General features: G+C 44.0%; 1 long non-coding RNA gene across 1 annotated transcript; it reads left to right on the forward strand.

Annotated features, from left to right (window-relative positions):
- The first annotated feature begins 8998 nt into the window (after nucleotides 1-8998).
- Nucleotides 8999-60079, forward strand: LOC144696365 (uncharacterized). Its single transcript, XR_013580157.1, has 3 exons — nucleotides 8999-9051; nucleotides 22163-22205; nucleotides 59992-60079. It is a non-coding gene; the product is annotated as an uncharacterized LOC144696365 (long non-coding RNA).
- Nucleotides 60080-65463: the final 5384 nt, after the last annotated feature.

A 65463-nucleotide genomic window follows, 5' to 3' on the forward strand; every position in this document is an offset into this window, starting at 1 on the left:
AGTTTTCCCCCACCCACCCCAAATTATCTATTGATCCTAATGACTGTGGTCATAGGCCTTTTAAAAATTTTCACCAAATTGCCACTAATTAAGATGTAATGCAAGATAGAAAGTAACATTCTATTTAACTAAATACAATCTGCATTAATCACAAGTTCAAGTTGTAGCATGGTCTGGAATTTAAAAGGGATTACACAATTCTATTTAACTTGGACTGTGAGCACAGAAATAGAGGGCAAAGGTTCAAAATTAATGAGACTCAAATGAAACTCGAGAATGGAAGAAATTCCACTGCCCCAGCATCAGTAAATTGGTGAGGACGGCTTCCAGCTAAAGCATTTAATGTTGTGCAGTTACTTCCTGAAAAGAAGTGCATAAATAAATTAGGAACAGAATTAGAGGTTACAGATTGAGATAACTAAATGTTTTGTTGGGCAGAATAGTTTCCAGGCTACTGATGGAGGAGGAGGAGGAGGTCATTTACGGAGTTGGTCAGCCAGAGTGGAAAAGGGAAAGGGTCAGGGTTGAGGGGGGTGGTGGGCAGGGGGTGGGTGAGAGGGGGTGGTGCAGGGAGGGGGGTTGGGGAGAAGAGAGAGAGAGAGAGAGAAAGAGAGACAGATCATCTGGAGTTTTGCTTGATTACCTTTGGGGAATATTTATGCAGAAATTTTCCCTCATGAGATTAATTAGGTGCAGTAGAGCCCACTGTGGTATGGATTTTACATAGTTGGTGGAAGGATGGACTTGATTAACTGAATGTCTTTATGTTCTTATCCTATGGGGGGTGCAGTTCAGGTAAACTTAGCTCTTAAATCTAACTGTTAGACACAGCACAGATCATATACTTTGCCTGAAATTATGCTGGAGGGTACAGACATGTGATCTCAATATTCACTATTTTACCAAAGACTTAAGCCTTTTACTTTAAAAACACTACTTCTGTTAAAATAGCAAAGTAAGGAATTGCAAGCAATTGTGTAGAACATTCATACACTCATATTCCATTGTGTAATTTACATAAAGATACATGCAAACAAGCCTTGTGGAGAAAACAACTGTGCATTTGATATAAATCAGAGAAAATTTAAAAAATGCCTTTCCTCAGTTCTAAAAGTCTTATGATTTTACCCTCACTTCCTTTTCTGCTTCATTATTTAATGCAAATCACTTTTTACAACTCATTTCTTGTTGTAAGCACTGGAGCAAGATTTTGCTCATTATTCAATGCAATTTTGTCCTCTGCAAGAAAAACAGCGCAGTTGATGGCTTTCATTAAACATAAACGTGTGTGGAAGTGTACACATTAATTAATGGGAAACCAACCTCATGGAAAATGGTCTTTAACAAACATTTATCTGTTTCTTTACTAATGCACAATATACTACCAAGTTGTATCACAATTTGTTACATTATTACTTGTGCATGCCATCATTGTGGAATGAGATACTCCTCTATTCCCATCCCAAACAAAATATGCCTGTTATGAAGATGATGGCCTAGATTTTTGTGGAGTCATGGTGATTCCACAGCTTATCCAAAAATGGCACTGGAAACCCAGATCCAGAAGTCCCGCTGCCATTTCTAACAGATCCTTTTTTCACTAGGGGGAAAAGTGAACTCAGTAGGGCCATTTGAACTCATTCTCACAGTGAAGAGCTGTGAGTTCACAGTTTGATTGACAGCTCCAAGAGGTTATTAAAGGATCTTTGATGTGGGATTATGAATACAAATGTTTGTTTTTATAAGGGATTAAGTCCTTGCGGGGATTTAAATGTTTTGAATGGGCTTTTATCAATTAGAGCTTTTTTTATATAGGGAAGTCTGTAATAGATACTTAAAACTTGATTTTATTTCATCTTAGCAAGGCTCCTGTGGTCTGTCCATGGTCAATACTAGGTGAGTTGGCATGGTATAAGGGCAAAGGGTGGTAGGGGGCATGAGTTGGCACTAAATTAGCACAGAAACTATAAGGGGCCAAGGGGTTAACTGCGGTGTCATGAGTTGGCATGCTGGCATTAAGTTGACACAGAGGCTGTAAGGGACCATGGGAATGAGTGGAGGGTCATGAGTTGTCATCAGTTGGAACAGTTGCACAGGGACTATAAGGGGCCATGAGGATGGGTGGAGGGGCATGGATTGGCATGGTTGGGGCATGGGTAGTGGTGGGGTTGAGGGAGTGTGAGGCATGTGGTTTAGAGGCCCTAATATTTAACAACACAGCTGGGACGAAGTCCCAGAGAACCGAGGCAAGCCTTCAAGCCTTTTAACCAGTGCTCCTTGGCACCCCCTGTGGCTGCATCCAATGAGCAGCTGCTGCAACACCCCTCTTACACCACTGCACCCCTCCCCCCACTCCACCACCCACCCCGAACACAGATCCCACCATTTGGGGCACTTTTCGGGTGCAGAGAGTTGGGAAATTTCCTGCGGAATGGTCTACACCTGAACCAAAGCGGGACTAACATCCTTGCAGGCGGGTTTGCTAGTGCTGTTGGGAGTAGTTTAAACTAATTCAGCAGGGGGAGGGGACACAGAATGTTAGCAGAATAGGGACACATCACAATACAGTAAAACAATCAAGACAGAGGGAGTACAGCTATGTTAAGTTTCAAGGGAGTAAGGCAAGACTGGATGGCCTCTACTTTAATGCCAGGAGTATTACGGGTAAAACGGATGAGTTAAGGGTGAGGATTGACACGTGGAATTGTGATATAGTAGCCATCACTGAAACGTGGTTGAGGGAGGGGCAGGATTGGCAGCTCAACATTCCGGGATATAGAATCTTCAGGCGAGACAGGGGAGGGGGCAAAAGAGGAGGAGGCATTGCATTATTAGTTAAGGAGTCAGTTACTGCAGTAAGGAGAGATGGTATCTTGGAGGGGGCATTGAATGAAGCTTTGTGGGTAGAGTTTAGGAATAAAAAAGGGGCAGCCACATTGTTAGGTGTTTATTATAGACCCCCAGACAGTCAGCAGGAAATTGAGGAGCAAATATGTGCACAATTTGTGGAGGCATGTAAAAACAATAACAATAGGGTAATTATATTAGGTGATTTCAACTTTCCCAACATTAATTGGGATAGACATAGTGTTAAGGGCTTGGATAGAGTGGATTTCTTGAAATGTGTACGGGAGAACTTTTGAGGTCAATATGTAGAGGGTCCAAAAAGGGACGGCGCAGTGCTGGACCTAATTCTGGGGAATTAAGCCGGACAGGTGGCTGAGGTGGTGGTGGGGGAGCATTTTAGTGAAAGCGACCACAACATGGTACAGTTTAAGTTTGTTATGGACAAAGGAATAGACAAGTTGCAAAAAAATGTTTTGGATTGGGGGAGAGTGGATTTTGGTAAAATAAGGCAGGATCTGGCCAAGGTAGACTAGGAACAGCTATTTGTGGGGAAATCTACAGAGGAGCAGTGCGGGGTGTTCAAAATGGAAATGGGGAGGGTGCAGGCTCAACATGTTCCCTCTAGGGTGATAGGAAGGAGTAACAAGCCCAGAGAACCATGGATGACTAGAGATATTTAGGATAAGATGGGAAAGAAAAGAGAGACTTTTGGCAGGTACAAGGGAAGCAAATCAACAGAGGCATTAGTGGAGTACAGAAAGTGCAGGGTGGAGCTTAAGAAAGCAATTAGGAAAGCAAAGGGGGGATATGAGAAAGCTCTGGCCGGTAAAAGTAGGGAAAATCCCAAGATATTCTATAAGTATATCAATGGGAAGAGGATAACCAGGGAAAGAGTAGGGCCCATAATGGACCAAGGGGGCAATCTATGAGTCAGAGGACATTACTAGAATGTTGAACAAATACTTCACATCCGTCTTCACCCAAGAGAATGAGGATGAAGATATCGAACTCAGGGAGAGAGACTGCGAGGTTTTTGAGCAAATTGATATAGGGAGTGACAAGGTATCGGAGGTGTTGGCAGGCTTAAAAGTGGACAAATCTCCAGGTCCGGATGATTTGTGTCCCAGACTGTTGAGGGAGGCAAGGGAGGAGATCGCAGGGGCTCTGAACAAAATTTTTAATTCCTCTCTGGTCACGGGGGAGGTGCCAGAGGACTGGAGAACAGCTAATGTGGTTCCGCTATTTAAGAAGGGTTGTAGAGAGAAGCCAGGGAACTACAGGCCAGTGGGTCTCACGCCAGTGGTGGGGAAACTATTGGAGAAAACTCTGAAGGAGAGAATCTATCTCCACTTGGAGAGGCAATGTTTGATCAGGAATAGTCAGCATGGCTTTGTCAGAGGGAGGTGATGCATAACAAATTTGATTGAATTTTTTGAGGAGCTGACCAGGTGTGTAGATGAGGGTAGTGCAGTTGATGTAGTTTATATGGCTTTCAGCAAAGCCTTTGACAAGGTCCAAGATGGGAGACTTATAAAGAAGGCAAATGCACATGGGATACAGGGTAACTTGATAAGGTGGATTCAAAATTGGCTTAGTTGTAGGAGACAGAAGGTGATGACAGAAGGCTGCTTTAGTGACTGGAAGCCAGTGTCCAGTGGCGTACCAAAGGGATCTGTGGTGGGTCCTCTATTATTCGTCATTTATATAAACGACATAGGTGACTATGTGGGGGGTAGGATTAGTAAGTTTGCGGATGACACAAAGATTGGCCAGGTGGTTAACAGTGAGGTTGAGTGTCTTGGGCTACAGAAAGATGTAGACGGGATGGTTAAATGGGCAGATAAGTGGCAGATGGAATTTAACCCTGAAAAGTGTGAGGTGATAAACTTTGGAAGGAGTAATTTGACAAGGAAGTATTCAATGAATGGCATGACACTAGGAAGTTCTGAGGAACAAAGGGACCTTGGAATGTGTTTCCATAGATCTCTGTAGACAGAGGGGCATGTTAGTGGGGTGGTGAAAAAGGCATATGGGACTCTTGCCTTTATCAATCGAGGCATAGATTACAAAAGTAGGGAGGTCATGTTGGAGTTGTATAAAACCTTGGCAAGGCCACAGTGTGCAGTTCTGGTCGCCACATTATAGAAAGGATGTGATTGCACTGGAGGGGGTGCAGAGGAGATTCACCAGGATGTTGCCTGGGATGAAACATTTAAGTTATGAAGAGATGTTGGATAGACTTGGGTTGTTTTCATTGGAGCAGAGAAGACTGAGGGGTGACCTGATCGAGGTGTACAAGATTATGAGGGGCATGGACAGGGTGGATAGGGAGCAGTTGTTCCCCTTAGTTAAAAGGTCAGTTACGAGGGGACATAAGTTCAAGGTGAGGGGCAGGAGGTTTAGGGCGGGTGTGAGGAAAACCTTTTTACCCAGAGGGTGTGACGGTCTGGAATGCGCTGCCTGGGAGGGTGGTGGAGGCGGGTTGCCTCACATCCTTTAAAAAGTACCTGGATGAGCACTTGGCACATCATAACATTCAAGGCTATGGGCCAGGTGCTGGTAAATGGGATTAGGTAGGTAGGTCAGGTGTTTCTCACGTGTCGGCGCAGACTCGATGGGCTGAAGGGCCTCTTCTGCACTGTGTGATTCTGTGATTCTGTTATTCTGTGACTCTGCACACCCAACTTGGGAGCAAAAATCCACACTATTTCCTTAATATGTTGTGTGGGCAAATAAAACACTGGAAAGGACCAGGGGGATTTTTCGACTTATAATGTGCTGGTAAATCATTTTTGTTTGGTATTCGTGAGAGTATTAGGCGTATTAGACTGTATTTGCGCTGTATTTGAACCAGTGGCTAACTACTGGGCCTGAACCTTTAGTAAGTTGTCGGAAACTGGACATGGGGGTAGTTCCTGGTCCTGACCCCACACGCCTACTTTAAATGCCCACCATGATTTTGAAAGTTTCAGCCTATTAAAGGCCAGGGAGTGGACTCATCCTTCAAAACTGGTGAGGTGAGCTCCTGATGCTGGAGGACCAAGAGGAAACCCCTCCAGTGGACGGCCAGTGGCTAGTGCTATGGCCCAGCACTCATTACGGGTACAGGGAAGGGGACCCCTCACATGCTCAATCACTGACCCACTCCCTTCCCAACCTGAGTCCACCATGTTGGCCTGGATGTGGTCCAAGTTGACGTGGGCTGCCCGCATTTTCGACCGGAAACACCAGTCATGATAGATACAGGGCATTAGTAGGCCTCTTAATAACATTTAATGAAGGGAAGTTGGCTACCTGCCGCTTGTTGGTGGGTAGCCAATCTGACCCAGAACCAGCCTCCCTCAACATGGCTTGGGTTTGGGGTCATGGCGGGGAACCAGCACAAAGACTGGCAGTGCCAAATTGCGGGCTCACCACTCCTCCAACCTGGACCTCCACCTCCTTTAAAAATTCTGTCCCTGGTATCGGTGGAATCTGATGTGCAGTCAACAAACCCAAGTTTTATAGCAAACTTTGGGTTGCACTGATGTCTGTCACAAACAAGCTGTATACATACACGTTTTCCCAAGTGCACAGAGCTCTGGACCCAAAATGCCAACTTTCAATGATAGGGGAAAAGCAGGTGGGAGGGTCTGTTCCTTGTTCACATGAAAACATTGAAAAGCATGTTGAGAAAGTACCAAGGTGGTCCAATAGGAGAGGGTTCATTTTGAGACTTATCCTGAGTACACCTTAAAATCAGAGCAGGGGCTGCCTTGTGCATTATCCAGACAGTTAATGCACATCCAAAATAATCTGACATTGAACAGAAGGCATTGGCATACCCTTAGAATTACCACATTAATGGCATGGAAACTGCTTGAAATTGATGCAGATATTTTTATACTTCTATTTTTAAGGTCCTTCTCTGTATTCATGTATGGTGCCAGAGAAAGTGAAAGCTTTAATTGAACTAACCTTACATTAAAAAATGGCTCTGTTCCTATTGGTGTTATATGTGCCATCAAGATATAAAAAAAAACACTACAAAGCTTGAAAAATACAAATTCAATTAAGAAATGAAAGGAGTTTAACATTGTGGAGTTCAAAACTCTGGATAAATGCTGGAGAGTTAATTGGTAATGATTTTTCCAAGTGTGAAATACAATTTACAAACACTGGAGTGCACATAAGCAAAAACAATTGTCAGGAATAATCCTTTGGTGCTATTGGGTTGTTCTTCCAGTATTTAAATGATCTGGGAACGTAGAATTGTTAATTATTTTCCTGTGCACAATATTTTATTTTCACAGGTGAGAAACATCTTCAGAGTCTGTGGATATTGATTACAGATCCTCACCAATCATTTTGCAACGCAGGATACACGAGGATGTTTAAAACTGCAAAGCAAAGAGGTTAAAGAACAGAAAAAGAGGAAAGTGAAGTGAGTGAATCACTGAAAAAAAATCGAAACCATTCATACAAGGAGGCTGAGAAGAAGTAAATTAAAGAAAATGCATGCGCATTGACTCCCAGCATAGGTTGAAAATAAATAATTATTTTCCCATATTTATTTGTCAAAATGATTTGAGCATTACCAAGACTGGCTAAAATCTATACCACTTAATTTCTGACCTTCATCTTTGGGAATTGTCATTTCAGGCATTGGTGCAATTCGTAAACAAAAAGATAATATTTTGTTGCCTAGTTATAGTAACAGATAAATATGATTCATACAGTGTTTTAATTATGTCACAAGTTGGCTCAGTCAGCTTTATTCTCCATGTACTACATTGGTATAGTATTGCCAACACAGCAATTCACTGAAACAAGGAGCAAAATTACTTCTCCTGAGATCTCTGTGCTCATATCTGGGTTTGTACCTTAAATAGAATAGTGTATCTTTCTGACAAAGCTTCTTGCCATATGCCCTTATCTCTTCCTAATGATGTTTGCTGTTATTATCATTATTCCCCCTGAAGTACTATACACTATTTTACCGCAAATTGACAAGACCGAGTACATACTCAAGCTAGCTAAAGCTACTCATCAGAGACAAGTACAGAATATTATAAGAAACACGCATCTACACCCACACAGTTTGTTTCTAAGCAGCTCAGTTCTCCAGAACACTAAGTCTTTCCACACTTATGCAAAGAGACTGGCTTTTTGCCAAAACTTGGCTTCTGTTCAAGTGTTCAATCTGCTCAGAATTCCCAGGTGCAAATGTATTTTCATGCCTATTCCTGGTTATTTGCAGTTTTTTCTGCTTATTGCTTTGAAATGTGAACAATCAGCTTGCTGCATGCTGCAAAGTTCTTTCCACATTAGGTAATTTTTATGTAGTCATGGGCTACCAATAAACCATTCGCAGACACAACAATCATGCCTTCCTGGGACAATTTCAGCAATCACTATGTTACTGAAATATTTCAGAATCATGCAAGCATTGATGCGCATATATAAGCATTAGGCCCAAGTTATAATTCCCTTGTGTTCTGTCTAGACCAATAGGAAAAACACAGTAAACTAATATTCTACTTCTTAAAATAATGGATATCTATCAGTCTGTCAGTCTACAAAAAACATGAGCCTCTCTTCCAATTGGGTCAACCCCAGTGATACCAACTTTTTGACTGGGACTTTCCTTGTAAGGTTCCACTTCTCCTTATGCACACAGTTCCCTGCTTTTCCTCATTTACATGTTGCTTCTTAAAAGAAATAGAAATCAATATGAGAACGGGCCATGCGGTCCACGAGACTATGCCTGAGTGAGACGTAGCTTGAGTGAGAAGCTGGGAACTTGGTTCAGGTGGGAATTTCTGGTAAGCTTTCCTTAACTTTAAATTTAGATTGAGAGTTAAGTTCTTACTTTCAAACATTGTTAGTTGAATAGCCTAGTTAAACAGGGAGCTGCCGGAAGTGGCAGTTATCTGTCAATCAACTGAAAGTAGTTGCCATCAATAGGTATTAATTACTGGAGCAGAAAGCTGAGCTAACTAGTGAGTCATCAGCGGTTCTATAAAAGCAGAGAGATTTTAAACCTGCACGCAGAAAGAGGCACGCAGTACCCGAGACTACGCCTGAGTGGGACGTAGGTTGAGTGAGAAATTGGGAATTTGGTTCAGGTGGGAATTAGGGGCAGGGGGGGAAAGAGGTGCTCTTTTTTCTACTTTGTTTCAGACTGTAGTGGTTCATGAGTTTCCTTCCTTGTCTCCAAAATAGGTGAGTGCAACTTTCTATTATTTTATCTGTGTAAATAATAGCTATTTGACTAATTAAACACATAAGGTTCAACAGAAATGGCAGGGCTGGTGGTGTGCCATGACTGCATCATGTGGGAATCTGTGGAATGCACTACAATCCCGGAAAGTCATGTCTGTAGAAAATGTCTGCAGCTTAAGCAACTTCAGATCCGAGTTGCTGAGCTGGAGTCTGAGTTGCAAACATTGCGGGACATCTAGGAGGGGGAAAGTTACCTGGATACTTTGTTCCAGGAGGCAGTCACTTCCCTTAGGTTAGGCAGAACTTTGGAGCTGGTCAATAGTCAGGGACAGGAGGAGGTGACTGAGAGTCAGGCAGGTAAGGGGAACCAGCATGTAGTGATATAAGAACTTCAGCCCCTAACTTTGTCCAAGAGGTACAAAGTGCATACTACCTGTGTGGTTGAGGAAAAGGACTGCAAGATGGATAAGTGGATTGACAATGGCACCATAGTGAAGGATGCCATTCAAGTGGGGTGAGTGAAAAGAAATGTAGTAGTGATAGGAGGCAACATAGTCAGGGGTATAGATACTGTTCTCTGCAGTCAAGAGCATGAATCCAGACGTCTATGTTACCTGCCCAGTGCCAGGGTTTAGGATATTTGCTCAGGGCTGGAGAAGAACTTGCAGTGGGAGGGGGTGGATCCAGTCCATGTAGGTACTAACAACAGAGACTATGAAAGAGGTTCTGCATAAAGAGTATGAAGAGCTAGGCACTAAATTAAAAAGGAGCACCTTAAAGATAATAATCTCTGGATTATTACCTGAGCCATGTGCAAATTGGCATAACGTAAATAAAATTAAAGAGCTGAATGCGTGGCTCAAAGACTGATGTGGGAGAAATTTGTTCCAGTTCATGGGGCACTGGCACCAGTTCTGGGGAAAGTAGGGGCTGTACCGTTGGGACAGTCTACACCTGAACCATGCTGGGATCGGTGTTCTCAGGAGCCACATAACTAGAGAAGTAGAAAGGGTTTTAAACTAAATAATGGGGGAAAGGGATCAAACTTGGGAAAATGTGGTCGATCAAAGACTAGAGATAAGGCAAAAGAGAAAGGTATTAATATGGAAAAGGATAAACAAACCATGACAGGAAGGGACAGAGAGTAAATCAGCAGATAAGGCTAAAAGTTACAAAAATAATAAAAGGACAAAGTTAAAGGCTCTGTATCTGAATGCACAAAGCATTCAACACAAAACAGATGAATTGATAGTGCAAATAGAGATAAATAAATATGATCTGATAGCCATTGCCGAGACATGGCTGCAGGATGACATAGATTGGGACTCGAATATTGAAGGGCACATGACATTTAGGAATGACAGGAAGCTAGGAAAAGGTGGAGGGGTGGCTCTGTTGATGGCATCAGCATGATAGAGGTGGGTGACCTAAGTTCGGGGAATCAGGGTGTAGAAGCGGTTTGGGTAGAGATGAGAAATGATAAAGTCATTTGTGAGAGTGGTGTGCAAGCCCCCTACTAGTAACCACACAGTAGGACCATGTATAAAGGAAGAAATAATGGGAGCTTGTCAGAAAAGTACAACAATAATCATGGGGGTTTTAATCTACATATAGACTGGAAAAATCAGATGGGCAAAGGTAGCCTAGATAAGGAATTCATAGAACATTTCAAGATAGTTTTGTAGAGCAGCATGTTTGGGAAACAACCAGAGAGCAGGCTATACTAGACCTGGCATTGTGCAACAAGATAGGATTAATTGATGCCATCACTATAAAGGCACGCTAGGTAGCAGCAATCATAATATGATTGAATATTACATTCAGTTTGAGGTAGCCCACAACCTTGAATTGGATAAAGCAGTTCTAGAAAACTAAATGAGTGAGTGAGTTTGAGGGAGAAAAGGCTTGTATTTTAAACTTAAATAAGGTCAATTATGAGGGCATGAAAGTAGAGCTAGCTAAAGTGAACTGGCAAAGTACATTAAGGGATAGGTCAATAGAGATGCAGTGGCAGACAGTTCAGGGGATATTTCAGAATATACAGGGTAGATACATTCCAATGAGAAAGAAAAATTCCAAGGGGAGGACCCACTATCCATGGCTAACAAAAAAAGTTAAATATAGTATCAAACTTAAAGGAAAAGCATATGATGTACAACGGTAGGTGGCAGGTCAGAAGACTGGACAGAATATTAAAAAAAGCAAAGAGTTACTAAAAGATTAATATAGAGAGAAAAATTAGAGTACAAGAGAAAGTTAGCTAGAAATATAAAGACAGATAGGAGGAGTTTCTATAGATATTTTAAAAAGAAAAGAGTTAACAAAGTGAACGTTGGTCCTATAGAAAGTGAGTCTGGGGAATTAACAATGGAAAATAAGGAGATGGCAGATTAATTGAACATGTATTTTGCATCGATCTTCATGATAAAGGATACAAGTAACATAGTTGTAACTCAGGAAATGGAACGGAAGGAGGAACTTAAGAAAACTACAATCACCAGAGAAGTGTTACGGAGCAAATTGTGGAAGCTGCGGGCTGACAAGTCTCTGAGTCCTGATGGACTCTATCTTCGGGTCTTAAAAGAAGTGGCTAGTGAGATAGTTGGTGCTTTGATTTTAATTTTCCAAAATTCTCTAGTTTCGAGGAAGGATCCATCCGATTGCAAAATAGCAAATGTAACCCCTTTATGCAAAAAGGGACGGAGGCAGAAAACAGAAAACTACAGGCCAGTTAGCTTAACATCTGCCATAGGGAAAATATTAGAAACTATTATTAAAGACACTATAGCAGGGCATTTAGAAAAATTCAAGGCAATCAGGCAGAGTCAACATGGTTTTGTGAAAGGAAAATCGTGTTTAACCAATTTATTGGAGTTCTTTGAAGAAGTAGCATGTGCTGTGGATAAAGAGCAACCAAAATGTGTACTGTACTTAGATTTTCAGAAGGCATTTGATAAGGTGCTGCATCAAAGGTTATTGTGGAAAGTAAAAGCTCATGTTGTAGGGAGTAATAAATTGTTATGGATAGGAGATTGGCTAGCTAACAGGAAACAGAGAATAGGCATAAATAGGTCAATTTCTGGTTGGCAGATATAACAAGCGGTGTGACAAGGGATCAGTGCTGGGCCCTCAACTTTTTACAATTTATGAAAATGACTTGGAAGAAGGGACTGAAGGTATGGTTGCTAAATTTGCTGATGGCACAAAGATAGGTCGGAAAGTAAGTTGTGAAGAGGATGTAAGGAGGCTACAAAGGCATGTAGATAGGTTAAGTGAGTGGGCAAAAATCTGGCAAATGGAGCATAATGTGAGAAAATGTGAAATTGTCCATTTTGGAAGGAAGAATGAAAAAGAAGGATATTATCTAAATGGTGAGAGCTTGCAGAGCTCTGTGATGCAGAGGGATCTGGGTGTATTAGTACATGAATGGCAAAAAGTTTGTATGCAGGTCCAGCAAGTAATTAGGAAAGCCAATAGAATGTTATTGTTTATTGTGAGGGGAATTGAATACAAAAGTAGGGAGGTTTTGCTTCAGTTGTACAGGGCATTGATGAGACCACATCTGGAGTACTGTGTACAGTATTGGGCTCCTTATTCAAGAAAGGATGTAAATGTGTTGAAAGCAGTTTAGAGAAGGTTTACTAGACTAATACCTGGAATGGACGGGTTGTCTTATGAGGAAAGGTTGGACAGACTAGCCTTGTATCCGTTGGAGTTCAGAAGAATAAGAGGATCCCAACGGGTGTTGACAGGATAGATGTGGAAAGGATGTTTCCTCTTGTGGGAGAATCTAAAACTAAGGGTCACAGATTAAAAATAAGGGGCCGCTCATTTCAGACAGGGATTTGGAGAATCTTTTTCTCTCGGAGGGTAGAGAGTCTTTGGAACTCTCTCCTTCAAAAGGTGGTGGAAGCAGAATCTTTTAATATTCTTAAGGCAGAGGCAGATAGATTCTTGATAAGCAAAGGGGTGGAAGGTTATCAGGAATGTGCAGTTGAAGTTACAGTCAGATCAGCCATGACCTTATTGAATGGTGGAGCAGCCTTGAGGGGTTGAGTGGCCTACTGCTCCTAATTCATATGCTTGTATGTAAGATGCATTTCTATAGCATCTTTCACATCTCAAGAACATCTCAAATTGCTCCACTGGCAGTGAGTTATAGATGAATTGCAATCACTGTTGTTTTAAAGGCAAAGCCAACAGCCAATTTAAGCACAAGCTCTCAAACAACAAGGGGGCAAATGCGCAGTTAATCTGTTTTGGTGGTGTTCATTGAAGAATGGATGTTGACCCAGATACAGGAAGAACTCCATGCCCTTCATATAGTGGAATTAATGTTTTCTCCACCTGAACAACAGGAAACTGAAATAATCACTTTCACCCTCTATAAACTCTGCTCCACGCCTTTAAGTCCAGTCCTATCCCATTCCCATCCTTTTGGCCAGTTGCTCAGGATAAACCAGACTATGCAAAATCTTGTTTTCCTGTCCAAATCAGAGCGCCATGTACTAAATAACACTTATTTCCACCAACACCCATAGCTCAGCTGTACTACAAATGAAATTCATCCTTAAAATCAATTTCTCCATTGCTTTGCTTGCTAGCCTTCCCTCATCTACAGTCTCCAACTGCTTCAAAATGCGACCACCCCACACTATATCCCTATTGTCCATGATCCTGCCACTTACTGACATACAATGGTTCCCCATTTCCCAACACAATGAATTTAAAATCTTCATTCTCATACTCAGTCCCTCTTTTCCATTCTATATCACCAACTTTCTCCTGCCTTATATTCCATGTTATACCTTTTGGCCCTCCAGCTTTGCTCATGTGTGCTTGGCCCTTCCCTCATCTTACTCGGCAGCAGAGCCTTCAGCTGCCTTAGCCTTATTGTCTGAACCTCACTGCCCAACTTCCTGTGCCTCTCCAGTTTTATCAAAACTCATCTTTTTGGCAATGCCTTCAGTTATCCTTCCCACGTTCTCTTTGTGGCTAGGTATGTGTTCCTTTATGTGTTTCTTTCCCCACCTTGTGATGTATTCTATTGCAAAGGCACTACGTAAAGGCAGTTGTTATTGTTGTAGTAGAATTTCTGACAATAATGCCAAGGAGGGACCCACGGAATGTGAGGGTTGAATTCTGCAGTGCAAGAAAATGTACTCTTCAGGAAATATTTGAATGGCTATTGAAACTTCAGTGTCTGAAATGAGTACATTCAACTTCTGCAATAGCTATCTCTTCACAACAGGCCCTTTCTGGCATGAGAATTGCATTTCTCAAATGTAACCATTGTATAACTACATGCTATTTAACTTGGATAACGAGCATAAGATTCAGGCACGACAAGCACCCAATTCAGAAAACTCAAGCAAGATTGAAAATTAGAAGAAAAAATGTCTTTCAACATATTGAGCATGTAGAACAAACTCCCAGAAAAGTTAATTGATTCTTAGAAAAAGGGTGCTGAGTGAATTTATTTTGAGAAGGGTGATTGATGATGAGAGATACAAGTATTACTTTTTGATTTTCAGGGGAGGTAGCAAAAATAACATAATGTTCCTTACAGTAAGGGAAGAATAAGTGTTGGTGGGACATCGTGGGAGTGGGGACAGGCAAGTACAGCATGGAATAGTCACCATTAATTCTGGATAAATGGGCTTGATGGATCAAATGACCTATTGTAAACTTTAATAGTGTTTTCAAAATTTCTCCATGGCCTTACCCTTTCCTATCACTCTAATCACCTCCAGCCCTTTAACCCTCCGAGATAACTGCACTCCTCTAATTTTGGTGTTCTTGAGCATACCCAATTTTATTCACTCCACCATTGGTGGCCGTGCCTTCAGCTGCCTAGGCCCTAAGCTCTTGAATTCTCTTCCTAAACCTTCCTGCCTCACTACCTCCTCAAAACCAACCCCTTTGGCCAAGGTTTGGTCATCTGCCCTAACATCATCTTACATGACTTGTTGTCAAATTCATGTCTGATAATGCTCCTAAGAAGCACATTGGAAGGTTTGCGAATGATAAGGGTGCTATCTCCCAACCAATGCATAAATCACAGATTATTTGATCATCATCACATTGTTGTTGGTGGGACCTTTCTGTGCACAGATTGGCTGCTGCATTTCCTACATTATAAATGTGACTATGCTTCAAAACATTGTACATTGATGGCAACGGTTTCTGACCATTCTGATTTTGTAAAAGATGCAACATAAATGCAAGTTTCACTTTCTTCCTTTCTTCTAAAGACTTTTAGTTCTAACCCATCCGGTCAGATTTTTGCATTATCTACCTTTTACAACTGTCAGAATTAAAAATAAAACTAAGGTCAAAGGGACCTTCTCATGAGCGCTGGATATGCCATTTTGAACAGTTGTGGACAGGAGAGATATGTGGGATAATTCCCCCCTTTTCCACCTCTTGACTAACTGCAACAAGAAGTTTTTTAAGCCTTGACTGCTGTGACTTTTAAGAACAGGCACAAGATGCAGGTTTACATTAACAGAGCACCAACACCTGAAATGTAAACACAACAGTATCCACTCAGTGATCCACACAAGGCCCGCACACCCAAGAAAAGATTGGGCAGAATTTTACCCTTGGCGTGCGGGCTCAGTGGGGGCGGGCAGCGGTTGTTCAGAAGCTGACTGCCGCCCGCGATTGGCAGCACACCGCGATTTCATGCTGGCAGGCCAATTAAGGCCCGCCCAGCGTGAAAGGCGGCTGGGGAATCAGCGAGAAGAGCCGGGCGGGGGTGGGGCCATGATGCCTGCCGGGTCCAATGGCGACCCGGCAGCCGATTCAAAACCAGCCCAGATAGCCCCTGGAAGGCTGCCATGGAAGGACGTGGAAGCCTCCAAGGATCCCGTTGCAGTTGGAGGGCAGGTCAATTGGGCAGTCGGCATCATGTTTCTTGGATGAGTGCCTCGCTGCCCTGCTGGAGAAGGTTGCAGCCAGAAAGAAAACCCTTGTCCCCAGAGATGGGAGGAAGAGGCCCCCACACCTCACCAAAAAGACCTGGGAGAAGGTAGCATCCAGGGTTAGCAGCCACGATGTGGCGAGGCACACATGGGTGCAGTGCCAGAAGCGTTTCAATGATCTGCTGCGATCGGGAAGGGTGAGTACCGTGTTGGCATGTGTCACTTTGCAGAACAACTAAGAGCTGCCCTTCCCCCCCGCCCCCCCGGCCGTGGTCCTCAGAGGTGTTAGAGTGTGAGTGGCAAATGTCAATGAGGCAGGAGCTGGCCAAGGGGGTGAGCCCTGGCTGCTTGGAATGAGTGCCTTACGGCTCCAGGGTCATGAATTGGCTGAGCCCTGCGAGGTGTTCCTCAGGTGGGGTTGGCCAGGCTGCAATGGCGACGCAAGTAGAGAGTGGACTAATCAATGCTCCTCTAGCCTTTCAGGGGAAAACATCCCATAACAATGCTGAGAGGTCACAGGCTGGTGGGGGACCACCACACTTCCTAGTCCTCACACGTTACGAGCAGGAGGCCCTGGAGCTGGAGAGGCAGCATGTACTTTGGTCAAGCGGCCGCAGTGAGATTGGGGTGCCAGATGAGGGTAAGAGTGCAGTGCACTGAGGTGAAAATGTCAGCTATTGCAATCATTCTAATGCAGTCTCTATATTGATGTGAGCCTCAAACGTGGAGTCCCCATTGACAATGGAAAGATGAGGGCACCATGATGCTTACCTCTCCCTCACCAGAGTGCCTGGCATGCACAGTGACAGTGTGATGACTTAAATGAATGACATGTCTTTCTTGTCCCTTTTAGGCTCACCAGCAGGCAGTCGCTATAAGGAGCCAGAAGGCCCAACCCTGATCCTGGAGGACCACTGTGCTGAGCACGCAAATGCATCACACCCTCTCTGTCAAGCAGACACCAGTACAGATACCAGCACCTCGGTGGGTATAAGATTGCCGTCTAGTATCTTGGTGCCGGCAGTCGGAGCTCTACTGGGGACCAGGACAATGCTCAGTCGATGGCTGATGATGTGCCTCTTGAGTCATCCATTAGCCAGCAGATGCTGGAAGTCCAGCAGGGTGTGCAAGAGGATCTGGCGGAGATACATGAGGGAATGCATGCCATGGTGTCCGCTGTGGAGGAGTCCCTGTGAAGTATGACCACTGCGTTGACCCTCATGGCCGAGCACAATGCCTCCTTCATAGAGAGAGTCACAACTGTCATGGAGAGGCTGCTCCAGGGACTCAATAAGGGGTCCCTGGGGATGCACTCAGACCTGCAAGCCCACACACCAATTTGATTGAATTTTTCGAAGAGGTGACCAGGTGTGTAGATGAGGGCAATGCATTTGACATAGTCTACTTGGACTTCAGCAAGGCTTTTTATAAGGTCCCACATGGGAGACTGATAATGAAGGTAAGAGCCCATGGGATCCAAGGCAATTTGGTAAATTGGATCCAGAATTGGCTGAGTGTCAGGAAGCAGAGGGTGACGACCAAGGGGTGTTTATGTGACCGGATGCCTGTGTCCAGTGGGGTTCCACAGGGATCGGTGTTGGGTCCCTTGTTGTTTGTGGTATATATGAATGATTTAGACTTGAATGTAGGAGGGTTGATCAGTAAGTTCACTGATGACACAAAAATTGGTGGCGTGGCAAATAGTCAGTAGGATAGCCTTAGATTACAGGAGGGTATAGACGGGCTGGTCAGGTGAGGGTATAGACGGGCTGGTCAGGTGGGCTGATCAGTGGCAAATGGAATTTAATCCAGATAAATGTGAGTTGATGCACTTGGGCAGGACAAACAAGGCACGGGAATACATGATGAATGATAGGACCCTGTGAAGTACCAAGGATCAGAGGGACCTTGGTGTGCATGTCCACCGGTCCCTTAAGATAGCGGGACAGGTAGATAAAGTAGCTAAGAAGCCAAGGCATAGAATATAAGAGCAGGGAGGTTATGCTGGAACTGTATAAAATGTTGGTTAGGCCACAGCTAGAGTATTGCATGCAGTTCTGGAATCTGCATTATAGGAAGGATATGATTGCACTAGAGAGTGCAGAGGAGATTTACCAGGATTTTGCCTGGGCTGGAGAGTTTTAGTTATGAGGAGAGATTGGATAGACTGGGGTTATTTTCCTTGGAGCAGAGGAGATTGAGCGGGGACATGACAGAGGTGTATAAAATTATGAGGGGCATAGATAGGTTAGACAGGAAGGAACTTTTCCCCTTGGTGGAGGGATCAATAACCAGATTTTAGGTAAGGAGCAGGAGATTTAGAGGGGATGTGAGGAAGAATTTTTTCACCCAGAGGGTGGTGGGAATCTGGAACTTACTGCCTGAAAGGGTGGTAGAGGCAGAAACCCTCATAACATTTAGAAAATATTTGGATGTGCACTTGCGATACCATGGCATACAAGGCTACGGGCATAGTGCTGGAAAATGGGACTAGAATAGTTAGGTACTTGTTTGACCGGCGCAGACTCGATGGGCCGAAGGGCCTTTTTCTGTGCTGTAGACCTCTATGACTCTATCACACCACCAATGACCTCAGCTGGTCAGTGTCAGTGAGGGAGATGGATTGGGCACCCAGTATCCCAGCTAGGTGCCCGTCCATCAATGGTGAGAGGTTCAATGCGACCTCACGTTGGCGCACAAGCTGCCTGTCATCTCTGAGGGCTCCTCTCACAGCCCTCCAAATGACGCCAACAGCTGCTCCACCCCTATGCCAGTGACCGTAGCATCTGATGAGGCTGCGCCAACTGGGGAGGTGCCAGCTGTGGCACTGGCCACTCCGTTCCAGGTGGGGCCTTCACAGGCTCCATGGGCCAGAGGATGACCATCAAGTTAATCAAGGTCAAAAAGACAGCAGAGTCAGCAGGCTGCCTCCAATGCCGGTTCCAGCGAGGGGGGAGCACCTAGACATAGCACTTGCAAACATAAATGGAAAGCACCTTAAGCACAAGACCGACTTATCACGGGTGATATTGTTTCCCCATTTTGGTTTTTCATGGTGTGATTAAAAACACCGGTTAATGTTCATTTCAGTTCTGTTTCACATTTACAATTAAACGAGATTTTAATTTATGCTATTAGCCTCTGTATGCTTCATTTGTTCTGCAGGTGCAGGGAAGGCCATTATGCAATGAAGGACATCTGTCTCCTGAAACTTTATTGCAAAGGCAGAGTGTATGTTGTTGACCAAGGAAATAGCCCTGTCAGGGCCCGAGTATGGAGCCTGCAGCCCTGGCATTTGGTGGTGGTTCTTATTTGGTAGGCTAGCTGAAGGAGCGTTGGATCAAAGCATCCTGGGTGTCCCTGCCTCCCTGGAGGTTACCCAGGTCAGTGTCCACGCCCTCAGCTTTCTCCTCACCGTGCTCGTCCTCGGACTCAATACTGGACTCATCATCTGTTGCCTGTGCAGCTGCATCAAGATTTTCTTCCTCCACTGGGATCCCCCTCGCTTGTGCCAGATTGTGGAGAGCGCAGCATGCAACCACTATCAGTGACACAAGCTCTGGGGGGTATTGCAGTGCACCCCCTGAATAGTCCAGGCATTGGAAGCACACCTTGAGAAGACCTATGATTCTCTCTACCACTGCCCTTGTGGAGGCATGACTCCTGTTGTACCGCTGCTCAGCCTCTGTTCTTGGATGGCGGAGAGGCATCATGAGCCACCTTCTGAGGGGATAGCCCTTGTCACCCAGCAGCCATCCATCCAATCGGGCTGGAGCACTGAAGAGCCTCGGCACCTGGGAGTGTCTCATGTGAAATTGAGCGGGGACATGATTGAGGTGTATAAAATTGTGAGGGGCATAGATAGGTTAGACAAGAAGGAACTGTTCCCTTTGGTGGAGGGATCAATAACCAGGTTTAAGGTAAGGGGCAGGAGATTTAGAGGGGATGTGAGGAAGAATTTTTTTACCCAGAGGGTGGTGGGAATCTGGAATTTACTGCCTGAAAGGGTGGTAGAGGCAGAAACCCTCATAACATTTAAGAAGTATTTGGTTAGGTCACATGTGTGCAGTTGATTGCAACCTGAATGCAGGGGAACCCAACAATCACTGTAAAGCCTCTGGCTTGCTTGGCCTGGCTTGCCTCGTCCATACAGTAATGAATGAAAGTCAATGTACGCCTGAACAGAGCTTCTGTTACCAGCTTGACGCAACTGTGGACAGCTGATTGGGACACTCCACACAGATAACCCATTGAACCCTTGAAAGAGCCAGCAGCATAGAAGTTGAGGGCCGCTGTGTCCACCCACACAGTTGAAGCTGATCTCAGGCCTGATTTTCTGATAGATGAAGGTCACTGTCTTCCTTGAGAGACAGAGCCTCCTTCGGCATTGCACCTCAAACATATTGCGGGTAGCTGCATCGACGTCTATAAACCCTGGAAGCAAGATAGTGACGTCTTCTGTGGCCCTTTCTGCCTTGGCCTTCTTGCTGGCCCTGCCCCCCCTTGTACCTGTGCCTCTCCTCCCACAGGTCACTCCCCTGCATTGGGACACCTGGTCTCCTCTCCCTTCTGCCCCTCTCTTCCTCAGAGGAGGAGGTGCCTCCAGCGGAGACCACAGTCCCCATTACCAGGGTAACAGGAGACTGTCTGATGCCTGGAAAGGCCCACGTGGTCTGTATCCTCCGGGGGCCTGGAAGACAACAATGAGTCCTGAAATTAAGCCTAGAAATGCTCAGAATGCAGCTCTGAAGTGAGATGAAGCTGTCCAGTTCACAGGAGCGCCCAGCAGCAAGTTTGATCCAAAACTCCTCACTACTCACATTGACAATGTCACTGGCCCTTCTTATTCCACCCGTGAATGAGCTTTTGCTAATTGTGGCCTGCCCGTTTTGCCCATGCGACGGCCAAAAAAATCACACGGGCTATGTAAAGTCAGAGACAATTGGTGTGTCAAGGGCCTTAACTGTCCTCTCAATTAATAGCGAGTGCGCTTCCATCTCCATCGTGTGGCCGCCTAGTGAAATATCGCACGATGACATCAATATGCTCGGCCAAAATCATTACGCTTTATTTCACCCTCAAGCAGGTTGGGCACGCATGTGCGCGCCTGCCAAGCAAAAAATCCTGTCCATTATTACAAAAGATGTAATGAATGCACTTAGATTTCTGACAGAGTCCGAAAAGTTAATGTTATATCAGTTCTCGACATGGTAGTTTAAAGCACCGCAGGCCTGAGGATTGCCCTTGGTTCATTGAAGACAATGGAGGTTGGATGTTTCTTACAATTAACTCAGAGCAGCTAACTCCATGCAATAGCAGGCTTCTTGCTTTTCCAGTTGAAGTTGTGGTCAAGACCCTATAGAGAAGATATAATGTACAAGTAAAAGAAATAACACCCATTTCTCTGCTGTGGTGAACTTTCTAGGCAGGGTTCTTCCTTTTTCTGGGTGAGGTGGCTTCCTTCTGTCATCTTTATATCCCAGACGGACTGCCCCGGTCTGACTTGTGAATTAATTAGGTATTTCCTATCACAAGCTAGTTTCTGTCATGTGACCACAGTATCAATGCTCCCATTGTCCACACACATTGTTTGATGGGCTAAACAATTTTCACACAACAGGGAATGTTTGATATAACCAACAACATTCCAGTTATAAATAGCCTCCAATTACCCTTTTTGCATTTCTAGCTCCATGAGGCCTGCAAGTATATCAGCTATTATTACTCTAAGTCTTTTTGATTGAAATGGAGTGAGGCAGTCTTCAGCACCTGAGAATGCTGTTTGCATTTTAAGTGACTTCCCAGAGACATGCCCAGGCATGAGTCAGTCCCTGCCTGTGAAAACACAAAACAAGGTCACCTGATCCCCAGGAGTCCATCTTGTCACATCCCATCCAGATCTGACTGAGTCACTTGATTCATCATGAGCTGAACATCATCAGCCTTTGAACATAAAAGCAAAGACCCCTGTTCAAAGTGGAGAGAAACAGTACACGTGTTTTGTGTGTTGACGAGGTTTTAGCCGATCATCTGGTTTTTTAAAACACATGCACAGTCACATTTGGGAGAAGCCGTGAAAAAGCGGGGATTGTGGGGAGGAATTTAATTACTTATTGAGGCAAGGAAATTCATACTCTCATATTCCATGCTGCTTCTTAAAGGTAAAATATCCATCTTCTTTATAGGTTCATGGGCGTATGATGCGGCACAACAGAACTTACAACCCAGGTGAAATATCTTAATGATTATTCCTGTCAAATGCTTCACTCACCAAGAAAGTGATGTAATCTGGCATAAAGCACCTCTGTAGATATTCTTTTAACAGCCTCAACAATTTGAACTCTGCTGTTGCTGAAGCTTAGGCATACAGGTTTCATTATTTCAAATATTCCAGCTTCTATTGTTAAAATTGTTTTAAATTTTCAAAGGTCAAGAGGACATTGGATAATTTCTTTCTCAACCCCAATGCCTAACCAGTAGTGTCTCAATAGCTCCTTTAATAATTTTTTTTGTGGTCCTCAATTCTGGAAATAGGCCAGAATGGATTTATCTTTTTATACTTATGTAACCTGCTTGTTTAATGCAGAACTGGAGCATGAAGACAGCATTCCACATGGATCACTTGTGGAAAGGGACAAAATGTTTTCTTTTGGAAGAAGGAACACTGGGTTATAACTGTACATCAAGATTCATCTGATTCTTGAAGGTCTATCAATGGACTTAAATATATTTCATTCAAGAAAAAACTGCACATATCTTGTTGGAAATTCTTCCCAATTCAGGTTTCAGACTGTCCTGAATGGCTTCTCTGAACTATGTATTAAGCTGTCCATTTCTCACTTGTGTCTTTTGCCTCTCTTGCCATCCTCCATTTTGTCATTCATCATCTCTGGTTCCTCTATCTACTGCCATCACTTTCCTCCTCTTATGTTCTCACTGTTTGCATATCTCCTTTACCTTCTCTATTTACTTGCCCTCGCCTTCATCCACTCTGGTTTCTTGTCTTGTAAATTTTCTTTCCTGATAATATGCTGCTCACTCAAGTATTCAAAGCACTGCTTCTACGAGCTTCCTATTCAGAGGGACAATCATAAAGGAAAGCAAAATATGCACGTTATATTTTTTCAGACCCCAGGATATCAAAGAAGCACAAAAGGTTCCCAAGAACAGTTCCAAGGATGAGGAACTTAAGTTACACCAATAGACTGGAGAAATTAGGAAAGTTTTTCTTGGAGAAAATTAAGTTGAGAGGAGGTTTGATAGAGGTATTCACAATTGTGAGGAGTCTGGACAGAGTAGATAGGGAAAAACTGCTCCCATTGGTGGAGAAATCGAGAATGGGAGGGCATAGATTTAAGACAATTGGCAAAAGAAGCAATTGAGACATGAGGAGAAACTTTACATGCAGCAAGTGGTTAAGATCTGGAATGTGCTGCCTAAGAGTGCGCAGGAGGCAGGTTCAATCGAGGCATTCAAGAAGGAATTGGATTATTATCTGAAAAGGAAGAATATGCAGGGTTATGGGAGAAGGCAGGGGAATGGCACTAGGTGTATCACTCATTCAAAGAGCCTGTGCAGACATGGTGGGCCAAATGGCGTCCTTCTGTGTTGTAACAATACTGTAAATAAGGAAGCAGCCCCAGTCACAGCAAGCAAGGGTCAAAGTGTACCCTTTCCTTCTAGGGAATTGTTTAACATTAGTACAAACTGCTAACAAAAATATTTTCTGCAGTAACACTAAGTAAGCCATTCTAGAGAAATAAAGCACATCTGCTGTCACTAGTGGGAAAGGATATTTAAAATAGAAAAATAAATATCTTCAGAGAAACAAATTCCTTCACTGCAAAAGGAAGTCTAATCTCTATGGATTGACCCACTTATCAATAAGAGTTTTTTTTTAAAAAGACTATTTCATTTTACATTTTACATTTTAAACCTTCATTATCCAGTAATAGAATATCTTTTTGGAATAACATAAAAAGCTGGGTGGAGTAGAACCAATTACTTCTTCTTAACAAGTCCACTTTAATCACTCTTTAAAGGATAGTGACACTTGCACTAAAATGTTGTACTGATTCCCCAGCTGTGCGGAGGTTAATTTTAAATCAAGTTTAATTTTCTCAATGACTGATACGAGAGAAAGCAGTTATGGGAATGACTGAGTCAGTCAATTGAGTTGTTTGAGTCTTGTGTCTCTACAGTGTAAGATAGCTGTTGTCATTAGTCCAAAACCTCTTGGGTGGACTTGACATAGGACCTGAGCAGCTGATAAATCTCATCAGTCAGGTATGTTTTCTCTAAGTTGGTTCTCTGACAGGAATACTCTGACCTTTTTAAGGCACTATCTTGTGAGACTATAATATGGATTTCATCAAAGTCATTAGGAGTTCTAACTATATAAAAGTTTGCACAGCCTGTGAAACTCCCTCTTGGGCTGTTCTGAGAGTGCAGCTGTGAATAAACCAAACTACTAGATAAAAGTTCATTTGTAGCTTCTTCACATAGGCTATATGAAGATTACTGATTGGCAATAAATAAAAAAATGCCATAAGTGGAAAGGCCACAGACAAAACATTACATCAGCAATACTTCACCGCTATCTGAAAGCTCAATGCCTTCACTAAAGCATATGGGATCTTTGGACATATAAATAGAAGCAGAGTATAAAACCAAAAATGTGTTACAATTTTAATATTTCTAGTTTATTGATGTTTTAATTTAAGTATAAATTGTTATTGTTATATAGTGTAATCATTGTGGTGGGCATGCTGAGGTTAATCAGAGTTTAAGAGCGGGTATAACAGAGTAGTGTTATATACAGTAGTGTTTTATACAGCAAAAAACATACGAACATGACAAGTAGTGAGTTGTAGTCCAGGTCATACGGGATGGCTGGCCTGCGAAAACAGCTCTTCTTCTCCTTTCCCTTTTCTTTTCAGTGCCTTACATTATCATGACTTATCGAGTCATAGAGTCATAGAGGTCTACAGCACAGGAAAAGGCCCTTCGGCCCATCAAGTCCACGCCGGCCAAACAAGTACCTAACTATTCTAATCCCATTTTCCAGCACTAGGCCCATAGCCTTGTATGCCATGGCATCGCAAGTGCACATCCAAATACTTCTTAAATGTTATGAGGGTTTCTGCCTCTACCACCCTTTCAGGCAGTGAGTTCCAGATTCCCACCACCTTCTGGGTGAAAAAATTCTTCCTCACATCCCTTCTAAATCCCCTGCCCCTTACTTTAAATCTATGCCCCCTGGTTATTGATCCCTCCATCAAGGGGAAAAGTTCCTTCCTGTCTAACCTATCTATGCCCCTCATAATTTTATACACCTCAATCATGTCCCCCCTCAATCTCCTCTGCTCCAGGGAAAATAACACCAGTCTATCCAATCTCTCCTCATAACCAAAACTCTCCAGCCCAGGAAACGTCTCCTCTGCACTCTCTCTAGCGGAATGACATCCTTCCTATAATGCGGATTCCAGAACTGCACGCAATACTCTAGCTGTGGCCTAACCAACATTTTATAAAGTTCCAGCATAACCTCCCTGCTCTTGTATTCTATGCTTCAGCTAATAAAGGCAAGTATCCCATATGCCTTCTTAACCACCTTATCTACCTGTCCCACTACCTTAAGGGACCGGAGGACATGCACACTAAGGTCCCTCTGATCCTCGGTGCTTCACAGGGTCTTACCATTCATCGTGTATTCCCGTGCCTTGTTTGTCCTACCCAAGAGCATCACCTCACACTTGTCCGGATTAAATTCCATTTGCCACTGACTAGCCCATCTGACCAGCCCGTCTATATCCTCCTGTAATCTAATGCTATCCTCCTGACTATTTACCACCCCGCCAATTTTCAAGTCATTCACGAACTTGCTGATCAACCCTCCTTCATTCGAGTCTAAATTGTTTATATATACCACAAACAGCAAGGGACCCAACAACGATCCCTGTGGAACCCCACTGGAGACAGGCATCTGGTCACAAGAACACCCCTTGACCATAACCCTCTGCTTCCTGCCACTCAGCCAATTCTCTATCCAATTTGCCAAATTGCCTTGGATCCCATGGGCTCTTACCTTCATTGTCAGTCTCCCATGCGGGACCTTATCAAAAGCCTTGCTGAAGTCCAAGTAGACCACGTCAAATGCATTGCCCTCATCAACACACCTGGTCACCTCTTCGAAAGATTCAAACAAATTGGTCAGACATGACCTCCCCTTAACAAATCCATGCTGACCATCCTTGATTAATCCCTGCCTCTCCAAGTGTAGGTTAAATCTGTCCCTCAGAATTGCTTCCAATTGTTTCCGAACCACTGAGGTTAGACTGACTGGCCTGTAGTTCCCTGATTTATCCCTTCCTCCCTTCTTGAATAATGGTACCACATTGGCTGTCCTCCAGTCCTCTGGCACCTCTTATGTGGCCAGAGAGGTATTGAAAATTATTGCCAATGCCCCTGCTATCTCCTCCCTTGCCTCACTCAAGAGCCTGGGATACATTTCATCTGGGCCTGGAGATTTATCTAGTCTTAAGCCTGCCAGACCACTTAGAACCTCCTCCCTTTCAATGCTAATTTCTTTAATTATATCACAGTCCTTTTGCCTGATTTCCATACCCACGTCATCCCTCTCACTTGTGAACACCGACACAAAGTATTCATTTAGAACCCCACCTATGTCTTCCTGCTCCACACACAAATTACCACGGTCCTTAATGGGCCCCATTCTTTCCCTAGTTATCCTCTTACTCTTAATGTACTCGTAAAATAACTTTGGATTTTCCTTTATTTTACCTGCCAATGTTTTTTCATGCCCCCTTTTTGCTCCCCTGATTTCCTTTTTAAGTTCCCCCCTACACATTCTATACTCCTCTCAGTATCTGCCATAAGCCTCCATTTTTCTCTTTATCCAATCCAATATATCCCTCGACATCCAGGGTTCCCTGGATTTGTTGGTCCCAACCTTTGTCTTTACTGAAATATGTTGGCCCTGTACTCTCTAATTCCTTCTTGAATGAGCTCTTATGCAGATTTACTTAAAAGTAGCTGCTCCCAGTCCACTCTGGCCAAATCATATCTGATCTTATTAAAATCGGCCTTCCCCCAATTTAGAACTCTGATTTCTGGCCGATCCTTGTCCTTTTCCGTAACAACCTTGAATCTAACGGAGTTATGATCACTAACTGCAAAACGCTCCCCCACTGATACCTCTACCACATGCCTGGCTTCATTCCCTAAAATTAAGTCCAAGACTGCCCCCTCTCTTATAGGACCTTCTATGTACTGGCTTGAAAAGCTCTCCTGGATGCACTTTAAGAATTCCGCTTCATCTAAACCTATTACACTATGACTAACCCAGTTAATGTTGGTGAAGTTGAAATCCCCCGCTATTACTACCCTATTATTTTTAAACTTCTCTGAAATTTGCCTACATATCTGCTCTTATATTTCTCTCTGATTGTTTGGGGGCCTATAGTACACTCCCAGCAATGTGATTGCTCCTTTTTTGTTTTTAAGTTCTACCCATATGACTTCATTCGAGGACCCTTCGAAGATGTCATCCCTCCTTACTGCTGTAATTGATTCCTTGATTAATATTGCAATACCCCTTCCTCTTTTACCTCCTTTCCTGTCTTGCCTGAAGACCCTATATCCTGGAATATTGAGCTGCCAATCCTGCCACTCTCTCAACCATGTCTCTGTGACTGCAATGACATCATACTTCCATGTGTTAATTGGTGCCCTCAACTCATCTGCCTTATTTGTCAGACTCCTTGCATTCAAATAAATACCATCCAACCTTGCCAAACTCCCTTGTACCTTAACTGGCCAATAATTTCTATGCCTTCCAGGCTCACTTGCTCTCTCTTCTAATTTTGACTGTGCATCTCCCTCTGCTGAACCTCCTCTCAGGATCCCATCCCCCTGCCAAGTTAGTTTAAACCCTCCCCAACAGCGCTAACAAACCTCCCCGCAAGGATGTTGGTCCCATTCCAGCTCAGGTGTAACCCATCCGCCTTGTACAGGTCCAACCACCCCCAGAAATGGTCCCAATGTCCCAGAAATCTAAAGCCCTCCCTCCTGCACCATCTCTCCAGCCACACATTCATCTGGACTAACCTCCTATTTCTATATTCACTAGCGCGTGGCACCAGAAGTAATCCAGAGATTACTACCTTTGTGGTCCTGTTTTTTAACCTGTTTTTTAGTTTTACTTCTCAAAGTACTCAAGAGTGTTATCATGGTTCTACCCTTAGGAGTTTCTCTTCGCTACCTAGTGCGCTGAAGTTTCTTACATTATACCATTTCAGGGGTGTACTTGCATGGATTAGTGACAAGGTCTTATTGCCCTATAAAGATTTCCTTTATTAAAAAATACTGTACTACGTTATTTGTCTAAACCATGGGGTAAAAACCCGCCTAAATGTTATTCACCTGCCATTAGCTTCCTTTATTAAAAAATACTGTACTACGTTATTTGTCTAAACCATGGGGTAAAAACCTGCCTAAATGTTATTCACCTTTGCACATACATTGGGCCGTAACTTCCAACTAGTGTTGAAAAGTGCTGGCCCGCAGGAATTAGAAGAAATAAATGCACACTGATCTGGTCTTGAAAATTACGCTGGCCCTTCCAGTCACTGGAGCTGCTTGGGGCCTGCATTGAAAGACTCCCCACAGGCCCCAGCAAAGTGCAGCTCCGATGGATTCAAGAAGGTCATGCCCCCTTTTTTACAACACTACCTGTTGTAAAGCAGGTAAATTTAAAGGGCCAGAGAAATTGACAAGTCAGGGAGAAGTAACTGTCTAAGGTAAGTGGATAGGTGGGGTAGGGGTGGGGGCTGGAGATCAGAGGTCTGGGGATGTGGGGGTGGGGAGGAGTCAGTCGCAAGTCTGCGAGGTTGAGATGGGGGTTGGAGTTCTGGGGGATCTGAGGTCCAGGGGTGGAGGGGGGGTCAGAAATCCATGGGAAATGGTGTGGGCGTCTGATGTCCGGGGGTGGGGGGAGGGTTTGGAGGTCCAGGGAGGGTGGGGGCACTCTGAGGTCAGAGGGAGGTCGGTCGGAGGTCCAGTGGGGTGTGGTGGGGGCTGGAGATCAGAGGTCTGGGGGTGTGGTTGTGGGGAGGGTCGGTCGGCGGTCTGGAGGGTGGAGATGGAGGGCTGGAGGCCTGGGGGATTGGGGGGCTCCGAGATCAGGAGGGAGGTCGGTCGGAGGTCCAGGGGGCTGGAGGTTGTTGGGGGGTTAGAAGTCCGTGGGGAGTTCTGCAGGGGGTCCAAGGTCCGGGGTGTGGGGGGTCGGAGGTCCAGGGAGGGTAAAAGGGGTCTAAGGTCGGGGAGGGGAGGTCAGTCAGAGGACAAGGGGGTGGGGGCAGGGGGTATCATGGGGAGTGGTGGTGGGGGTTGGAGGTCGGGGTTGGTGGGGTTGGAATTCAGGTATGGATATATGGGTGGGGCTATCAGAGGTTGGGGGGATTTCAGAGATTGGGGGCATGGGGGCTGTCAGAGTTCTGGGTGGGGGGTCAGAGGTCGGGGGGTTGGGGGGTCAGAGGTTGGGGCTGTGGGTGTTGGGGAGATGGGTGCATGTAGGGTTGGGGTGTTTGGGGTTCCAGGGTTAGGGGTTCAATTATGGGGCATTGGAGTTGTGGGGTTTGGGGGGGTCAGGGTGTAGGGGTTAGGGGTTCCAGCAAGGCAGGGATCTGGGGGCATTGGGGTTCCAGGGGGGTGGGGAAAGTCCTGTGGGGGTGTGGGGTAAGTCCCGTACCTTCAACCTGGGTCTTTAGTTACCCAGAAGTTAGAAGCGGTTTTAATTCTTCTGATTTTTTCTGAGTCACTATAGGTGTAACCCTGACGGAACCATGTGAAGTTTGCGATTTATGCTGCATTTTCGGATTGTTCCCAGTGCAGGGCAATTGTTCAGAGGAAGTGTGCATTTCTGGGCAATTGTCATGCAAACACTTACATGGGAGCTTCCAAGAGGGATTCCCCAGTACACCTTTTGGGTAGCCCCTACAAACCCAACACTGGGGAGCTCAGAGGTTACAGCTCATTCTGTCCTTGATCAACCAGGGCCTTTACATCTTCTTTCTGTAATCTCATCTCAATTGTTCTCCTGATCATCCTCCCAAGAAACATTCCATCTCAGTCTTCAAAGCTAACTTGCAGAAGTTCCATTAATTGTATCTTGTTCTATTAACAATTATTTATGCCTGTAGCTGTCCGTGAGGCCTATTAACAAGCTGTTCATAATGATATCCAGTCTAAGTGGTCTAATTCCTTATGAAACTGCTGAACCACAGGGCTGTTCACTAGAGTAACTTGTCTTCTACTCCCAGACACTAATTAACTTTAGTGTTTCAGCAAGCACCTTAATTAGTCAAAATTAAATTAAATTAATAACACAGCTTTGTGGTGCACTTATTTGTTTGTGGCATGCTTATTGATTTCTATCCAGTTGCTCCGCCACTATTGCAGAGGCTTCATCCAACTGCAATTTCCATTTTAGGTTAGCTACAGCTGTCACCTAAGAATAATAATTCCACTGGCTTGTTTCTAGAGAAACAAAACCTTAACAGTTACCAGTAAAATGAAACTTACAGAACTAAACTATTTAGATATGTGTGTGCGTATCTGGTAAAAGTTAACTCTGTTTTTCTCCTCACAGATACTGTCTGACCTGCTGAGTACTTCCAGCACTTTTGTTTTTGTTTCAGATTTCCATCATCCGCAGTATGTTTCCCAGTGGTTGAAAGGTCAGAGGGCGCAGGTTTAAAGTGATTGGCAAAAGAACCAGATAGAACATGAGGAAACATTTTTTTATGTACTGAGTGGTTAGGATTTGGAATGCACTGCTGATAGGATGATGAATACAGGTTCAATCACAGGCTTCAAGAGGGAATTAGATAAATACTTGGAGGAAAAATGGAGGGACATGGGGAAAGAACAGGAGAGTGGGACTAACTAGACTACTCATCAAACTAATGCAGACCCGATGGGTCAAATTGCCTCCTTCTATGGTGCACAATTCTCTGGTTCTATGACTCTCCAAATGGCTAGGCAGAAATAAATATCTTTGGGCTTACAATGAATTTCATGACGCCAAACGATGTCTGAATATCCAGAATTTACATTTCTGCTGAGGTTATGGCTTCTTATAATTTGTTTTGGTGACAAACCATTACATTCCTTTGTGCTCCACTGGAACTGATACAATTCATGGGATTTCATCTATCTGCCCCAAAAAACAATCATACATTCAAATGGCAGACAGGTAAAAATTATTAGGCAGTTTCATACTGTTAATTAGGAAAAGTAATGTAGCTTATAATACCATATCCAGCCAAGTCTTTAAGGTGATATGATTTATGTTCTTAAAACACCGAAGGTGTTAGATTTTTGTCTGGATGTGTAGGTTACTTGAGCTTGGGGGGAGTAGAGGGATAGGTTTAAAGCACAAAAACTTAGATGACTGCAAGTATTTATTTTCACAGAGAGTTGACGTCAGGGGCAGATAAACCTAAAACAGCTAAGTATGGATTCACTTCAAATGGAAGCTAAATGTATTGCTGAGAGTTAAGTCAATGTCCAGGTGTAGAAGATAGGTAAGAGATCAATGTAGTTATTTCTACAAATCACTGTAGTCTCTTGTACTTTGCCTGATTGCCATCAGTATTAGCGAGCAATCTCCCAGAGCATGTTCCTAAATAGGACTAAGGCTTCTTTCCTCTGCTTTTTTTTGCCTCTCCCAGAAAACAGGGTGTTGGGGGAGGAAGACGATGCTACATGCGGTCTTAATGGGGCAAGTTTGATGGGCTAGTTGACCTTCTCCTGTCTTTTTCTTAAGTTCACATGAAGTACATTCTTCTCTATGGGCACACGCCCGATCCGCACGAGCATACAATAACGTTGATGTAGGGGAGCGCCCCGACATCAACGCGCAGTTGTGCGATATTTCAATCGGCGCGCACGTGCTGGAGTCAGCAGCATGCCCGCCAACAATTAAAAGGCCTTTTAAGGCCATTAAAGAGATAATTGAAAGAAAGTTTTCGCTGCCCGTTGGCAGGCAGGCGAAAAGGCCAAGCGGCCTTTGCACTTTTCAGGAAACCTCATCCACAGGCGGGATGAGGTTTCCAACAGCAATTAAAAATGAAATAAAATTTTTTAAATTTAATTAATAACATGTCCCTACTCATGTGACAAAGTCACATGAGGGGACATGTTTTATAACATTTTTCATTTCTTTATTTTTTTTTAACTCTTCATCTCCCTGAGGCAGATCTGTGCCTCAGGGAGATTATCAAACGTGCACTCGCGCGCATGCGCGGAGTTTGCACTCGCCCCACTCACTCTCTTCCCCCCAGCCGCACAAGCAGCACTGAGCGCTGCTGCTCCCGTTTCACGCTGGGTGGGCCTGAATTTGCCCACCAGCCTGAAATCGCGGGCGGCGGTCGATCACGGGTGGCGGTCGGCCTCCTGACCGCCCCCGCTGAGCGCGCCTAACAAGGGCAAAATTCTGCCCTATGAGATATAAGTTTCTTAGAGATGGCACTTCTTTTAGAGATATTATTACTGTATGCATAATAGCTCATTTATATTTGTACAAAGCTTTCCCCCCAAGCAAAATTGATGTTTTGATAGCCTTTCAATCAAAAGAAAGTACTGTCCACAAAAAGAGAAATGATAGTCAGTCTATCTTCAGTCACCCACTCAATAATTATTCAAGAATGTATGTAAACTAGTCACACTTTTAGCAAGCTACTTGCTGTGAAATCTACTGAAACTTAACAAACAGTCATACATGTAGATTTGGTATGTTTTCCCCTTAGTAAAGCAATTATTTATGACACAGTTTTTGTTTATAAGCAAGACCAATCTTTCTTGGCAGGTAGGCAATCCCTTTAATGTGGAAAAAAAATCATCAAAAGGAATTAGTTATCCTCCTTTGGGGAGCAACCATTCTTGGGAGAAGTAATCTTTTCTGCAAGGAACAGTCCTCCCACAATAAGAATAAGTTGATTTTGGCAGAAAGCTATTCAACAACATGAAGGACGGTGACAGAAAATAAGGTAACAGAGAAGGTTGATGAGGGTAATGCTGTTGATGTGGTGTACATGGGCTTCCAAAAGGCATTCGATACAGTGTCCCACAACAGACTTGTGAGAAAAGTTGTAGCTCATGGAATAAAAGGGACAGTAGCAATGTGGATACAAAATTGGCTGAGTAATAGGAAACATTGTGCAATGGTTTATGGATATTTTTCGGGCTGGAGGAAGGTTTGTAGTGGAGTTCCCCAGGGGTCAGTATTAGGACCCTTGCTTTTCCTGATATAAATGATCTAGATTGTGGTGTGCAGGGGACAATTTCAAAGTTTTTGGATGATACAAAACTTGGAAGCATTGTAAACTGTGAGGAAGACAGTGTAGAACTTCAAAAGGCATAGACAAGTTGGTGGAGTGGGCAGATAGGTGGCAGATGAAGTTCAATGCAGAGAAGTGTGAGGTGATTCATTTCAGTAGGAAGAATATGGAGAGACGATATAAAATAAGAGGTACAACTCTAAAGGGTGTGCAGGAGCAAAGGAACCTGGGTGTATATGTGCATAAGTCATTAATGGTGGCAGGACAGGTTGAGAGAGCAGTTAATAAAGTGTACAGTCTCCTAAGCTTTATTAATAGGGGCATAGATCACAAGAGCAAGGAGATTATGCTGAACTTGCATAGGACATTAGTTAGACCTCAGCTGAAGTATTGTGTACAGTTCTGGGTGCCACACTTTAGGAAGGATGTGAATGCATTGGAGAGAGTGCAGAAGAGGTTTACAAAAATGGTTCCAGGGATGAGAAACTTCAGTTATGAAGATAGATTGGAGAAGTTGAGACTGTTCTCCTTGGAGAGGAGAAGGCTATGAGGAGGTTTGATAGAGGTATTCAAGATCATGACAGGGCTGGACAGAGTAGATGGGAAGAAACTGTTCCCGCTCATAAAAGGATTAAGAACTAGAGGGTACAGATTTAAAATGATTTGCAAGAGAAACAAATGCGATGTGAGAAAAATCTTTTTGCACAGCAAGTGATCCGGGTCTGGAATGCACTGGCTGGAAGTGTGATGGAAGCTGGTTCCACCGAGGCATTCAAGAGGGCATTAGATGATTATTGAAATAAAAACAATGTGCAGGGTTATGGGGGAGAAGACTGGAGAATGGCACTGAGTTATAATGCTCATTCGGAGAGCCGGTGCAGACACAATGGGCCGATTGGCCTCCTTCCGCACTGTAATTCTGTGAAGTTTAGGTTGCCACCTAGAAGATTAAAGTCAGCTAAAAAGATGAGTGCTTTGACAATAGCAGTGCAGACGTTATCAGTAACTATAATTTAGCAGAGATCCATGGATTTTGAAAACAAATTTATGTTAACTTCTCTTCTGGGCAGATTAAACAAGCAAATTCACAACTGAATATATTATAGTTGAAAGATCAACATATATAATTTCAAGAATTATTTTAATTGCGCATTTGACAATCTCAGTTAATGCATTAAATAGAAAATAACTACAGTACATAGAACACCTTGTAAAATATTTGACCAGAACAACATGAATCTCATGTTGAAAGCCACCTGAATGGTCATTATCAGTAACTACCATTATCCATTTTGTGCAATTTTAGATGTCCAAATTGCATTCCAACTGGCTTCAGAATAAACTTATAAATTATAAATATAAAATTATTTGACACAGCAACGTCTGAAATCTCATTAAAGTACTCTAATGTGGTGCCTACATTAATTGGCAAAAGCGAGACAGGCAGGAAGCAACTTAGGAGAGAAACAACAGTAGACAGAACCATTTATGAACTTTCAAACTGTTACTAAATTGATAGCTGGGTTTTAGAAAAAATGCATGTTAAACCATAAATGAAATGCAGAAGCAAATAATATAAATGAGAATGGATTGGCCAACATTTGCAAAATCTGGTAATTTGCGTTACTAGATGAATAACTGTACCATTCAGAAAATAAACACTTGGCTCACTAATGGCTGTACACACTTTGGGATCTTTTGAACTTTCAGCATTGCTGTAAAACAGGCAATATCAGATTGACCGCTGGTTATACACCCTGCCCATTTTCCCTTGACTGAGGTCAATGGGAATCATTTTAACTTTCAGCAGTAGTGTAAAATGGGCAATAGTGGATCAACCCACTCTATCAGAGATCTTCCTGTTATTCCTTCTTCCCCACCCAGCTTTCATTCCCTCTCTACTTGCAAAACCCATGTTGCATCTGTAACATTTTCTAGTTTTGATAAAAGGTCACCAAACCAAAATATGAACTGCTTTTCTCTCTACAGAGGGAAGGAAATCTGTCGTCCTTACCTGGTTTGGCCTACACGTGACTCCAGACCCACAGCAATGTGGTTGACTCTTAAATGCCCTCTGAAATGGCCGAGCAAGCCACTCAGTTGTAACAAACCGTGACAAAGTCACAAAAAAGGAATGAAACCAGACGGATCACCCGGCATCGACCTAGGCACCGGAAATGACAAAGGCAATCTCAACCCTGTCGACCCTGCAAAGTCCTTCTTACTAACATCTGAGGGCTAGTGTCAAAATTGGGAGAGCTGTCTCACAGATTTGTCAAGGAACAGCCTGACATAGTCATCCTCACGGAATCATAACTTACAGATAATGTCCCAGTCACCACCATCAGCATTCCTGGGTGGGTCCTGTTCCACCAGCAGGACAGTCCCAGCAGAGATGGCAGCACAGTGGTATACAGTCAGGAGGGAGTTGTCTTGAGAGTCCTCAACATCAACTCCGGACCCCATGAAGTCTCATGGCATCAGGTCAAACATGGGAAAGGAAACCTCCTGCTGATAACCATGTACCGCCCTCCCTCAGCTGATGAATCAGTACTCCTCCATGTTGAACACTACTTGGAGGAAGCATTGAGGGTGGCAACGGCGCAGAATGTACTCTGGGTGGGGGACTTCAATATCCATCACCAAGAGTGGCTCAGTAGCACCACTACTGACTGAGCTGACCGAGTTCTAAATGACATAGCTGGCAGGTGGTGAGGGAACCAACAAGAGGGAAAAATACACTTGACCTCATCCTCAGCAACTGCCTGCCACAGATGCATCTGTTCAGGACAGTATCGGTAGGAGTGACCATCACACAGTCATTGTGGAGACAAAGCCCCACCTTCACATTGAGGATACCCTCCATCGTGTTGTGTGGCACTACCACCGTGCTAAATGAGATAGATTTCGAACAGATCTAGCAACTCAAGACTGGGCATCCATGAGGTGCTGTGGGCCATCAGCAGCAGCAGAATTGTACTTGAACACAATCTGTAACCTCATGGCCCGGCATATCCTCCACTCTGCCATTACCATCAAGCCAGGGGATCAACCCTGGTTCAATGAAGAGGGCATGCCAGGAGCAACACCAGGCATGCCTAAAAATGAGGAGTCAGCTTGGTGAAGCTATAACACGGGACTACTTGCATGCCAAACAGCATAAGCAGCAAGTGATAGACAGGGCTAAGCGATCCCACAACCAACGGTTCAGTTCTAAGCTCTGCAGTCCTGCCACATCCAGTCGTGAATGGTGATGGACAATTAAACAACTTACTGGAGGAGGAGGCTCCACAAATATCCCCATCCTCAATGATGGAGGAGCCCAGCACAAGAGTACAAAAGACAAGGCTGAAGCATTTGCTACAATCTTCAGCCAGAAGTGCCGATCCACCTTAGCATTCTCCGGAGGTCCCCAGCATCACAGATGCCAGTCTTCAGCCAATTCGATTCACTCCACGTGATCTCAAGAAACGGTTGAAGGCACTGGATACTGCAATGGCTGTGGGCCCTGATAATATTCTGGCAATGGTACTGAAGACTTGTGCTCCAGAACTTGCCGCACCCCTCGCCAAGCTGTTCCAGTACAGCTACAATACTGGCATCTACCCGGCTATGTGGAAAATTGCCCAGATATGTCCTGTACACAAAAAGCAGGACAAACCCAACCCCGCCAATTACCACCCCATCAGTCTACACTTGATCATCAATAAAGTAATGGAAGGGGTCATCAACAGTGCTATCAAGCAGCACTTGCTTAGCAATAATCTGCTCGCTGATGCCCATTTTGGGTTCTGCCAAGGCCTATCAGCTCCTGACATCATTACAGCATTGGTTTGAACAAGGACAAAAAAGCTGAACTCCTAAGGTGAGGTGAGAGTGACTGCCCTTGACATTAAGGCAGCATTTGACCGAGTGTGGCATCAAGGAGCCCCAGCAAAACTGGAGTCAATAGGAATCAGGGGCATAACTCTACACTGGTTGGAGTCATACCTAGCGCAAAGGAAGATGGTTGTGGTTGTTGGAGGTCAGTCATCTCAGTTCCAGGACATCACTGCAGGAGTTCCTTAGGGTAGCGTCCTTGGTCCAACCATCTTCAGCTGCTTCATCAATGACCTTCCTTCCATCATAAGGTCAGAAGTGGGAATGCTTGCAGATGATTGCACAATGTTCAGCACCATTTGCGACTCCTCAGATACTGATGAAGTCCATGTCCAAATGCAGCAAGACCTGGACAATATCCAGGCTTGGGCTGACAAGTGGCAAGTAACATTCGTGCCACACTAGTGCCTGGCAATGACCATCACCAACAAGAGACAATCTAACCATTGCCCCTTGATGTTCAATGGCATTACCATCACTAAATCCCCTACTATCGACATCCTGGGGGTTAGCCATATAAATACTGTGGCTACAAGAGCAGGTCAGAGGCTTGGAATCACCTCCTAACTCCTCAAAGCCTGTCCACCATCTACAAGGCACAAGTCAGGAGTGTGATGGAATACTCCCCACTTGCCTGGATAAGTGCAGCTCCAACAACACTCAAGAAGCTTGACACCATCCTGGACAAAGCAGCCTGTTTGATTGGCACCACATCCACAAACATTCACGCCTGCCACCACCGATGTACAGCAGCAGCAGTGAGTACCACCTACAAGATGCACTGCAGGAATTCACCAAGGTTCCTTCGACAGCACCTTCTAAACCCATGACCCCTACCATCTAGAAGGGACATGGGCAGCAGATAGATGGGAACACCACCGCCTAGAAGTTCCCCTCCAATTTACTCACCATCCTGACTTGAAAATATATTGATGTTCCTTCACTGTCACTGGGTCAAAATCTGGAACTCCTTTCCTAACAGCACTGTGGGTGTACCTACACCACATGGACTGCAGCGGTCCAAGAAGGCAACTCACCACCACCTTCTCAAGGGCAACTAGGGATGGGCAATAAATGCTGTCCTGGCCAGCGAAGCCCACATCTCGTGAATGAATTTTTTAAAAATGCTGCCTGACCTGCTGAGCATTTACATGCATTTTCTATTTTTATTTCATATTACTTCGAAATGTTTTAATCAGTGGAAAAGGGTGATTTTTATCCTATCAATCTGGATTTGACTTTAAGTTCTAAGAGGACAGTGTACTGACCAAGTGTGCTAGCCAGTCTTTTCTATTCAATAGCATACTGCACCGTGAAGGACTGGTATTCTCGCAAGCTATAAATCTTTCTGTAAAATTTAGGTTCTCAAAATATTTATGTAAAACATTATACAGCAATTTTCAAATAACAAAAGCATCTATAGTGGTGATAACTTACCCAGAAAAAAGAGCACAAATGCATTCTATTGCCTGCTGGTGAAAAGTGTAATGATGAAAATTGGATCAATCAGTAGCACATACTCCTGAAAACTTGACAATCATATCTGCAACTGTACTACTGGAGAGCAATTATTTCTAAACAGGTTCAAGTTCTCTTGTGAACTATTTTACTGGCAACTATCTGCGGTAATAAGCCTTGAAAAGATGGTGTTTTTCTATTAAGAATACAGAATTTTCACACCATAGCCACATGGTTTACTTTTGTGTCCCTGCATCATGAAATACTATGCAGGCAATTTAAAATTGCTCTGTTCTCAGTTAAGATTAACGTAAAATCATGTTGTTCCTTAACTCAATGTTTTTCTATCTTTCTCGTTCAGCTGAGCTACCCACTGTGTTTTTCCAACAGTTTTATCCTCGCCTGTTGTTGGCTTCTTATCTCTATTTTTGATCCTAAAGCCTTCTAATACAATTGTAACTCCCAAGCCTCATTTACATGCGCTGCTACTCCTCCTGGCTCACAAAGAAACTTTAAGAGAAAAATATTTACCTCGGCCTCCTGTGGCTAGGATCCCTGATGCTGCCAGCTTTCCCTGGTAGGTGGAAGGCTGTGCGGGCCTTAGTTGAACTTGTTGTTAAAATTGAGTATGCCTCCCAATGCCACCACCAGGATGTGACACTGTAATTTAAATTAGGCTCTCACTTCTCTGGAGTATGCAGCCTGAATTTAGGCAAATAAAAATGGTGACCCCCCCCACCACCACCAAAAGTGGCATAAACACTCCTCTCAGCCATCCTAACGCACCACCCACATTGTTGTCCCTGGAAGAGAGGGATTAAAATCGAGCCTTCAGCTTTTCTAAAGTGAAGAAGTTTAAGCTTATCAAGCCCATTCTGATTACTCACAGTCCCTTAAAGGAGTTACCAGCTGTGTTGCCCTACTTTGAAGTTTTCCATAGCCTTGCTTTCTCCTTCCAAGATGGCAGCAAAACTACATGTAGTATTCCAGATACATCTGCACCAAGTCCTTGTACAAAGTTAGGATCATATTTCTAGTTTTACATTAGTCCTAACTATACATCCTACTTTTTCAGAACCCCTGCAATACTGCTTATGGCTCTTCAATGACTTATTAGCTACAATCTCCAGGTCCTTCTCCCACTCAGTTGCTTTGAATGTACAACCATGCATGGTGTCTACGTGCTTGGAATTGTCCTTGCGCAAGAGTGTCACGTTTCATTCATCAATACTAAAAGATATCTCTTAGTCACAGGCTCATTTCCCCATGACTCCAAATACACCTGTAATTTATTTTTGTTCCTTGAAGATCCTTGCACTTGCAAATATCTTTGTGTCACCTGAAACTCTTGTAGATTTTACATGCAATGTCTTCATCCATCCTTAAAGACAAAGAAAAAGCAATGGTTGCAAGACTGATCAGTGTGAGCTCCACTAGAGACACAGGCCAATGCAGAGTCACTACCATAGAAAACTCCATTCTGTCAATGCAAATAGAATTCATTTTTTATCCAGCTTAATATCTGCCCATCAGTCACACAGGAGGAGCACCCTTTTGTGTGACATTTTATCAAAGGCATTCTGAGAGTCTAGATCCATAATATCAAACATTTCCTTCATACACCAACTCTGTAACTTCCTCAAAAGAATCAACTTAATGGAGCATGTCCTCTTTTTTCAGAAGTCATGCTGAGATTCTCTAATAAATCAGGTTATTTTAAAATGTCCATATCCCACATCACCAAAAAGCCTTTCTAACATCTTGCTTAAAACTGAAGCTAAACTAATAGGTCTATAATTTCCTGGTGCTGATTTACTTCCTTATTAAATATAGGGACCACATGGGCTTCTCCTTGGGGCAATCCCAGATCTCAGGTAACATAACCTGAGAAATATGTTGCTGCTCATTTACTATAGCAGAGTCAAAAATCTTGGAACTCCCTCCCTTTCAGCACATTGGGTGTACATACATCACATGGGCTGCAGCAGTTCAAGAAGGTGGCGCACCACTACTTTCATAAGGGTAATTAATAAATAAATGCTGGCTTCTCAGCAATGCTCAAATTCTAAGGTTGAATACAAAAAAGTATTATTTCTATAGGCACCCTAGAGTGTATACTTGCAGTGTAGCAGCCTAATCTGCTTTAACAATTCTAATTTTAGCAAGTTATGTTTCTGCTTCTATCTTTATATGTTAACATCAACAAAATGCTGAAATATTAGCAACTAATCTTGGGCAATGAATACTGATGCGAAGTAGCCATATTTATGACACTATCCACATCCTGGGACACTACCAAATCTGTCCTGCAGAATCCCTGATACAATCCCTATACAATCTTTAATGATTCTCTGACTCATAGTGAAAAAGACTTGCTATCACTACCATATCTATCCACCATCCCACTATCCATTATCCCCTTAGGTAATCAAATGGCAGATTGCATTGACCTAAGTCCAATACATATCTGTATTCTTTCGAGAGTTATTTACCTTATAAAAATCAAAATATTTTTGCTTTAGGGCAGAATCGTCCCAGATTTGCACTAAGTGAAGTAGCGGATGGGAAAAAGAATGTTTTACCCATCGGCCGCAATGGTGGTTTTTCATGTTGTATCGTCCCAAACCCGCATTGTTAATCATGCTTTCCCAGGAAACACGCCGTTTTGCGGACAGGAGGCCTCTGATTTGCCCGCCACGCCGTCACCTCACCGCTTCTTCATGCCTGGCATCATATTTAAAGTACAGAACACCTCCCAGTACTTCCAGCCCAGGACTGCTATACAGAAGAAATCGCCCCAAAGCGCAAGAAGGCTGCAGCCCCCCAATTCAATGATGCATCCCCAGAATGCCTTCTGGATGCTGTGGAGGCCCAACATGATGTCCTCTACCCACATACCGACCGCAGGAGAAGCAGTAACATCACCAATCCAGCTGGGGAGGCGGTGGCAGTGGGGATCAGTGCCAACGCTCTGCTAAAGAGGGCAGCCACCCAGTGCCAAAAAAGGATGAATGATCTCCAAGGCTCTGTCAGGGTAAGTCACTTTTATCTTTTATCAGCCCTCTCGACTCACACACTCACAAGCCCGTCACACATCCGCAGAGACCTCACTCACTGCCAGTTTAAGGAACATCACAATTCACTCTCTCACACACACCTTCATTATCCTCATCCTGTCCATGGCACCACTCACCACCTACACATGCCAGACATACATATCATCTGGCCTGGAAGGTGTCCTGCTTATACTCTCTCCATGTGTCTTCATGCAGGACAAGCTGGCGCACAACAAGAGGGAGAGATCGCACACTGGTGGAGGAATGCCTGAAATAGAGCCGGCGAAGATCTGGACTGTTCCTGTGCTGACGGTCAGGTCGGCTGTGCTCAGCCAAGTGAGGATCCAGCAGTGCAACATCCATCAGACAACCATGTTGTGAGTGATGTGCCCTGTTTCACAGGCCACTGCCATGCACTAATTATCTCTCGTTGCTTTTGCAGATACGTCTGGGAAACAGCTGAGGGAGTCTACGATCCAGGCCCTCGACTCAAGCCTCGAAGACACCTCAGAAGAGGAATCTGCTGAAACCCTCACTGAAGACTATCACAGCTCTCATCCACACCCTCCGCCAGTGCAGAGTTACACACCTCGGTGGGACCTAGCTTTGGAGTGGCCTTGGAGTCACAATCTGGTGAGCAGATTGCACGTTCTGATCCACAGCAGGCGGAGGCAAGGACTTCCCAGGTTTACGGCATTCGGAGGACTGCTGGAGGTCAGAAATTTGCAGAGTCCAAAGTCAGATGAGGAGCCTCTGGATTCGGTCATGTCACAGTTGCTGGAGCTGCAAAGGCAAGATCAGGGACATCAGGAAGGGATGTTCGCTGCACACCTCAGATTGGAAGGCACGATGGAGGAGTCTGTTCACCTACAGTATGAGGCGATAGCGCCGGCATGGCAACGTACTGAGGTCAACACTGGTAGGATGGCGGCCGCCATGGAGATCTTGGTCCACAACACCGGTCTTGCACTGCTGCGTGGGCTCAACTACATTGCTGATGCTATAGGTGGCCTCCAACAGTGTTAACGTGAGGGGGGTGCAGAGCAGCTTGATCTCATTCCAACTTCTCCTTCTCCTCAAGGAGTCAGCCAAGGGCCCTCGAGCACCCATAGGTAGGAGGATCAGAAGTGCACATCCACTCAGATGGCTCTAGGAGTGTCCGGCCCACCTGAATCTCCTGTTCCTCTGACCCCAGAAAATCCAGCTCCACAGGACAAGGAGTATGCCACTGCCACACAGCAGGGCCCTGGAAGCAGGCTGGGGGCTTCCAGGTCTCTGCCCTCCAGAGGACGCCCATCAAGGTAATCACAGACAGGGCGTCACAGTCAGCAGGCGACTTCCACCTTTCAGGAAGCAACAAGATGTAGCGGCAGGGTTAGGGAAGTTAAGAAGACATAGTTGCAAAGCCTGGGTATGGGTGTTAATCAATTGTACATAATATTCACTATTGTAAATAAACTCTCAAAAATATCTCCCTGTCTATGGTTCCTTGTTATGATGAGTGGTGTTCGTGTCACTCAGTTGTGAAACCTTGGTCTCTGCACAAGATAGAGGCAGGTGGCTCAGTCCAGGGCCTCTTCCCTGTGCTTTGTGCACCCTTCCCAGCACACTGATGGTGTGCCTTCACAGTCAATGGTCATATCAGTCATGCCTACATCTCGATGGGGCTTATCATTGCTGCTAAAATGTCCTCAGCCTGCGGCACATAGTTCCATCATTCTCTCTGTGTTCTCCAAGCACCTTTGAGGTGCAGCTGACCCCCCATCTCATCAGCATCTATATCCAGTGACAGCGTGGTCCTGAAGGGATCAGCTCACGAAGAATGCCATAGGATCAGGAGAAGTTAAAGTTTTTCTGCTGCATCTCCATGATATGACCCTGTTCACAGAGCGCAAGCAAGCTGTCATCAGCCGGACAGGAGTCAGACATTTACATAAGCTGTGTGAGGATCTATGGAGTGTCGCCACTGCATGTCAACATCATCCTCCTGGAATGTAGGGCCTATGGGCATCCGCTTCATCTTCATGACAGGAGCATTATCACAGAGGGTATGTGCGCTGCCATCAGCCAGACAGAAGTCAAATGCTTACAGATGCAATGTGTGGATCTATGATGTTCCCTCACTGCATGTCATCATCATCTGCTACAAATCTAGCAGCTAGGAGGGCCTCCCGAGTGCGCCTGCCTTGTCTGGCTAGTGCAATGCCCTCATTGCCATCATCATCACCTTCGAGGAACTGCTCATCCTCATCCCCATTGACATCCTCCTCATAGGAGGGGATATGCAGCTCCTCCATTTCCTCCTCAGCCAGCTCCTCTCCCCGTTGCAGCACCAGGTTGCAAAGGGTGTAGCTGGCGATGACGATACATGATACCCTTTGTGGACTATATTGCATGGGTCCACCAGACCGGTCCAGGCACTGGAACCTCACTTTCAACATTCCGATGGTTGCTCCACCAAAGTGCGAGTTGCAGCATGAGCCTCGTTAAACCTTCGCTCTGCTGCAGCCTGAGGTGGCTGTATGGGTGTCAAACCATGTCCTCTGCAGGTAGCCCTTGTCCCCAAGAAGCCATCCTTGCAGCCTCTATGGACCTTGGAAGACGTCAGAGACCTGAGACCCACTGAGAATGTAGGAGTTGTGGACACTCCCTGGGAATTGTGTGCAGACCTGCAGGATGCATTTGTGATGTCCTCACACCAGCTGAACATTCAGTGATTGGAAGCACTTGCGGTTGACATAGTTGAACATTTGTTGCCACAGAGACCTGAGCGCCATGTGAGTGCAGTTGATGGCACCCTGCACCTGTGGGAAACTTGAGATCCGAGCAAATTCCAATGTTCTTGCATCCTGGCTTTCCTGATCCCAGGGGAAATGCACAAATTTGTGTGCCTTTGCGAAGATGGCATCCGTGACCTCATGGATGCATTTGCACATGGAATCTTGCACGATCCTACACAGGTCACATTTGGAACCCTTCAAGGAGCCACTGATGTAAAATTTGAGTGCCACTTTCACGGCCACTGTCAGTGGATACCCTCCATGTCCCCACGGCGCCAAATCCTGCAGCAGATGGCAGATGTGACTGACCAGTTCCCTAGACATACGCAGTCTTCAGCGACATTGGTTCTCGCTCAGCTACAGGAATGACAAGCATCGTTTATGGACCCTGAGTCTAGCTAGGCGCTGACCAACGACAGCTCGCTGTGGCTCTTCAGCAGCATGTGTGGGAGCCCCAGACGTCCCTTTTTCTTTGCTGCTCCTCCTTCTGCCAGCCAGATGCTTTCGCCACTCTCTTCTCCTTCGTCTCTGCGCTCTGTAAGCCATGAGGCATACAGCTAGGTCACCAGATTCATGTGACTGACTTACTCCTCCTGCAGGATGCAAAAGAGAGACACATGGGTTAGCTTGGGTGTACTAAGAACCTCTCTTGTTTAAGTCTGAAGGCCCTTTAATGCATCCCAGGGAGTGCTGGCCACCACTTGGATGGCCAGAGTTTTGTGTGCTGCATGGCTGCCCAAACCTCCACCCACCTCCGCCCAATTGGCGGCAGCTTTACCCATGGGATGCACGCTATGCTCTCAGCTCAGGCGCAAGCATTCTCCTAACCCGCACTGCAAGGCTGCGCTGTAAGCTCGAACCATGGGGGAGACTGGTCCACATCTGAATGATGACATTGTATAGGGCTGTGAGCACCTCCACCAGTAACTGCTCCCTGGCCAGCTCTCACAAGGAGATTGTCAACTTGCGCAGTCGTCCAACTGTTCTGCAGGCCATTAAAACGCTCATTAGTTTGCAGTCTGTGCCCGAGGGGTGAAAAGCTCTGGAGCATTTGGTGGCAAATTCAGGCCTCTGTGTTGCTTGAGTGGCAGATAAGCTGGAGGCCCGAATCCAAGCATGTCAATGTGGCTGTGCCTGAGCTGTCTCAGCTGCGGAGGAATGGTCGCTTTATACAAGGTTCCCTGATGCGTGGCCAGTTCCCACGCCCCAGCACATGCTTGTGCACTACCATCAAATGCAGTGCAGCCCTTGCCTCCTCCCACAACTCACCTCAACCACCCTTGTCCCCCCAATTCACCTCAATCGCAGTGCAGCCCTTGCCCTGGCACCGCACTATCAACCAGCTGGGAAAAAGCGACTTGCCTGTGCCCTCGCCTGAATGCACGGCGCCTTAAACTTGAGGTCCAACAGGCAACCCTCGCGAGCGCTGCGTAACGTTACTGTGCACTCATCTCCAAGTTCCCCTCAAAGTGCAGCTCACCACGTGCTGTTGTGAAACACGTCAGTGTGCTCGGCTAATCCAGGGGGGATGATTGGGCTGAAAATGATATGCAGATGTATTAAAATGAAGCTGCCAACGCGCAACGGTGGGAAATGCGGCCCGCCATTGATGGGCAGAGTAGACATTTGCAAACTGGTTTCACGACGTTGTGAAACCGATTTTTGGCCTTCCCGCCATATTGTCCGTGCGCACCCGCCATGACATCCGATGCCAGCAGGCATGGAAAATTCCACCCTTAATTTGATTTGTCTTCTAATGTGATAAGTTAGCCATTTTATTGTGCCTTTAATTTTATCCAAGGGGTGTACACAGCTCCTTTCAGCCAAAGGTTGGTTTCAAATATAGTCTATTTTTCATCAGTCCTGCAATTAACAATTAGGAATTTTTTTAATGTAGGTGCACTGACTAGGCCAGCATTTATTGCCCAGTCGGCACTTCAAATACTGTGTACAGTTCTGGTCATTGCAGTACCAAAAGGATACTACTGCTATTGAAAAGAGCAACTGCACTGATTGAGTGGGTGGAGGGATTGGATTATAAGGGGTAGTCATGTTACTTGGATATGTTTTCACTGGAAAAATGAAGGTTGTGAGGTAATCTGATCACCATATTTGGATTCTAAAAGGACTAGATAATATAGATCATGGCAAACTGTAACACCTTGTCCAGAAGAGTAAGGGATCATGGTCTCCTCTTGAATGTGGCATCTATGGAAAGAAAAGTCAGAATTTTCCAGGCCCTTTGGTGATAGGCTGAGAGGCAGAAGGGCTGGCAAAATGGTGGGGGGAGCATTGGGAAGGGTGCTTTATGATATTTCCAGAAGTGGGGAAGTTGGCAGATTTGACCTCCTGATTGACAACCATTAAACCGCTTAAGTGGCTGATTAAGGCCCAATTTCCCAACTGTTCAGGCATTTTTTTTATTCTTTCATGGATGAAGGTGTCGCTGGCTAGGTCATCATTTATTGCCCATCCCTACTTGCCCTTGAAAAGGTGGTGATGAGCCGCCTTCTTGAGCCGCTGCAGTCCATGTGGTGTAGATATACCCACAGTGCTGTTAGGAAGGGGGTTCCAGGATTTTGACCCAGTGACAGGGAAGGAATGGCAATAGATTTGCAAGTCAAGACAGTGTGTGGCTTGGAGGGGAACTTGCAGATGGTGGTGCTACCATGCATCTGCTGTCCTTGTCCTTTTAAGTGATAAGCTTTGCAGGTTTGGGAGGTGCTGTCAAAGGAGCCTAGGTGAGTTGCTGCAGTGCTTCTTGTAGATAGTACACATTGCTGCCACAGTACATAGACGGTGAAGGAAGTGAATGTTGAAGGTGGTGGATCGAGTGCAATCAAGCAGGTTGCTTTGTCTTGGATGGTGTCAAGCTTCATGAGTGTTGTTGGAGTTGCTCTCATCCAGGCAAGTGGAGATTATTCCATCACATCCTTGACTTGTGCCTTGTAGATGGTGGACAGGCTTTGGGGAGTCAGGAGGTAAGTTGCTCATCATGGATTTCCCAGCCTCTGACCTGCTCTTGTAGCCATAGTTTGTATATGGCTGGTCTAGTTCAGTTTCTGGTCAATGGTAAACCCCAGGATGTTGATAGTGGGGGATTCAGCGGTGGTAATGCCATTGAATGCCTAGGGGAGATGGTTAAATTCTCATTTTTTGGAGATGGTCTCCACTTGTGCCTGGCACTTGTACAGTGCAAATGTTACTTGCTACTTATCAGCCCAAGCCTGGATGTTATGCAAGTCTTGCTGCATATAGGCATACACTGCTTCAGTATCTGAGGAGTTGTAAATAGTGCTGATCATGGTGTAATCATCAGCGAACATCTTCACTTCTGACCTTATGTTGGAGGGAAGTGCATTGATGAAGTAGCTGAAGATGGTTGGGCTTAGAACACTACCCTGAGGAACTCCTGCAGTGATGTCCTGGAACTGAGATGACTGACCTCCAACAACCACAACCATCTTCCTTTGTGCTAGGCATGACTCCAGCCAATGGAGACTTTTCCCCCTGAATCCCATTGACTCCAGTTTTGTTAGGGCTCCTTGATGCCACATTCTGTCAAATGCTGCCTTGATGTCAAGGACAGTCACTCTCACCTCACCCCTTGAGTTCAGCTCTTTCGTCCATGTTTGGACCAAGGCTGTAATGAGGCCTGGAGCTAAATGGCCCTGGCAGAACCCAAACTGAGCACCAGTGAGCAGATCATTGCTGAGCAAGTATCACTTGATTGCACGGTTGAAGACATCTTCCATCACTTTGCTGATAGTCGAGAGTAGGCTGATGAGATGGTAATTGGCTGTGTTGGATTTGTCCTGCTTTTTGTGTACAGGGCATACACGGGCAATTTTCCACATTGCTGGGTAAATGTTTGCAGGTAACCTTAGCCAATGAATCCGCAATATTTGTAAACTTATCCATCTAATAATGTGATATTCAACATTAAAATTGCAGCAGCCTTGGCTGGGTTGATTAAGTTGACTCTAAAAATACAAGGTCAGAGTTGCCTCAATAGCGAGATCCAATAGTGCAAAGTTACGAAGAAGAATTAGATTCACTACTCAATTTAAGCGTAACCCTAAAGTGATGTATGACAAGTCCATACATTAAAGTGCATACCTTTCCTGACACAGACATGAAGGCCCAGTATAAATACTGCATTTGATTGTATGCTCCCTCCACTAAAATTCTATAATATGCTTGGGTCTAAACTACCCACTGTTTGACTTCTGACTTGGGTTTCTGGATTAATGATAGAAGCAGATTTTGACTTTTATGATTAGCGAGTTTGACAAACCTCATGTTCAAAAACATGTTGTGAAGGTCAACACCAAAGAAACAGAAACCTGCTCCTAGGGATATGTCAAGTGATACTGTTTTGAACTGCTGCTTAATATGAAGCTGACAGCACTCTCAGTGCATCTAATTTCAGAAAAGGGCATGTGTGTTTAATGTGAAAATGAATCACAGAGCTGTCCATAGTAAATAATACAAGATCAGTGATTGCAAATAAAACTTCGGCTGATTCTACACCAAGGATTCAAAGCTGATAAATGTGTTTCTTTTTCCCAAACAACCAGGCACTTGTAGAAGTACTTTCCTGCTGAGGACCAGCTTGGCTTTCAACAAATTCATAAATTGCATTTTTAAAAATTAGTCCCATCAAAACAGTGGTCACCTCTTTAATATAATTTAAAATGAATCTCATTGGCAGCCAGGAACACACTGGACCCCAATTCCATGCTGAAGCCTGCATCATTTAAATGCATAATATCACACGCAGTACTGGTCACAGTGATCTGAAATAAATATAATCAACCATATTTAAGGGCTGCCCTGTCAGTTCATCCACTTAAATGACCTGCCTGTCAAGCACACTAACTTTTAAGTCACAATTTAAATTCACACTGGATTCACATTAGGGATTTCCAATTTTATTGCCCTCTATAAACCTTGAAGGAAAAATTATCAGAAGTAATTATTTCCCAATATTCATAGCCATAACGGAAATTTGAAATGTTTATCGAAATACACGTGACAGTGTTCACATATTGAGATTTTCTGATTTTAGCTGAAATCACCACAATATCGACCAAGTGAAGATTAGGTAGTCCCTCAAACTAATGGGAATAGCCACAGCATTGTCAGATATGAAAAATAAAGTTACTGCCAGCTTTCTAGATAGAAGAGGCATTGAAAAGAGACAAATGAAAAACCTCCAAATTTTTAATAGTATTTTTAATTTAGAGAAATGTAGTCTCATTCTTTCAATGCGAGTCATAACGCTCAGTGCTACCTGTGCGGGAGGGGGATGGAGGGAGAGTCGGGGCCAACGCTCTTTCACACATGCGCGCGAAAGCGAGCAGCAATCTCCCTGAGGCGCGGAGCTGCCTTGGGGAGATTGAATGGATAATGAAAAAGTTTAATAAATGATGTCAAAATTTATTTAAACATGTCCCCTCATGTGACAGTGTCACATGAGTTGGGACATGTTTGTAAAGGAGGAAAAATGTATTTATTTTATAAAAGCTTCAGGAAACCTTATCCCGCCCGTGGTTGAGGTTTCCTGAAAAATGCGAAAGCCGCTTGGGCTTTTCGCCTGCCCGCCAACCTTAAGGTTGGACAGGCAGCGTTATTAACTACTTTAATTAATTTCTTAATGGCCTTAATATGCCGTTGACATTTCGGCAGGCGTGCAGCCAACTCTGGCGCACGCCCACCAAACGAAATATCACGATGGCATGCGATAACGTCACGATGCACATCCAATGTCATCCCGCGTCATTTTACGCGTCGGTGTGTCGGGCCCGCCCCCGCACGCCGACCGGAAAATTCAGCCCAAGGGGTTGTTTCAAACCCAAGAGTGACATAAAAGTCTATTTACCTTTGTGGAGCTTGCTTCTTATTATTGTTACAATCCAGTTTTGGACCTGTAACTTTTTGTTTAAAGTATAAATTTGAAATCCCAGTTATCCACTAGGAGAATAGAACCACAAGATTCCATGATTTTAAATAAACAAATTAAACTTCACTGTACAAAGTCAGAAAAGTAAAACAACCTACAATATCTACCTTATACTCTAACATTCAGAATTAACATGAGGCAAATATGAATTAACTGGCAAACTGGTCGAACTCACATACACTGCATATTAAACGGCAGGTGGGACCAAGACAGATTCGATGGATTTCTCAGCAACCCACACAGATGTCAGTGACTACTGCAAGTCACAAAATCTCATTAAAACTCTGCCTCCCTCATGAGGGATTTCAACTCTTCACTTTGAAGATCTAGCCTCTGAATTCCCTCAAAAACCATTCCAATCAGACTGCCTCAATGACTGCTTACCTCCCGATGGTTCAATCAATCTCTCCTCCTGAGACTACGTTCCACAGGATTCATAAAGCTGCACTCCCACCTCTAATTACTGACACCCTTGCAATTCTTTTGTAAAATGCTAGCTTCACTAATCTGGCACTGCCCTGGGTTTCTCTGAACTCCAGTCTCCTGGCTCCACCCAGCTTTAAATGGCTACCAGGGCTTCTCTGAGCCCTGGCTGCCTGGCAGAGAACCGGTGAACTTCCACCACCTACGCAGCTCCCCAGGACTTCTCCTGAGCCTAACTGTAACAAATGGTTCCCAGAGCTTCTTCTTGAGCTGCAAAGCACAGAAGATCCAAACACTAACCTCCTCTCTCAGCAAACACACAAACAAATTGCAACTAGAGGACCTTCTTTACTCCACCCATTTCCATGATGACGTAACCTTTAGGGTTCACTGAATGCTTTTAAACCAATTTGGCTCCAACTCCCAATACAAAACACACATCTGCACTGCATGTTTTTTAAGCGCTGTAGGCATCACGTCTCCAGCTCTCTTAAGCCCACCTGCTGTTTTATGATCTTACCTTTCTAGATGTTAACACCTTAAGTCAATACAGTCCCAACCTTTTAAGTGTAATAGGCTCCAAATTGCTTTAGTTACATTTATCCCATTTTCTACAGCTCACCTTTAATTTTCCCAGAACTAAAAATTGCCTCTAAAATGTTAACATGAATCATAAGATATACAATTAGGTACAGAGGAAATAGGAGCAGGAGGATGGCCATTCGGCCCATTGAGCCTGCTCCGCCATTCAATCAGATTATGACTGATCATCTACGTCTTACACCAATTTTCCCACTATCCCCATATCCCTTGATTTCATTCGTATCCAGAAATCTATTGCTTTCTGTCTTGAACATACTCAATGACTAAACCTTCACAGCTCTCTGGGGAAGAGAATTCCAAAGATTCACCACCCTCTGAGTGAAGACGTTCCTCCTCACCTCAGTCTTAAATGGCCTGCCCCTTATTCCGAGACTGTGTCCCCTGGTATTTCCTCACCAGCCGAGGAAACATCCTATCTGCATCCACCCCGTCACACCCTGTAAGAATTTTGTAAGTTTCATTGTGATCACCTTTCGTTCTTCAATAGGCTAGAGAATACAGGCTCAGTTTCCTCAATCTCTCTTCATAAACCAATCCTGTCATCCCAGGGATTAAATTTGTGAATCTCCGTTGCACTCCCCCTATGGAAAATACTTCCTTCCTCAGATAAGGGGACCAAAACTGTACACAATACTCCAGATGCAGTCTCACAAAGGCTCTATACAATTGCACCAAGACATCTTTACTCCTGCAGTCAAGTCCCCTTTTGATGAAGGTCAACATGCGATTTGCTTTCCTAATGGCTTGCTGCACCTGTATGCTAGCTTTGGTGACTCATGAACAAGGTCCCTTTGGACATCAACACTTACCAGCCTCTCACCATTTAAGAATTGCTCTGATTTTAGAAATATTCTGATTTTTTCTACCAAAGTGGACAACTTCACACTTATTCACATTATATTCCATATGCCATCTGTCACACTACCTTGGACAAACTGAAGAATTGAATGTAGGTGCAAATTCAGATGTTATCGCTCAGAGCTTTAAATACTTTCTTTGTAACCAATTTGTCAGATGCTCTGTTGACTTCATGACAAGCTGCAGAGAATGAGAGAGCACTTGGAACCAAAGTTTATTGCTGCCTCACTAAGGTTGGAGTCTGGAGGTGGGTGACAGCTACCCAGCAGATTTCCTTGTGTACGCCCCATCTACTACTGCTTCCCAGGACTGTCACATGAAAAGTGGTGTTAAAAGTTCTGCGATAGCATCCTCACCTTCCAACCCTTCCCCCATTTACATTCTTGTGTAGGCTTGGTCATCGCCGACACCCATCAGGCTGTAGATTACCCAGTCTTCAGGTTGCTTCAGCTCTTATAAATATCTAGCGTCATCCTTATTGTCCCACTGCAGCATCATGAGAATTTGGAAGCTAGCCCATGGAGGGCTCCCTCGGGGTGATGGGAATGCTGTTGGGACACTTATTCATCTTTGATCACGATTGATGCAAAGAATTACAGAACTGCAAGTTTCATATCAGTTGGGAGAAGTTATTGCAGTCTATCATCAGAGACATTGGCCCAAATTTTAACTCTCCCTGCCCAGCAACAACCAGTGAGGGTGGGGGGCAGGTGTGGGGGGAGTAAAACAAAGCCAGTTTCTTATCATTTCTGATGCTGGTACAATCCCACTTTGTCTTGATCTTAACCTACTCTTTTGAGCAGGAAAGAGGGACACTCACAGGAAAGGAGCAGGGTCCTTCTCTAAATAGGTAGATGTTGAAAAAGCCTTGGCACGTGGCTGCAGCACTTCCTGTAGACAGTACACACTGCATTCAAAGTGCGCCAGTGGTAGGCGGAGTGGAGGATGGGCCACTGAACAAGTGAACTGCTTTGTCCTAGATAATGTTGAGTTTCCTGAGTGTTATTTTAAACTTATTCCTTCATGGAATGTGGGCGTCGCTGGCTGGGCCAGCATTTGTTGCCCACCCTTAATTGCCTTTGAGAAGGTGGTGGTGAGCTGCCTTCTTGAACCGCTGCAGTCCAAGTGGTGTAGGTACACCCACAGTGCTGTTAGGAAGGAGTTCCAGGATTTTGACCCAGCGACCATGAAGGAACGGTGATATAGTTACAAGCAGCATGGTGTATGGAGGGGAACCTGCTTGCAGGTGTTGGTGGTGTTCCCATGCCTCTGCTGCCCTTGTCTTTTGAGGTAGTAGAGGTCACAAGTTTGGAAGATGCTGTCGAAGGAGCCTTAGTGAGTTGCTGCAGTGCTCCTCGTAGATGGTACACATTGCTGCCACTGTGCATTGATGGTGGAGCGAGTGAATGTTGAAGGTGGTGGATGCGGTGCCAATCAAACAGGCTGCTTTGTCCTGGATGGTGTCAAGCTTTTTCCAGTGTTTTTGGAGCTGCACTCATCCAGTCAAGTGGATAGTATTCCATCACACTTCTGACATGTGCCTTGTAGATGGTGGATAGGCTTTGGGGAGTCAGGAAGTAAGTTACTCACTGCAGAATTCCCAGCCTCTGAACCACTCATTGAGCCACAGTATTAAGATGGCTGTTCCAGTTCAGTTTCTAGTCAATGATAACTCCCAGTGTGTGGATAGAGGTGGATGGTAATGCCATTGAATGTCAAGGGGAGATCATTAGATTCTCTTTTATTCGAGATGGTCATTGTCTGGTATTTGTGTGGGGTGAATGTTACTTGCCAGTTATCAGCCCAAACCTAAATGTTATCCAGGTTTTGCAGCATATGGAGAAGGACCTGGTACTGAGGAGTTGTAAATGGTGCTGAAAATTGTGCAATCATCAGCGAACATCCCATTTCTGACCTTATGAAGGAGGGAAGATCATTGATGAAGCAGCTGAAGATGGCTGGGCCTAGGACACTACCCTGAGGAACTCTTTCAGTGATGCCCTGGCACTGAGATGTTTGACCTCCAACAACCACAACCATCTTCCTTTGTGCTAGGTACAACTCCAACCAGTGGAGAGTTTTCCCCTGCTTCTCGTTGACTCTAGTTTTGCTAGGGCTCCTTGATGCCACTCTTGGTTCAATGCTGCCTTGATCTCTTGGGCAGTCACTCTTACTTAACCTCTTGAGTTCAGTTGTTTTGTCCATGTTTGGATAAATGCTGTAATAAGATTCAGAGCTGAGTGGACCTGGTAGAACCCAAACTGAGCGTCAATTTGTAGTTATTCCTGAGCAAATGCTGCTTGATAGTATTGTCGGCAACCCCTTCCTTCACTTTGCTGATGATCGAGAGTAGGCTGGTAGGGCAGTAATTTGCTGAGTTGGGTTTATCCTGCTTTTTGTGGACAAGACATACCTGGGCAATTTTCCACATTGCCAGGTTAAATGCCAGTGTTGTAGCTGTACTGGAACAACTTGATTGGGGGTGTGGCTAGTTCTGGAGCACAAATCTTTAGCATTATTGTTTTACTGTTGTCAATGCCCATAGTCTTTGTAGTGTCTAGTGCTTTCAGTCATTTCTAAACATCATGTGGAGTGAATCCAATTGGCTGAAGACTGGCATCTGTGATGCTGGGGACCTCAGGAGGAGGCTGTGAAGGATCATCCACTTGCAACCTCTGGCTAAAGATGGCTGCAAACACTTCAGCCTTGTCATTTACCTAATATGCTGGGCGCTTATTGAAGATGGGATATTTATGGAGTCACCTACTTCAGTTAGTTGTTTAATTGTCCACCACCATCCATGACTGGATGTTGCAGGACTGGAGAGTTTAGATCTGATCCATTGGTTGTGGAATTGCGTAACTATGTCTATTACATGCTAATTCCACTATCTGGCATGCATGTAGTTCTGTGTTCTAGCTTCACCAGGTTGACGCTTCATTTTTAGGTATGTCTGGTGCTGCTCCTGGTATGCCTTCCTGCATTCTTCACTGAAGCAGGATTGATCCCCCAGCTTGATGGTAATGGTCGAATGGGGAACTTGCCTCATTGCCGGGCCATGTACTGTGAGACAGCTCTTTTTTGATACAAGTCCCCAAATGTTAGCAAGGAGGACTTTGTATGGTCAACAGGACTGGGTTTGCCATTGTCGTTTCCGGTGCCTAGGTCGATCCATCTGGTTTCATTACTTATTGACTTTTCTGAAGCAGTTTGATACAACTGAGTGACTTGCTAGGCCATTTCAGAGAGCATTTATGAGTCAACCATGTTGCTGTGGGCCGGGAGTCACATGTAGGCCAAGCCAGGGTATGGCAGCAGATTTCCCTCCCTAAAGGGGCATTAGTGAACCAGTTGTGTGTTTTTATGACAATTGATAATGGTTTCATGGGGCAGAATTTTCTGCCTGGCGGGCGGGCCCAACCCAACCTCTGGTGGGCGGGGAGCCTATCGTCGCCGGAGAAGCGGGCTGCAACGCCATTTTACGTGGGCGGGCCAATTAAGGCCCACCCAGCGTGACGTCCAGCGGGAAGTGCTATGCGCTTCCTGTGCAGGCAGGGGGGATTCCCCAAAAGCTAGTGTGCGCTCTTTTGCGCATGCGCACGAAATAGCACACATCTCCCTGAGGCGAAGTGCAGCCTCAGGGAGATCACTTCCACTTTGAAAAAGATTAAAAATAGAAAAAAAAAATTCCCGAACATGTTCCCCTCATGTGGCAATGTCACATGAGATGGGAGGGACATGTTCATAATTTACACTATAACTTTATTAAACTTTTTAAAACCCTTCATGAAACCTCATCCCGCCTGTAGATGAGGTTTCATGTTTTTTCTATTTGCCGCCAGGGCTCCTGGCCTGCCCGCCAACCTTAAAGTTGGACGGCGGGTCCTTTAATTGTTTAAATGATCCTGTCAATGGCCTCAATTGGCCTCATCCTACGTCATTTTACGCATCGGCGAGCGGGCCCCGCCCCCTGCTCGCCAACGGCAAAATTCTGCCCATGGTCTCTATTCCTGAGAATATTTTTTTAATTCCAGATTAATTAATTGAATTTTAAGTTTCACCAAATTCCATGGTGAGATTTGAATCTATGTCACCAAAGCATTAGCTTGGGCCTCTGGGTTTTTAGTCCAGTATCATTACCACTACATCACGCCTCCCCTTTTGTTGCAACTGCACCATCCAGACAACTGGAGCGTATTCCATCACACACATGATTAGTGCTTTGTAGGTGGTGAAGACATCTTGAAACCAGAATGTGAGATCTTTGTCTCAAAATACACCGCCTCTGAGCTGTTCTAGCAGCCACGACAATTATGTGGCTGTTCCATTTGAGATCCTGGTCAATGGCAATCCCCAGAACACTTATTGTGGAGAGTTTGTTGGTGGTAATGTCATCGATGTCAGGGGGAGGTAGCTAGATTCTCTCTTGTTGGAGATGGTCACTGCCTAGCACTTGTGTGGTCCAAATGTTGCTTGCCATTCATAAATCCAAGTCCTGTTGCCCAAGCTTTCTTGCATGCAGGCTGGACCTCATTATCGGAGGAATTGCAAATGAAGCTGAACACTGTATAATTATCATTAACAGCTCTACTTCTGACCTTATGATGGAGGAAGGATCATTAATGAAGCAACTGAAGATTGTTGATACCTACATGCTGCCCTGAGGAACTCCTGCAGCAATGACTTCTGCCTGAGATGCTTGGCTTCCAACAACCACCTTTCTTCACGCAAGACATGTCTCTAACCACTGAAGTGTTTACCTCCATATCGCCATTGACTTCAGTTTTACTGGTGTTCCTTGGTGCCACTTGTGATTGAATGTTGCCTTGATGTTAAAGCAGTCATTTTCAACAGACCTCTGGATTACAGCTCTTTTGTCCATTTTTAGACCAAAGATATAATGCTGTTGGGAGCCAAGTTGCTCTTGCAGAACCTAAATGGAGCATCAGTAAGCAGCTTATTAATGACCAAGTGTCACTTGATAGCACTGTCGACAATTCCTTCTATCACCTGCCTGATGATTGAGAGTAGGCTGGTGGGACAGTACATGGCTTGGTTGGCATAGCCTCACCTTTTGTAGACAGGACATGCCTGGGCAATTTTCCACATTGTCGAGTAAATACTAGTGTTTACTAGTACTGGAACAGCTTGGCTAAAGGCATGGCTAATTCTGAAGCACCAGCCTTCTGCACTATAGCTGAGATGCTGCCGTGACCTGTAGCCTCTGCTGTGTCCAGTGCACTCAGCCATTTCTTGAATAACGGAAGAGAGGTTTGAACTAGCTCTAATCCAAATAGCATTACCCTCATATAAAGTGCCTGTACCTAGGAGAGACAAATGACCAAAGAATGGACAAATACCACATATGTGGACAGAGGTTAATCTAACTCATGTCCCAGGAGGCTACAGTGGCAGGCAAGGTAACCAACTCTATTGCATTGACCCAGAGGACAAGGTTACATAAGATTTGAGAATCACTGCTAAAGTTGATCAGCAATAAGCTACTCTAACTAGACTTCTAATATATTTAGTAGACTAGCTGTTAATTTGTAAGTTAGACAAGCAGTCTAGTCATTAACTAACCTTCTTGGCTTTATGCCAATCTTAGACATAGAGCTTAATAACAGTTGACATTGTACCAGATGCAGAGTTATGGGGACATACCTGAACTGCCCTTATGTTTATCCTTTCCTGAAGTTGTACCTTGCATACTTTCAGTGTTTAGTATTAAATGGTGTTACCATGAGGGTTAAAGAAATGTTAGTTCATGGTTATTATGCTTGATTTTTTGATGATTTATAAGAAATGATTACTTAATTAGTCAGTTGGGCATTGGCCCTTTGAATTGATTGATTGTGTAAAAGGTTAACCTAAAACATGTTTAAATGAGAGAGGGATGAAAGAGAACTGAGCCTCCAATTCCCTTCCCTTAAAGTCTGTAATCAGTGTGTTTTTATTGGAAAGGAAGGTATGTGTGTTTCTGAACCCGAGTGTGCTGTCAATTTTTAAATAATCAGCAGCAAGCTTTCATGAGTTTAAATAAAGAGGATTATTTATTCTCACATTAACTACAAATGTCTAACACTATATCAATCACTCAACACAGACACACACACCAGTTAGAGGGGATTGTGCACTTTTACGAGTTGTAAACCAAAGAAAGGCATTGGAGGCAGTTCAAAAGAGATTCACGAGGCTGATTCCTGGGATAAAGGGGTTAACTTAGCAAGAACGGCTAAACAGGTTAGGCCTTTATTCATTAGAGTTTAGAAGAATGAGGGGTGATCTTATTGAAACGTACAAGATTCTGAGGGGAGGCTTGACAGGGTAGATGTTGAGAAGATGTTTCCATTAGTGGGTGAATCTCAAACTAGGGGACATAGTTACAGAAAAAAGGGGATACTCATTTAAAACTGAGATGCAAAGGAATTTCTACTCTCAGAGGGTAGTGAATGTCTGGAATTCTCTACCCCACAGAGTTGTGGAGGCTAGATCACTGAAAGTATTTAAAGAGGAGGTAGATAGGTTTTTGAAATATTGGGGAGTTGGGGGCTATGAGGAGCTGGCACGAAAGAGGTGTTGAGGCCTGGGGCAGATCAACCATGATCTTATTAAATGCATGGCAGGCTTGAAGGGCCGAATGGCCTACTCCTGCTCCTATTTCTTATGTTCTTATATTTATGCATTTGGCTAGACTTAAGAAAAAACATTTGTTGTCAGCTCATTAAAGAGGTGTTTTCACTATGGAAAGTACAGTCTAAGTAGATTCAAATAGCCAGAGTCATATGTAAGAGTTGTTGCAGGATACCCTCAAAGAGATGGACTTTTTCAGTAGGTCTTGAAGTTGGTTACTTGTGGTTCTGTTATCAGGTGGATTTTGAATAGGAACCAGGCTGGGAAATGTTTAAGATATAGTAATCTCCAGGATTAAAAAGGCATAGGTCTACTGCCTTTTCTGCTGATGTCCTGCAGCTGATGTTCCCTGTAGACTGATGAGTTTCTCTCTGGTTCTTCAGATAAATTTTGGAATCTGAAGTTGGTTTTGGTCACATGATCAACTGCTATTATCCACCTAGAATGGATTGGAAGTCTGAAACCATTGCTACACAATAGGAGATAAATGATGGCAATTCACACCTATTTGTGATTAACTAATTTCTGCAGCTCTCTTTTGTTAAGTATAGAGTTTGTCGACAGTGGGTCTAGGTGTCTATAAATTTTGAGTTTTGTGTTAACCACAAACAACAGCAGAGGTAAATCCCACATATGGGTTTTGTCTTGTTATGCTCATTCAAGGGGGAGGCCCCCACCGATGGCTATTCAATCAGGAACTTTCTGGAGAGTTGAGGCCGATGTTGCAAAAGTCACCTGACCTTCAGCAGCCATCTTAGCCATCTGTTAATGCCCTATTTTTTAAAAGGAAGTTAGTTCTTGAAGATTCCAAACTAATTACAGTCCATGATTTAAAGCTATGGAAAGGAGATGCCTCTATGAGCGTGACACTTAGATAGTTATTTGATGAGGATTTAAGGTCAAGGTGTTGAAGAACAGTATTGCATTTAGCTTGCATATCCTGTAAGATTTCTGTGCGTGCTGATCATAATGCACCTTATGCTCTTACATTATTAGCAGCAACAAACCTAATATCCACTGTGATCCTTTGCACACCTGTCGAAATTATTTGGACCCTGGGCAATGCTTGGCTACCGAAAGGAACAAAGCTCTTCAATGTTGCTGAGGAGAAGGAGGGGAGTGATGAAGTGGGGAACCAGAGATGATGTACATGTCATGTTCAAATTCTCTACAATGTTTATTTGATTAACTAAAAGCTATAGTGGGCAATGTATTAAAAATCATCCTAAAAATAGAACATTTATAAATCAGTTGCTATTGAATTTAATTGTTTCCTCAGATTATCATACCTTAGCACCTTTCATCAACAAAAGGCTGCTTCAACAGTTTATCATTGAGCTTCATTACCCAAATTCATAGTTTAAGGCTGACACCATGGCTTTCTAGTTCTTTGTAGGCCCAACAGTTTGAGCATTTTGGTAACCAAACTGACATTAACTTGTTGACTAGCTGTTTGCATCATGCCAATCTACCAACTGGAACTCCCTGAAAATATTCAAGGACAACGCTACTTGGGCTACATTTAAACAAGCATGTCTGGAAGGCAGTAAATTGAACAACTGCACAGACCTTCACAATACAGCTTTCTAGATGCTGCTGCAAAGGAAACAATCTTGCCTGGCAGAGGGAAATACCACACCCTCTCAAATAGCTGGATCATCCTAGATCATCAAAGTAATTATCCACACTGCAAGGAATCCAATCAAATGACAAAATTGTTCATCTTCAGCTGAGATAGTCATCATTCTTTGACTTGTGACTGGGCATCATAGATGTTAAAGTCCACCTTGCTCCTCAACGCAATAGTCTTTAATTTATATGGGAATGCCATGTGCAAATGTGCCCAGTTTTTAATTGGTAGAATTAACACGCAGATGTTTGAAAGTGAAGTCACATTATTTGTAACTTAGTTGAAAACAACACAAATAAGACATTAAAAGTTCTGCGGAAATTGCATTTTGCTTATTCAGAAATGGATTTTCATTCTGGCCCCAAAGAAATGTATCACAACCTGGACATATTTTATTGTAATTATACATCTCAGATGTTTGAGGCTTTAGGGATTAATTTCAGCAATTCTTTTTACAGATCCCTAATTTAACATGTCTCTTACTAAAAGTGCGGTAACCACAGCTCTCTTACTAATTCAAAATGGAAAAATTACTTCCTTCCCACATGGAAAAAGAACTGCATCCTTCTGATTTTCCCTAATTGGACAACTTAGTCCATGCAGACCAAGTAAAAATGCACTAAAATAACCACTGCCACAATTAACAATCAGTAACCTTCTTTGTCACATAATTGGCTCTCATGCAATCTTCATACAGTTAACTCAGGATATGCCAACAATTGATATGAGAGTAAATTTTGTTTTTAGCACACTGATGGGTTGTATAACAGATAGCCAATCTGCAACCACCAGGTTTGTGCCTGCACTGAAAGTGAGAATAACCCTCAAAAGTATTTTTGTAAAATAGACAGACAGAATAGATAGACACACAGAAGTTGAGTCATTGCAGTTCTTATCCCTGATTAGGCTGGTGAACCAGGCTATTGTTCACTGTAGTCATGTCTAATGTTCCCAACACACTACTGGATATATGTATTTCAACAAGTATCCACAACTTCGTACCACTTGTTATCTCTACCATCTATGGCTTTTTGTTGAAACTAGCCAACTTTATCTAAGAATAATGATTTCTCTAACCTGGTTTCCATGGCAGTGAAACCTGAAACAATTTCCAGTAAAAGTGAACTTAAAATACAATGAACTTAAAACACTAACCCAGAGAGGAATGACTATAAATCCTGCAATTCGGGTTCCCAGATTCTCCTACTTTGGAGGCCCTAGCAAGCTAATGGATAGAAGGAGGGCCTGAACTTCCCAAGGATAGAAAGTCCGAAGGCAACACCTCTGTCATTTGAAAGAAGTCAATGCTAGAAGTTTAGCTCCCAGGACATACCTACAATCTTGCAGAATGATCTCACCAGAGTTATCAAGGCAATATTGCCCGCTTACACTCCCTGCTCACACTTAGGCCACCTACAGCCACTCCACTTAGAATAAACACCTCTTTGCTTCTCTTCACTTTCCTACAATCTGCATCACTCTTCACTACACCTCCTTTTAATCACACAAACATCACTATTTCAGCTCTCACTTCTCCACATTTCATACCTTACAGTGCATACCAACTATCCATCATGGTAGGCACATTCTCAAACTGTTTCAAGACCATCATTAACACACTCCCACTTCCTTATGGGGAAGGCTGCCATTGAAGGAATGCTGAATCAGCCTGCACACCCTCACCTAATAGAAGGAAACAAGCTGGTTATGAATAAAGATGTAATGATGGCTGTGGTAATGGCAATGCTGGAGGGGAGGTTGTGCAGCGTTTCTTCACCTTATCCTCTTCATCTCTATCTCACCCTATACACGCGATATGAAAAAGGGCAGATGCATTCAGCAGCCACTTTTCTCTCTTCTAAAATCTAACGCATGTCCTTTCCTTTCATTTTAAGGGGCTGAAAATGTGAATGTACCTCTGCCACTTCAGGAAGAGGGGACTAGCCTTCCTGAAGGCCAACCATCACTTGATCGGAGCGCACTTGACGAATACAAGCGTAGATATCGGCAACACGATTACTTTAGACAGTCGGCTTGAGGATGTGTCTTCACATGGTGAAACACTGAGCAGGGAGTATGCAGGGAGCTAGCACAAGGAGCTGAGATGAAACTCTGTCAGCTTGTTGAAGGGAGAGATCCCAGGCTACCCCTGCTCTAGAAGACGCCAATGCAAATATTGAGAACCCATATTACAAGGGTAACTGATGGGCAACCTGATAGCATACAATGGTTTAGGACATAGAGGAGTCTTATCTCCTAAAGATTCATGCAGAGCATGGGTACTGTTCTCTCCACCATGAACTGATCAGTCAGCACCAATGAACATGCCAGTGGTGTCCACAGTGATAATCCTATGCTAACAGTTCTTACTGCTTCCATAGTAGCTAACATGGTATCCCAGTCTCATTACTCCTGCACTTGCTTATTGAGCAGAATCAAAAAGGCTCTGAGGTGCAGTCCCAAGAGGGGTTGTGACTTCATGGAAGAGGCACTTGCTATTTTCTCTCGGGATTATAGCATGCCTGCTCCCTTGCCACCCATTCACCTATGCTTGTGTTATCACCATATAAGTAGATGTGCCAGACTGCCCAATATATGGCAAAATGCTTCAGCCTGAACTCAAGGCCCAGAGCTGCTAGAGGTCAACCACCACAGCCATTTGAAGAGTCCTCAATGAAAGCTCAGCAGCCTCCCAAGCAGTAGCCATTGTAGCAGCACTAGAGTAAGTAGATGAGCTCAAAAAAGGCAGAAGGGTTATTTTTCATTGTTCCTTTCAAATATTGGCTACAGTTGTTTGATAAATCTGCTTCTTTTAATTCTGGGTTCAGGATTGGTGTTTATATTTGTAGGCAAATGAGGGCAAGACTCATAAAGCTGCGTTGAAGGAAGGTGTTAGTATTGACAGTGGTGATAAGGATTGCAAAATTACTATTGTATTGGGAATGCGAGGAATGGTTCAGGTGAAGTGCTCTTCAATGAACTGCTCTTTGAGAGCTTTTCCAGCCCTGGGCACTGATGGTTGATGCGGCTCCTGCACTCCTCCTCTTGCACCTTTTGCTCCCTGGGTTGTGGGTAAGGGCTGCTTCCTCTTGCTGACAAAGTCATGGAGCATGCATGATGACCACAAGTCTGAATGCCTGCTTAAGGTTATTCTGCAAAGTTCCTCCTCAGCAGTCTGGAAGTATCAAATGAACCTATTAATATGGTACTTGCACTCACAGTCCAACTGAAAATATTAGTTACATCTATCTTCTCCTTATCCTCAGCACTGAAGACTTCAACAAAATGCCTTCAGTCTTCTTTCCCCAATTAAAACAAGTTCAGTCCATGAGATTCTCTAATTAAAATCTGGAACTTTATAATCCCAGTATTACAAGATAAACAAGGATAAAGAAGGCAAGAAAGGCCATTTAAATATCTTGACTCATCCATTCAGAAAGACTATATAATTTTCATATAATCAGGAAAAGCGATGGGGGAGTCAGGAATGCTGGCTGATGAATATGGCTCAGAATATGACTATGTCAGGTTATGACTTGGCCATCTGATTTTAAACTCTCCCGATTTGGGTACTAGTCCTCAGGTATTAGTGACGAGCACTGTTCAGAGTTAAATGAGCTGGAATTTATTTTTTTATTCCTTAATGGGGATTGGGCATCCCTGGCAAGGCTAGCACTTGTTGCCCATCCCTAGCTGACCTTGAACTGAATGGCTTGTTAGGTCATTTCAGAGGGCAGTTAAGAGTCAATCACTTTGCTGTGGGTCTGGCGTCACATGTAGGCCAGATCAGGTAAGGATGGCAGATTTCCTTCCCTAAAGGAAATTATTGAACCAGATGGGTTTTTACAACAATTGATGATGGTTTCATGGTCACCATTACTGAGTCTAGCTTTATATTCCAGATTTATTAATTGAATTTAAATTCCACCAGCTGCCATGGTGGGATTTGAACCCATGTCCCCAGTGATATCAGCACCACACCATCATCTCCCCTTGTCTTGTTCGATTGCCTAGCTCATAGTTAATAGATCCATCTGATATTTCTCTTATGATTCTATCCAGTAGCATTTGTTTTATAACAGAGTAGCTGGCTGGATGATTTTAGAGAACATTGTGAGTCAGTCACGTATTGTGGTACTGGAATTATATTGGCAAAGCCAGGCATGGCTGGCAAGTTCCCTTTCCTGAAGGATAGTAGTGAAACAGCAGCTTTTATTTCTTAGTTTTCCTGTTGCTAGCCCATAAATTAGAAGATTTATTGAATTCAATTAATTACATTTTTGCCGTGGTGATATTTGAACTTATTAACACATCTATGATATTATGATTAATAGCACCATTAGTTTAACCATTAAAGAGTATGTGAAATACTTGAGTAAATATTAACTGAATGAGTTCAACAGTTACATTTAAACTATATTTGAGCCCGTATCATTGCAACTCACCATCTCAATTCAATTTAATAAATTTAATACACACTGGGCTATTGTTATTATGATTATGTAATTCAGCATAGTTATGAGTAACGAAGCTGACTAGGTTAACAGTTATGGATAACCAGTCTTTCCTGATATATTGAAGCATGTGTTGGCATTTTTAAAAATTTTTCCATGGGATGTGGGCATCATTAGCAAGCCCAACATTTGTTGCCCATCCCAAAATGTCCTTAAACTGAGTGGCTTGCTAGGCCATTTCAGAGGGCAGTTAAGAGTCAACCACTTTGCTGTGGGCCTGGGGTCACACATTGGCCATACCAGGTAATGATGGCAGATTTCGTCCCCTAAAGGACATTGGTGAACAAGATAGGTTTTCACAACAATCAATGATAGCTTCACAGT

The sequence above is a fragment of the Cetorhinus maximus genome, chromosome 22 (genome assembly GCF_964194155.1).
Source record: "Cetorhinus maximus chromosome 22, sCetMax3.hap1.1, whole genome shotgun sequence".
Classification (NCBI taxonomy): domain Eukaryota; kingdom Metazoa; phylum Chordata; class Chondrichthyes; order Lamniformes; family Cetorhinidae; genus Cetorhinus; species Cetorhinus maximus.